Source organism: Erithacus rubecula, assembly GCF_903797595.1.
Source record: "Erithacus rubecula genome assembly, contig: scaffold_522_arrow_ctg1, whole genome shotgun sequence".
Lineage (NCBI taxonomy): Eukaryota > Metazoa > Chordata > Aves > Passeriformes > Muscicapidae > Erithacus > Erithacus rubecula.
In genome coordinates, this window is record NW_027635816.1 from 1 (window position 1) to 70,062 (window position 70,062).

The 70,062-nt window shown below is 46.7% G+C and overlaps 2 protein-coding genes and 1 long non-coding RNA gene across 3 annotated transcripts; all 3 read left to right on the plus strand.

Annotated features, from left to right (window-relative positions):
- Positions 1 to 13,961: 13,961 nt before the first annotated feature.
- LOC306816325 (olfactory receptor 14J1-like) lies at positions 13,962 to 32,657 on the plus strand (the record flags this gene model as incomplete). The annotated part of the gene is made up of 2 exons (XM_079332781.1): positions 13,962 to 14,169; positions 31,702 to 32,657. Exons 1-2 carry the CDS (start codon positions 13,974 to 13,976, stop codon positions 32,655 to 32,657), a joined length of 1,152 nt encoding a protein of 383 aa, XP_079188907.1. The 5' UTR covers positions 13,962 to 13,973.
- On the plus strand, positions 15,440 to 16,372 carry LOC306816324 (olfactory receptor 14I1-like; the record flags this gene model as incomplete). Its single annotated transcript, XM_079332780.1, has 1 exon — positions 15,440 to 16,372. One exon carries the CDS (start codon positions 15,440 to 15,442, stop codon positions 16,370 to 16,372), a length of 933 nt encoding a protein of 310 aa, XP_079188906.1.
- Positions 32,658 to 66,920: 34,263 nt separating the features above from the next.
- LOC306816326 lies at positions 66,921 to 69,422 on the plus strand. The gene is made up of 3 exons (XR_013777638.1): positions 66,921 to 67,275; positions 68,834 to 68,924; positions 69,303 to 69,422. It is a non-coding gene; the product is annotated as an uncharacterized lncRNA (long non-coding RNA).
- Positions 69,423 to 70,062: the final 640 nt, after the last annotated feature.

The window sequence follows — 70,062 nt, forward strand, 5'->3', positions numbered from 1 at the left end:
CCATGATGCTCTGCACCCCATTAAACCGTATTATACCCACGCCTACAATTCCCATCATACCCTGTGCCCTAGAGAGCCCCGTTATCCCTCCGCAAGTGTGGGCCCGGACCCCAAAGGGTCTCAGATTCTCCTCCATGACCTCCAAGAACACCCCTGGACACCCAAGTGCCACTCTGAAGCCCAGACTTCATTCTAAATTTTTTTCCCCAGACCCAAAACTGCCCCAAATGTGCTCCAGAAATGTCTCCATGGACCATTAAGTGCCCACTTGAATTATCAAAATATGAGTATTGGTCTAATACCGATACTTAACTGTGACAGACAAAAGACTCTCTAACAGTTTAAAGTTAGAAAGTGCATTTATTCAGTGCTGGGACAGCAGCAGGTAATCCTCTAATACACACTGCAAAATTACAGGTGATCACAAAGTCTATGTATTAGCAAAGGAATCAAACAAATACATATTCCTAACAGCCCCTCCCATCCCCCGCATCCTATGATAATTAGCTTGAATAGCTATTAAGCATGCATGATTGATTCTTAATTAATCTGGGGTCGTTTTCGTGGGGAGGAGTCTTAAAAGGAGGAAATAAGGCGAGTCTTCCTCACCCTAAACTCTTGACCTTTTCTATCACTGACAATACAAATGATTTCTGGGGATAGTCCAGTTTTCCAAAGAATGGGTTTCTAGTTTCATTGTCTATGTTCCTGTGGTTCTGCTCCCTAGTTTTGTCTTTTCCTATTGTAAGCACAGCTGAGCAAACATGAAATGACAGACAATCAATTATTTAAGTTTCAGATAACTACTCCCTTCTAACTTTTTAATTGTTTTCAGCAAAGTCATTAAAATCCTAATTTTCTAAGATTAGTGTTTCATTTCTCACTTCTTCTTTGAAATGAGTAAATTCTTTTACTCAATATGGGGATTTCTCTTCATCTATCCAAGACACATGGAGGTGATCTCTTAAGACCAAGCCATTCGCCTTTGATAGCCATGCTGAGTCTGCCGCTTGTCGTAATATTGTCCAATTCCAAACAAGTACAGCAAGAGACAAAATCAAACTTGTTCTGACTAAAATAAGCAACACAGTGATTTGGTGAATTAAAGCATTAAGCAAACCAGTTGCTGTTGGTGACCATGCAAATAGCACATCCCACCAATGATGAGACACATGTTCTTCAAATCTTTTAAAGACCCTTTTATGGTTTCCACATCATGGTGTATTGTGATCAAAGTTCTTTTCCCGGCATCTTGAATTTCTTTTAAAATTTTTTTAATTCCTGATGTTTCAGTAACTGAGTGACTAGGGTAAATTCATTCCTATAGGTGCAGGCAATATTTCTTACAGGTGCCTGATACGAAAAGTCACATCCTTTGATTTTAGCAAAGTTGCAAACACATCAATTGAATTGAGTCTCATTCACGATTTGATTGTCTAGTGTTATGGTGGGACATGCTGTTCTAAGACAGACACAACCTTGTTTTACATACACAAGTGAAGTTGTATGATTGGTTAGATGCATTTCAAAGTGGCAAATGCTTTGGTTTGTGTCCAGACAAGTATTTTTGTCATCTTCTAAAGTTTCCTCACATATATATTCCAATTGTTTTCTCATAGAACAGGGCTTTAGGTAAATGGTCTGCCATTTTTCTTCAATTTTTCATGCCTACATTTTATGTTCAGAAGGATACAGTACAGTCCCTTCATGATTTAGTCCTAGAGCAACTATTGGGTGTATTAAGCTCACAGATGCACTAGGTATAGTTAAAACAAAAGCTGTCACTGTATTTGTCTCAGGGTCATAGGTAAAATTAACCAAAACCCACCAAGGTTGAAGCTCTCTTTCCATCTCAGAGGTATTATCCCAAACAATTTTGCGAATTTCAGCAGGAAATATCCTTTCTTCACCTTCCCTGATAACTGCGGCATCCACTGACTGCATCCACATTTGTGCTTGAGTACATCCAAGAGGCAGAGAAATGTTTGCACTAGCTGTGCCTGGGGCTTTAATTATTACCTCATGGTCTTGCTCTTCTGTTTTCCCATTTTGGTAATATTTTGGTTAGTTTCCAATGATTGTTACCAATGTTAATAAAGAAGGTTGCAAAGGCTGCTGTAATTTAACTAAATCACTTCCCATCACAGCTAATTTGTTCATTGACACCTCTGAGTCCATTGTGTTTAAAACTCCCAATCCTGTTCCTAACATCCCAGTGAGGTCTATCTTTTTCTTAAAACTAGAGGGCATAGAATTTTGAAGCCAAGTAGTCCATTCCACAAAAGGAGTTTTGAGAAATGGGGCACATTCTGGCCGAATGGTAGAAGCATTTACCTGCATTCCCATTTCTACTCGCTTTAGAGACCATTTTGGGTTAGTTAGCAGTCTCTGAATTCCTGTTTTCTTGATAGCATATGGTCCAATTTTAGCAATTGTGGGAATTATGGGTTGTTCCTTTTTCTTTGAAATAACCGGAGTTTGGATTGCTACAGCCCTCTCTGACACTGGTGGGGTTGATTTGGCTTTGATTTTTTGAAGCTCTGTGCAATATTGAGTAACATTAAAATCAAGATCAAACCCTTTTGCTGCCATCCTTCAATTTTAAGTCTAAATTCAGGACATGTGATCAAACATTTGTCACAGCAAATCCAGGACCAACTTGGATGAGTTCCATGGGTGGATGGTGAGTCGCATGGAACCCATTTTGTACAAATGCATATTCATATCCCCAAAGATTCCTTCCTTCCCACATACTTGCATTCGTGACCCTTAACATTCTGCTCAAAGCCCTACGAGAGTAGGGATCGTACGCTTTCCCTTGGCATTGATAAATTTTGGTTACATTGCACTGATGTGGTGTTGCTTTGACTCTTATTATAGTCGAGGCAATGACCACAAGGGTCACAACCATTTGCATTATGTCTGTGATAGCTATAAGTTCATTACTCGCTGTTGTTGGTGAATTTCAGCTTCAGGTCTTCGTTGTCTGGTGCAAATTTCCAAATTTCTTCAGGAGCGTTTTTCACTCAGGAGTGATGGATCCACGCCTTCTGTTCCTTGATCTTGACTGCCGTGAAGGTGGTGAGGAATACCTGGAATGGTCCTTCCCACTGTGACTCCAAAGTCTTCTCTGCAAAAGACTTAACATATACATAATCCCCAGGTTGTACATAATGTACTGGTCCATCTAATTCTCTGCTTTGGGCCCCAGCCACATATTTTTCAATTTTTCTAAGTTGTTTATTTAGGGCCACCATGTATTTGTGTAGGTTTTGTTCCTCTACTTGAGTGGGTGTTATTCCTTCTTGAACCGCATATGGTCTCCCATACAACATTTCAAAAGGGCTTAATTTCCCTTTTGTTCTTGCTTTTGTTCTAATCTGTACTAATGCCAGTGGAAGAGCCTGGGGCCAAGGGAAATTTACCTCTTGCCCCAGCCTAACAATTTGTTGTTTGATCATGTGATTCATTTTCTTTACTTCGCCACTGGATTGAGGGTGATATGGAGTATGCAATTCCCAATCTCTTCCCAAGTGGTGACTAATTTGCTGTACAATTTTGGAGATAAAATGTGGCCCTCTATCAGAAGATACAGTGGCTGGGACTCCAAAACATGGTACTATTTCTTGTAACAATGCCTTGGTCACCTCTCATGCCTTAGCTGTCTGGGTAGGGAAGGCTTCTGGCCATCCTGAAATGGTACCTGTTAACACTAATAAGTAACAATACCCCCCTTTCCTGGGCAATTCTGTAAAATCAATTTGCCATTGCTGCCCAGGTCCACAGCCCTTCCTTATTTGTCCAACTTCAGGCTTTGTAATGCTTTTAGGATTAGTTCAGAGGCAAAGACCACACTGATGAGTTACTTGTGTAACTGTGCCTTGTAATTTTCTAGCCAGAATTCTATCCTTTAAATATTTGCACAAGGTGTCCATTCCCCAATGTGTTTTCTCATGTTCTTTTAGCACTAGTGACCACAACAAGTAAGAAGGTACTACAGCTTTTCCTTCTTTGGTTATAGCCCAGCCTTCCTGGCTATAAGTTGCTTCTTCTTCCTTAATAAGTTTTTCATCCTTTTTGTTATATACTGGCTTACCTTCAATAGAGATCTTTCCATATGGAATTAATGCTGCCTCAACTATTTCATTGGGTACCTCACCTTTGGCTGCATCTTTTGCCTCTCTGACCTACAGCGTATTTCTTTCTTCCAATTCTGAGCTCACTTTTTGGTGTGCCCTGATGTGCATAATAGCTACCTTTTCAGGTAACTGAACTGCATCTAATAGTTTTAGCATTTCTTGGTCATGTTTAATATTTTTTCCTTTTGAGTTCAGCAGTCCTCTTTCTTTCCAAATAGCTCTGTGTTCATTAACCACTCCAAATGCATACCTTGAGTCTTTATAAATGTTGATTTCTTTTCCTTCTGCCAGCTCTAAGGCCCAGGTTAAGGTGATTATTTCAGCTTTTTGTGCAGAGGTATTTGTTGGCAATGGTCCAGACTCTATCACCTCTCTGTTTGTGGTAACTGCAGACCCAGCATGTCTTTTTCCACTGATGATACAGCTGCTCCCATCAGTGAACCAGCTCTCAGCCTCATCGAGAGGGGTGTCCTTCAGATCCAGGTGACTGCAGTAGGTGGCTTCAATGGTCTCCAGGCAGTCGTGGATCACTGGTTCTCCCATACTCCCACTGAGGAAAGAAGCTGGGTTCACAATGTTAGTTACCACAATTTCAACATCTTCTTGTTCTACCAGTATGGCCTGGTACTTTAGAAATCTTTGTGGGGAAAGCTAATGTCCCCCTTTTGCCTCCAGGACTGCAGACACTGTGTGGGATACTAGCACAGTCATCTTCTGGTCTAGGGTGAATTTGAGTACCTCTTGGATGTTCACTGCTACTGCTGCAACAGCTCTGAGGCACCCTGGCCACCCCTTGGCTGCTGTGTCCAGCTGTTTGGAGAGGTAGGCGACTGTCCTCTGGTACAGCCCCAGGTCTTGTGCTAGTACTCCCAGAGCAATCCCTTGTTTATCATGAGAAAACAGAAAGAATGGTTTACTCACATCTGGAAGTCCCAGGGCTGGAGCTGACATAAGAGCCTTCTTCAGTTGGTTGAAGGCTCGTGTTGCTTCTGTTGTCCACTGAGGATACCTGTTCCCTTCTGTGATTAAGGCATACAGGGTTTAACAAACTATCCATAGTTATAAATCCACAGTCTGCACTACCCTGTCATGCCTAGAAAGGTTCTCAGTTCTTTCACTGTCTGGGGTTTTGGGGTTGGGCTTATTGCTTCCTTACGTTTTTTCCCTGAGGTCCTTTGTCCAGCACTTTCTTCATAGCCCAGGTAAATAACTGTTTTACCATCTGGGTTTTCTTTTCGGATACCTGGTACCCTTGCAGGCCCAAAAAGTTTAGGAGGCTCACCGTCCAATCCACACATGCCTCCTGGGTCCGGGTGGCTATTAAGAGGTCATCCACATACTGACGCAGGTGTCCTTCTCCTGGTGGGGCTTCTCAAGACTCCAAATCCTTTGCCAGCTGTTCTCTGAATATAGTAGAGGAGTTCTTGAACCCCTCGGGCAATACACACCATGTGAGCTGAGTTTTATGTCCAGTTTTGGGATTCTCCCATTCAAATACAAAAATTTTCTGGCTGCCTTCTTGGGGAGGGAGGCAAAAGAAAGCATCCTTCAAATCTAGAACAGTAAACCAGGTTAGTTCAAGTGTTAAAAGAGTTAACAAGGTGTAGGGATTAGCAACCACTGGGTATAAGTCTTCAGTTATTTTATTAACAGCTCTTAAATCTTGTACTAATCCATATGATCTATCAGGCTTTTTCAGGGGCAAAATAGGAGTATTAAAATCAGATTAACACTCTTTCAATAGTCCTATTTGCAAAAGGTTTTGTATAATTTGGCTAATTCCTTCTCTGTCTTCCCTTTTCAAGGGGTATTGTTTGACCCTTACCGATTGTTCTCCTTCCTTAAGCCAAATTTGTACTGGTGGAGCATTCTTTGCTCTCCCTAGTATATTAGAGGCCAACCCTCCAGGGAATACCTGATCTGTTATTTTCTTAATAATTTCTTCTTCATTTTCAACTTTGATTTTTTTGTTATTAGCATTAAGCTTAACAATTTCACATATTGTTCATTTTTACCTTCAAACAAATTTTCCCATTTTTAAATATTATTTTTGCTTCCAGCTGCTCTAGCAGATCTCTGCCCAAAACTGCAGATGGACCTTTAGGCATATACAAAAACTGATGAATTCCCCACTGTTTTCCCAACTTATACTTTAATGGTTTCCAAATTATGCTTTTTCAGATTGGCCAGTTGCTCCCTTTACTACAACATAATCATTTGTTATAGGTATCAGGGCCTCATTTAACACCGAATATGTTGCCCCTGTGTCTACTAAAAATTCCACTTCTTTTTCATTGTTCCCTAGTTTGATTATAACCAGAGGGTCCTCTAGGGTAGGGCCCTCCGGTCCCCTTCAGTTCTCCTTTACATGAGCCACCACCCCCTCCCCTTTTTGGTCACCTTTTCTTTGTTCGTCACCCCTTCTTAATTCTGGACACTGGTTTTTCTAGTGTCCAAATTTCTTGCAAAATGCACATTGCTTTTTTTTCCGGTCGGGGTGGTCCTTGTTTTGGGGGACCATGCTCACGTTTCCCTTTTACATTTTCCTGTATTATTGCTACTAGTTTCTTTGTCCCTGGTTTACACCCCTCTTCATGATGGCTGAAAACTCTCCAGGCCTCATCTAGCAAAGTCTCCAAATTCCAACTTGCTGGGCCCCGCATCTTCTGGAGCTTTCACTTGATGTCACTTGTAGATTGCCGTAAAAACAAGTTTACCAATTGTTGTATTCTTTTACTAGATTGAGGATCCAGAGTGGTGTGTTGACACATTGCTCCTCGCAACTGCTTTAGAAATTCAGAAGGACTTTGAGAGGAATTCTGTTTAATAACATAAACAAAAAATAGCATAACATAAAATAGGGTGGATACTGTTGGGTTGGCTCCTGTGGCTCAGGAAATGGGAGGAGAGACTCCCTTATTAATTACTGTTCTCTCAAGTGAGGATGAAGCAGGGGATGAAGCAAGGGTAAAACCTGAAGTTGATGGCAATTTCAAATCTACTTCCCCTACCACCCTCCCTCTTCCTTGTCTTTTAGGGGGTGGTCTGAGCAATTCCTCTGTCTTGTCTTCCTGAGTCTCCATACAATATACCTTGTAAGGATGTGTACACCTTTGATTTATTGAGCATGTGCTGCAACACCTCCTGGATTTTTTCTTAATAGCTTTATTATTTTTCTCAGGAGCCAACACTAAAGGGTCAGAGGGTGGTCTAATTCCACGAGCCCTTTGCCACTCATGGTGATTCCTAACAGTGAAAAACATGACAGCATAAGTAACTTTATGTCACTTCTGCTCATGCCTAAGGAAAAGCATCAGCTGTACCAAAGTGTTATAGTCCAACGTCCCTGATGGGGGCCACTTCACCCCCTCCTCAAGTTTATAAAGTGGCCACCACTGTGTGCACAACTTAATAAGCTCTCTTTTAGGTTCTGTACCCTTATGATCCACCAGCTCTTTCCAATATGCCAAAACAGATCCCAAAGGACTACCTTTAGGAACCTGTTTGCTTTCACTTGCCCCCATACTGAAGATTCTTTTTCTCTCAATGCCTTTTATCTTTATCCCAGCTTTGGAGTTTCACCTAGCACTAACTTGGTACACTTATATTCTTATTTGACCCACAATTTACAACAAACTACACAATGAAACACAACTTAGGGGTTACAGTCACAGACCTTTCTTGGACAGGGAAGTTCCTTTGTCCTGGGATCCCCCTCCCTAAGCCTTCTATTCCTTGGCATATAATTTTATTAACAAAGAAAAGGGGAAGGGATAAAAGCAACCAACAAAATAAAGAGTTAACAGTGAAAACCAATGAACCAAATAACTTAAAATAACTCAAAAAGACACACATATCACAACCAAACACTCATAAACATTTAACTTATAAAACCTTAACAGTTAAAATAAATTAATCAGATCCCTTAAAATAACTGTAAGGGACACACATATTGCAACCAAACACTTTTAAAGAGTTCACTCACAAAGCAACAAATTTATTCTCTCCCCCTTTAGTTACTTATCCTAGGTATAAATCCTCTCTTGTTATACCTAGGGTTAAAATTCCCAATGCTGTGCCAAGAATCTATCAAACTTTGGCCAAAACACAATTTCTCTGTGGTGGGGGAAGAACGCAGCTCTGGGCTCACGTCACTGCCTCACCCCTCTGCACTTAGAAACTAACCACACTTAGTCAAAACACCACCTTTCCTATGAACAATTTGAAGCTTCACAAGCAACTGACTATATTTTCTCACAAATCCACAATTCTTCTGCTTACACACAGTCAAAATACACACACACATCCTAGCTTACACAATTCAAGCGTAACACCAGTGCTCCAAATTCTTCTGCCCTCCTGGGCATAAATGTCCCTTCTACTACTCAGGTGTAAACCTCAAAATTTTTCACAACCTACACATGCAAAGCTTTTGCCAACACACTCCCAAAAGCACACAAACCAAAACACGTATGGTGTGCCACTAGCCCACAATTCAAGCACACAAAGCTCACAAAACCAAGCTGCACACTCAAACACACACATAGATTTGGCACATGCAAACTGTGATGAAGCCCACAAAAGGAGACACCACACACTGATGCCTGCAAGATTGGTGACCCAAACTGAAAATTACTACCACACCGCCTTTAAACCACAAATCAAACTGGAGCCATCACTGCTCCAGTACCACAACAATACTGGCAATGCTGTTATTGCCACTGCCCGAGCTCTGCTGACCCACTGCCACGTGAGCTCTGCTCCCGGGGCCACGACCAGCCCACCGCTATCCCCCACTACGGGCAAGAGCTCCTGGAGCTGTTACCAGCCCTACCTGGAACACAAACCACAATCAAATTCCATGGAAACTTACAAACAAATCCACTTAGGCTTTTTCAATGTGTGCTCAACATTTCGCAGCACCTTACCAGTTTGCCTCTCTTACAGGTACCTATCTTTAAATTTTAGACATACCGTTTTGTCTTTATATCCAGCTGTTTCTGGTTTTCCTCCCTGGGGTGCCAGTGAGGAAACGGAGCCCTCTTCCTAGGAAGATCCCAGGTGGGTGCCCTAGAGGGGTCCCAAACCCTGCTGGTCCCTTGGCCAGAGAGAGCAGGGTCCCACCTGAGTTGCCAACTGATTTACCAAAATGTAAGTATTGGTCTTATATTGATACTCAACTGTGACAGACAGAAGACTCTCTAACAATTTAAAGTTAGAAAGTGTATGTTTATTCAGTGCTGGGCAGCAGGGTGAGGTAATCCTCTAATACACACTGCAAAATCACAGGTGATCACAAAATCTATTTATTGACAAAGGATTCAAACAAATACATATTCATAATAACGCCCCCTCCCATCCCCTGCTTCCTATTATAATTAGCTTGAATAGTTATTAAGCATGCGTGATTGACTTCTTAAATTAAGTCTGTGGTAATTTTCATGGGAAGGGGTCTTAAAAGGAGAGTCTTCCACGCCCTAAACCCTTGACCTTTTCTGTCAATGACAATACAAAGGATTTCTGGAGATAGTCCAGTTTTTCAAAGAATGGGTTTCTGGTAGCATTGTCTATGTTTCTTTGTGTCCACTTACTAGTTTCATCTTTGCCCATTGTAAGCACAGCTGAGCAAACATGAAATGACAGACAATCAATTATTTAAGATAACTACCTCCTTCTAACTTTTAACTTTCAATTTTCATCAAGGTAACTACAATCCTAATTTTCTGAGATTAATGTTCCATCCGAGGGAGGCCTAATCTCACAACTTCTCTGCCATTTAGAAAGAGAAAAACATATCAGCATATGTTACCTCCTCCGATTTTTCCACTATTTTTAAAGATAACATCAACTGCAATACGGTTTCATAATCCAAACTCCCGGAGGGAAGCCATCAGATGCCTTCTCCCAGTTTATAAAATGGCCACCATTGTGTACACAACTTCACATGATTTCAATACATCATTACCCCACAAGTTCTCTCCAACATGCTAGAATAAAGCCTAGGGGACTAACTTTAGAAAACTCCTTGCTCTGGATGGTGCCCATTGTTCTTTCCAGTTGTTTTTTTTTTTTTTTTTGGTTTGGTTTGGTTTGGTTTGGTTTGGTTTGGTTTGGTTTGGTTTGGTTTGGTTTGGTTTGGTTTCGGTTTTTTTGTTATTGTTTGCTTGTTTGTTTTTTTCCTCACGTTCCTTTATATTATACCAGCTCTTTTCCTTGACCTAGTAGTCTCAGAATATGAAAATACTAACCACACACAGTCCTGATTATTTCTGCTCTCTCCTCTAAATTATTCAAAATGCCCCTTCTCCAATAGCTCAAACAGCTGGCTGCTTACTTCTCCTATTTGACCAGGCAGAAATTCCACAAATACCTACTTGTATCTTGAAAACCGAAAGATAAACTACAAGGGGAGTCTTATAATTCATTTTACCCAGCTGGCACCAATCCCAGTCTTTTTCAAAAATATCCAAATTCTCCAGCTTTAAACCTTTTCCACAGACTAGACTCACTACCTCAAAATGATTGTGTGCTACTTCCCAGTTATAGAATCTCAGGAGTTCCAGAGCACACCCGGGGCACCTAGGTCTCCTTCCATAAGGTATACAATACCATGTCTTATTGCACCTTCTACAGTGGAGAAGGACCTAACTTGGATGCCACCCTGGTTCCCAATGAAAAATCGTCAGCCCACACAAAAAGCAAGGAGTTGCCCTTATTAGTCCCCACCATTGTGGGTTTCTGAGATTATTCTCAACTGGGTGTTGTTCCCAGTCAAAAACAAAATAATTACTAATTCAACTCTAATACAATCTCCTAAAAACACCCCTTCCCCTGTTCCACAATAGCCCTGTCTCCTCCTTCAGCTAAAAATTCACCTGGTTAGAGCCCAAACTATCTAGAAAGCCCTTCCCTGGATAGTTGGGCAATTGCGGCTCACGCCTGAGCTTCGTTGGCCACTTTTAACAATTTATTAAGAACAAACAAATGGCCCATTTCACACAAAAGTTCCCAATTTGCTACAATTATAATTTTTAGCACAAAATGGTAGTGTTGCATCACAAATGAACTAAGCGACTTTTAACTTGTTGCAACTACATCTTTTGACACAAGATGGTAGTGTTGCTTCAAAAAATACATGATGGCAGTCAGAATTGTAGAAAAATCTCATCTAGCACTCTTCACAGACACACACACATCCCATCACAACCACAACAACAGCTCCGCAAAATAACAGCAATTAACAAGGATTTGCCCAAACTCACCTCTAGAGTTGCTGGCGGTGCCCTTCATGGCACAACAAATCCTTCCACTGGCAGTTTAAACACCACGATTCGCTGAAGCCAACCTCCAGAACTTACTAGCAGTGCCCTCCATGGCACAGCAGAATCCCTTCACCAGTAACTTAAACAGTTCTTTCTGCTTGCAAGCAATACATTTCAGCCAACATCATGCATAGAACATCTTCTATGTCTTACCAATTAGCCCTCTCACCCTAGGGTAATTTTAAAATCATAAACATACCATTTGGTCCTTGGCTAGTAGACTTGTCTGTCTCCCACACTGAAGCAGGCAGGACTGGAGGTCTCTTGTCCAAGAGGGACTCGGGTTGGTGCACCTGGAGCTATTACAATCCCATCTGTTCCTGCAGGAAGAGAACATCCTGCCACAGCTGCCAAAATGATTAATGAAAGGCAAGGACAAAACACCTTTCAACCAGTTTAGTCAAAAGAATGTATTTATTTCAGTGCTGGGCTCCCAAAGGCTTTTAGCCCTTAATTTATTCACAAAAGTCATGCATATTCTAAAACACCTATACATATTCACTGCCTGTCACCGTCCATTCCCTGCTCGGTGTTAACATTAGTTGCATACTCATTGTGGTTGCATAGTGTTCCCTTGGTATTGGGTCAGTGGTCTTTTAAATGAGTTGGAGTGTTTCAGGGGAGGAAGTAAGGACTGTCTACCTGGCTCTAAACTTTTTACCTCTGTCCTGTTACTATGACTACCAGGCCTGTAAACCCCTTCATTCTGGTGTTCATTAGTTTCAGTGTCAAAATTTATGATGGATAGGTCTCTCCTGGCTGGCTCTGAGTATTTGCTAGTGTATATCAGTTTTCACTTAAATGCTTTCATGTGTGTATTTTGGCTGATTCTGAATGTTAAAGAATCTATCAACTTCTAATCCCTCTACTAAGATATATGCCTTTATGGGTTACATTCCTAACATTTAGCTTCTAAACCTTCTAAGATATCACATAACTTCTTTCCTCAAACACACAATTCTTTCAGCTGTAACAGAATATCATTGTTCAGAGGAATCCCACTTTGGGCCATGGTCGCCTGGTCAAGATGGATGTTTTTTTCCACAGGAAAGACAAGTGAGAAGTCCAAGTGTTTTGGAAGAAGATGAGAGGTGGTGACCCTAAGGCTAAGCCAGCCTGACCTGTCTCTCCTGACACCTTTCACCTGGGGGAAATCCTTGGACACAGAGATTTTTGGGGGTGGAATCTCAGTTTTGGTTGTGAGTGCCTGGAATGGAAGAAGAGTTCTTTTAATTAGAAAAGCACAGAGTCCCAGTATTTCCAAAGGCAGACGAGAGCCAGCTGTCAGGAAGCAAGGCAGCCAGACTTGTCAGTCATGGCAGCTTTTGTCTGGGAGCTATCTTTGGATATAAGGAATGCTGGAGGTGGATTCCCAATTTCAGCCATGGACACCAGGAGGACAAGGATGGTTCTTTTGCATGAGAAAGAAAGCACAGAGCCCCTCTTCATACTCTTCAGCAACAGTTTTGCAGTGTCACTATGGACCCTTAGTTCCACAAGGTTCTGTAGTATAACATGGTCACCTTAGTTCTGTGAGGCCGTGCAGTGTCACAGTGCACCCATGATTGCAGGAGGTTCCATAGTGTCACCATGGCCTCCTTGGATCTGCAGTAAACAATGGACCGTTGGTTCCATGAGGCCCCACAGTGTCACAAGGGCCCCTTGGTTCCCTGAGGCCTTTCTCTATCACAATGTACTTTTGGTTCCATGAGGTTTCTCAGTGCCACAGTGGTCTCCTTGGATCTGCAGTGTAACAAGGGACCATAGGTACCATGTGGCCGCACTCTGTCAAAATGGATTTTGGTTCCATGAGCTCCCACAATGTCAAAAGGCCCCTTTGTTCCTTGAGGTTCCATAGTGTAAAAGCTGAGTCCTTGGTTCTGTGAGGTTCATTATAATCAAATCTCCAAAATATCAGAATAAATCTCCTTAACACAAATTTGATGAAAATATCATTTTTTCAGGCCTCAAGTCTAATGCCCAAGAATAGGATAACTCCTATCCTTGTGTGAATAGATCATTCTACAAGTGTGTTATATTAAGTCGCTACATGTGTACTAGAATGTACCCATTTCCTAAAAACCCACTCCAATTTCCCAGTTCCTGCTCATTCTATCACTGCACCCTTGAGCCATTTGTGTTCTTGTCTTCACACCTTGCCTGCTGGGAAAGCAGCCCCTGCATGCCTTGTTCTTGTGCTAAAAATTCACAGGAATGGTAAAAGTTTTACTAAATTTTTGTGAGAGACACCTTCACTTTCCTTGTTCCTATCTGTCACCAGTGCCTCCATTGTTCTGCTCTATCTGGTACCTTGGGGAACTTTCTCAGTACTGTCTCTCACTGAGACCCATTAAAAGTTCAAGAAACTTTTCAGTTTTGATTTAATTTTGAGTTCTTGAGAGGATTTTTGAAAAAACATTCTCTCAGGGACTGAATCTAATTTTAAAAAGACCAAACTCCTGAGAGGGTCATCAAAGTCGTTCTGTTGTGTCTCCTGGCTCAGAGGGAGGTAATGGCAACCAGGAAAAGCTTCAAAAAGACATTGCTGCTGAGGAGCAGCTCCTCTCCCAGCCCAGCAGGGCTGAGGGCACTGCCTGCAAGCACTGAGGGGACAGGAGCCAGGCACAGACAGGCTAAAGGCAATCAGGACTGGGAAGACATTGAGCTGAGACTTCACTTGGGGAAACATTTTCACAGCGCTGGGCATGGTGAGTCTGTGGGTGCAGGGCAATGTCCCCTGTTCTCCTGGAGGGATCTCCTGGAGCCAGCACAGCTCACAGCCTGGGGGATGTGTCAGGAGGACTCTCCCAGTTTCTCTGAGGCACAGGAGGAGGAGGAGGATTTGCTGCAGAGCAGAGCTGCCCTGGGCACCGTCAGAGGGACAGGGCAGGATGGCTCCTGCTGCCAGGGACGGCTGCAGGGGTGAATCAGGGGCTGCAGCCAGGGCTGCCCAGGGCTGTCCTGCAGAGCAGCTCCTGCAGCCCTCAGGGCTCTTGGCCAGCCCAGGGCATGTGCCACCTGCCAGGGGCAACTCTCAGCCTGCATGGCAGCTCCCCATGGACTGTGGGGAGAAGTTGGAGGTGGAAGGAGTGACCGCCATCAGAGCAGATTCCTCCTGCTGTGGAGATGGTGATGCATGGCCACGGCTGCTCTCAGCTTTCTCCTCAAGGGAAGGGAAAGGAGCTGTCAGGTGTGTCTGTGTCACTGAGACTCCTGCACTGTCCCACTGGGCATCAGCAGATCTGCCTCAGATCTCCCTCACAAAGTGCCTCCTCACCCTCCTCTGCCTACAGACAGCAGCAGCAGCACCTTGGCTTGCAGCATCTCAGTTTGTCTGACCTGGCTTAAAGTTCTGCTGGCAGGGAGATATCCCTGGGCAGTGTCCTGTGCTGGGAGGGGTGTGCAGGGTGGAACTGAGCCCTAATGACTGGGCTGGGCTCTGGCAAGGGTACAGGGATGCAAGGATATCAGGCCTTGGATACAGAGAAACAGCTCCTAATAGGCACAAGTCCAGGCAGGAAAGAGCCAGAAAAGCCCTGGATATCTTTCTAAGTCCAGCTGCACAGGGAAAGAGAGAAGGGTTTAGGAAGATTGACTTTGAAACTGGAGCCTTCAAAGAATCCACTTGTTTTTCCAGCACACTGTAATTTTGATCACCTTGAAATAGTGGGGGTCGTAATGAGCACAGGGCAACTGTGTGGGACCAGCAGGTCTGACTGCAATGGGGCACAGGAGCCCTGTTTTCCCTCTAGACTTCTCAGTGTTCAGGCTGAGAGCAGTGCTGAACAAGAGGTAGTAACTCAGTAGTGCAAAATGGATATTAAAAAAAAAAAAAAAAAAAGTTACTGAAGTTCCTCCACAGGAAGAGAAGTAGTTTTGAGCAGATTCGTAATATAATTACACAGTATTGACTCAAGAAAATCTTTTCCAGCTTGTCAATGTCTACTCTCAGTGGTCCACCATGTCCATATGGCAGAAATGTCCAACACCAGCTCCATCAGCCACTTCCTCCTGCTGCCATTGGCAGACACGTGGCAGCTGCAGCTCCTGCACTTCTGCCTCTTCCTGGGCATCTCCCTGGCTGCCCTCCTGGCCAACGGCCTCATCATCAGCGCCGTAGCCTGCGGCCACCACCTGCACACCCACATGTTCTTCTTCCTGCTCAACCTGGCCCTCACTGACCTGGGCTGCATCTGCACCACTGTCCCCAAAGCCATGCACAATTCCCTCTGGGACACCAAGAACATCTCCTACTCAGGATGTGCTGCACAGCTGTTTTTCTTTGCCTTTTTCATTGCAGCAGAATTTACCTTCCTCACCGTCATGTGCTACGACCACTACGTGTCCATCTGCAAACCCCTGCACTATGGGACCCTCCTGGGCAGCAGAGCTTGTGCCCACATGGCAGCAGCTGCCTGGGCCAGTGCCTTTCTCAATGCTCTGCTGCACACAGCCAATACATTTTCCCTGCCCCTGTGCCATGGCAATGACCTGGGCCAGTTCTTCTGTGAGGTGCCCCAAATCCTCAAGCTCTCCTGCTCCAAATCCTATCTCAGGGAACTTTGGCTCCTTGGTGTTACTGTCTGTTTGGTGTTTGGTTGTTTTATGTTCATTGTTTTCTCCTATGTACAGATCTTCAGGGCTGTGCTGAAAATCCCCTCTGAGCAGGGACGGCACAAAGCCTTTTCCACCTGCCTCCCTCACCTGGCTGTGGTCTCCCTTTTTACCAGCACGGCTGTATTTACATACCTGAAACCACCCTCCATCTCCTCCCCATCCATGGATCTGTCCCTGTCAATTCTGTACTCAGTGGTGCCTCCAGCCCTGAACCCCCTCATCTACAGCCTGAGGAACCAGGAGCTCAAGGCTGCAATGTGCAGACTGACGACTGGATGGATTAAGAAACCATAAATTGCTTGCCAATTTCTGCAAACCACTTGAAAAAAAAGCATATTTGATACTTTTTGTTGGACTCATATTGGAGGTTGTCTTAGTTTACATCCAAAATATTGACCACAAAGAAAAGCCATTGTTTGTGCCATTTCTCATTTTGATTCCCTTCACATTCACTGTGACCCACAGATGATGTCAAGGAGAGTTGGTCTCTTGGCAGCTTTGAATGAACTAAAGAATCTCTCTCCCAGTGAAGTTTTCTCCAGAGATGCGCCTTTTGTTCCCTTCTGTGGAGTTGCAGCAGCAATGTCTGCGTGCAGAGCTGGGACAGATCAGTGCTGGCACAGGAGCTGTGCCCAGCAGCAGCAGCAGCACTTGGTCTTGCCAGTGCTGCTCCCGTGCCACTGCCTCGCTGCCCTCCTGCCCCTCGTGTTGCTGCAGGGCCTGAGTGCTCTCGGGGCCAGGCACAGCCCTGGGGGTAGCAGTGCCGGGGCTGAAGCAGAGAGAGGCCATGGGCACTGCTGGGGCAGTGCTGATGCCTCAGGGCAGGGCCTGGGGGCTCCAGGCTCCTTGGCCAGGCTCTCTCCACAACACTTGCCCAGGCCAGTGCTGAGCAGCAGAAACCCGTGTGAGCAGCCCCAGGTTGGCCATGGGCAGGCTGGGGGCAGACAGCATGGCTGGTGCTCTGCAAGGTGCCTACAAGGGGGAGAGCCTGGCAAGGAGCAGCAGAGCAGGGGCTGATCCATCCCCACTGTGCTGGACAGCCCAGGGCAGTGTCCCAGAGCGTCCTCATGCACCTGCCAACAACATCCCCCCTCTGCAGCCCTAGCCTCTCCCCCAGCTCACACAGGTGCCGCATCCTTGCAGGCACAGACACGGCAGCACTGGCTCAGAAGCCCCTGTTTGCATTGCACAGAGCAGGCATCAGCACCCCCATGGTGCTGCTGTGGGGAGATGGAGCTGAGTGAGCACAAATGCCATCAACCCCTGGGGCCAGCAAGGACTGGGGGATGGAAGGGAAACCACTCAGATTTGTCGTGGCACCTGCAGTCAGCCAGAAAGTTTGTTCCCATGAGCTATGAGTTTCTAGTCCCACTGCAGGCATTGTTGCTCAGAGCCACAGCTGCCTTGTTGCCACCCCCACAAAGCCCTGAGCATTTCCTCTGCTTCACTCTTCCTTTCTTTCTTCTTTCTTGATCCACATTTATGCCTCTTGACCATCCGTGTCCCCTTCCCTACAAACAGCCCATCCCTATTTTCCCATTCCTCATGGCTGCACTCCCCATTTCAGTTCCTAAATTGGCACCATGGAACATCCCTTGGGGAGCAGGATCATCCTACAAGTGCTTCATGAATTGTCCGCAGGCTCCTGCAGTGCCTTGTGCTGCTCCCTTGCCAGAGGCACCACAGGCCAGGGGGGCACATCTGGGCTGCTGTGTCTGGGTGGGGGTCTCCCTGTTGTGGGCAGTGAGGAGGGGCTGGAGAGGCTCTGCAGGACTGACAGGATGGGCTTTGGGGCTGTGTAGAGAAGCTGAGGGACCTGGGCTGCTGGACCTTCTGAAGACGAGGCCCAGGTATATCTTGCAACAGCTTTAGGGGTGGTTTCAGAGAATCACAGAATTTAGTAGGACTGGAAAATATCTTGGAGATCAAGTCCAACCTGTGCATTGAAACCACGTTGTCTCCCCTATAAGCCTCCTCTTCTTCAGGATAAACATCACCAGTTCCCTCAGCCGGTCCTCACAGCACTTGTGTTCCAGACCCCTCACCAGCCTTGTTGCCGTTCTTTGGACACGCTCCAGCCCCACCATGGCCTTACTAAATTGGCAGGCCCAGAACTGGACACAGCACTCAAGGTGCTGCCCAATCAGTGCTGAGTACAGGGTAAGAATCGCTGTTCTTGTCCTGCTGGCCACACCATTCCTGATCCAGGCCAGGAGCATTTGGCCTTCTTGGCCATCTGTACACACTGTTGGCTCGTGGCCAGCCGGCTGTCCATCAATGCTTCCATGTGCTTTTCTACCTCTCCGCTGTCCAGCCACTCTTTTTCTAGCCTGTAGCATTGCATGAGGTGGTTGTGGCGATAGTGCAGCACTTGCTGTGGTTAAACCTCACTTTGTTGGATTTGGGCCTTGGATCAAGCCTGTCCATGTGCCTCTGCAGAACCCTCCAGCCCTTAGTAGATCCACACATGGTGTCTAGACCAGTGTACATTTAAGGCCTCAGGGTAACAATGGTCTCCATGATTCCATGTGGTCTCACAATGACACAATGTCTCCTTGGTTCCATTGAACCTCTCAGTGTCAAAAAGTCCCTTGGTCCCCTGAGGGCTTGCAGTGCCACAGTGGATCCTTGGTTCCATGAGGTGTCACAGTGTAGAAATGCTCTCCTTGGTTCCGCAGTGTCACAATGGCCTCTTGGTCCCAAAGGGGCACCACGGTGTCAAGCATGTTTCCTTCATTCCCTGAGTCTCAACACTGACCCCTTGGTTCCATGGGCCCTGCAGTGCCACAATGGTCCCATCATTACACGATGTCCTGCTCTGTCACAATGCTCTGCATGGTCCCACAAGGCCCTGCAGTGTCACAGTGGCCTCTTGGTTCCATGAGGCCTCCAAGTGCTGCCATGAATTCCTTGGTGCTGCAGTGTCACAATGGAGCCCTGGTTACACAAGATCCTGCAGTGTCACCAGGGACCCTTGGTTCCATGGGGCACCACAGTGCCACAATTGTTCCTTTAGTTCCAAGAGTCCTTGCAGTGGAACAATGGCCCCTTGATTCCATTGGCCCTAGACTCTCATAAGGTTCTCCTTAGTTCTGCAGTGGCACAATGGTCCCTTGGTTTCACAAGGCCCTGCAGTGTCACAGTGATCTCTGTGTTTCCACAAGGACCCAGACAGCCACTATGGATTCCTTGCTTCCATGTAGCCCCACAGTGTCACAGTGGCCCCTTGGCTACGTGGTGCCATGTTGTATACAGTGGCACTCTGGTCCTCTCAGTTCCCCAGGGCCCTGCAGTGTCACGATCATCACAGAATCACCCAGGCTAGAATAGATCTCTGAGAGCATCAAGTCCAACCTGTGACCCAACACCCCCTTGTCACCCAGATCATTGCACTCAGTGCCATGTCCAGTCTTTCCTTAAACACTTCCAGGAACGGTGACTCCCCCACCTCCCTGGGCAGCCCATTCCAATGCCCAATCACCCTTTCAGTGAAGAATATTTCCAAGTGTCCAGTTTAATTATTCCCTGGTGTAGCAGAGCTGTGTCCTCTTTTCCTGTGACTTTTCCCTGGAAAAAGAGCCCAACCTCCACCTGCCTGCACCCTCCTGTCAGGGAGTTGTAGAGTGATGAGGTCTCACCTGAGCTTCCTCTTCTCCAGGATAAACATCCCCAGCTCCCTCAGTTGATTCTCACAGCACTTGTACTTCAGACCTCTCACCAGCCTTGTTGCCCTTCTCTGGACACTCTCCAGCCCCTCCATGTCTTCCCTAATATGTGGTCCAGAACGGGACACAGTACTTGAGGTGCTGCCCAACCAGTGCTGAGTACAAGGGAAGAATCACTGTCCTGTTCCTGCTGGCCACACCATTGCTGATTCATTGTAGTTCCAGGTGTTGGATGAGGGAATTAGAAGGAGGGGGTGAGGACAAAGTGTTATTTATTGTCATCCATGAAGGGTCTTCATATCTATTCAGACTTCATTAGAAGATTCAGGGGTTCAATATCAATTGGACACTGCTGGTATCAATCAGTAAATACTAAAAGAAATCAGGACAAAATACTTCTCCCTGAATTGTTTTCAATATAGTGTATAGCATATTCACTTTGAATACACTACTGAAATCTGTCTAATTAATCACAGAAGAATTGAAAACTTAAATTATTCCCAGGGGCTTTTCTTGTTTGGGTGTTTTGAACAAATACTTTTGAGTTTTTCTCACTGAATCACTGAACTGAAGAGGTCAAGAAAGAAGAGTTCAATATTAAGTTTGTCGTGGATTTTGCACTGGCTAAATTGCCAGTGCACCCTCTAGAATTATTTACTCATTTTCTGATGTGAGATGGGATTAGGAGGAAAGCAAAACTAGTTCAAACTTTAGAAGGTACAAAGAAAAAGCTTTATTACTAGAAACTAAAAGAAAAAAATCTCAATAAAACTTTCAGAATATTTCTCTTCCCCCTAAAACTTCTTTTCTTTCACACTGATAATGTACGGAAACAGATCAGTCAATTTACCATCTCAACAAATAGCCTTTCACCCATTTACTTGGGTGAGGAGAACTTTTCATCAGTCTATGGAGATTAACAAGTTTAACAAGAAAACAGTTTTCTCCTGGCCTCTATGTCACAGTGAATCAACCATTCAGGAAAATGTAAATCTGATCACTGTGTAAAAATCCCTTCCTCAACTTACAGGTTTCCTATAACTATTTTTGAGGACCATATCAACTTATGAGGCAGCACCCAAAGGCTGACGGCCTCCCCTCCTCCTTGACCCTGGGATTTTTGGAAAAACTTATCAGGGGCAGCATTCCAGTTATGCCATGGGCTGGTCTGGCCACTCTTGGGGGAGGGGGAAGCAGGCAGGATCTCAGCAGCCGATGGCGCTGTCTAGTAGACCCCCTTTCCCAAGTTACTCAAAATTTGGAAGAGGAGAGAAACAGAAGAAATAGAAAACACAGAGAAAGACAAAAAAGATACAGAGTATGCCCACTCTTGTATTCCAGTACTGTTCAGACAGAAATTCCAAGAGGAGGTAGGGTCAAGATGTGCTCTTGCCTAGTGGTCTGCCTGAAATTCTCTTCCTGGGTCTTCCTGGGTCCTTCCCCCAGGTAGGACTTTTGGTCATTTGGTCACTCAGGAGCTGGGCTGGGGCTCCAGGGATGAGTGTGGAGCATTACCTTTGGTGTGACACAGACCACAGGAGCAGAAGGCAGGGACTTGGACTGAGCACATGCTTCATGTTTTTTTCAGCCCCTGGGCCTTCATAGTCCTCCCCCCAGGTGGGACTTGTGATTGTTGGAGCAATCAGAGCCTGGGCCAGCACCAGCCCACTGTGTGATGGACGGGCAGCTCATCCCGAGGTGTCTGGGACATTGATCTCATCCAGCCTCTGACAGCGACCATGGTGACACTGCAGAACCTCATGGAACCATGGGTCAGTTGTGACATGGAGAGCAGAAGATTCAAGGACACCGTAGAGATACTACAGATGCTCATATAACCAAAGAGAACATTGGGACACTCTGCTGCCTCATGGAATCAGAGGGACCATTGTGACTCCAGACCCCTGTGTAACCAAGGGTCAAGGATTGAACTGTGGGCCCCATAGAATCAAGAAGCCATTGTGACACTGAAACAGGGGGAATTAAAATTAAAATGTTAAGGATAAAAATACAGGAGGATACTTTAAATAGAAGGGGGCTGACAGGATTCTAGCAATGTGTGACATTTGCTGTCTTTACAAGAACAGGAGGACAGAGCAAGGCTACAAAGTACGATAGAGGGCCAAGAATGCACAAACAGGATGGAAGAGTGAGGCCCATTCCAGATAACAGGGATATCTTAGACCCCTAAGCCAGCAAAAACTGGTATTAAGGTCTGGAAAGGAACCTTAGACTAATATGCAAAGAAGGTGAGGTTAAAATTTCAAACTGAGGGGGAGAGTGCTTACTTCAGCCCAGACAGCCACCAGAACAACCAACAAGGAGCAGTGTGCAGTCACAAAGTGCCGTGGAGCTAATTTTAATACAAAGCAGGGACAGGGGGGATTAGGAAATGAATATGTATCAGGCACATTGTGCAATCCTAGTTTGTAGACAATAAAAAGAGAGGTTCAGGTCACCAAAGGTGTGCATGTTTTTGGAGGAGCTATCCCCCCTGCACCTCAGTGCTGAATAAAATACATACCTATAACTTACTTTGTGGGTTATAAAGTTTTTTTGTGCATCAATTTGGGTGACCCCATTGCTCCCCTGAGATTTCGGGGCACCCTCTTTGCCCACCTCAGAGCTGGAGCCGGTGCAGAATGCCACCTGCACCAACCACACAGACCAAAGCACCTGGGTGTACCTGTGCTGCATCATCTCCTGAGGTAACTCAGGGCTCCCTCCCACCTCTGGGGCCCTCGCCTGGAGTTTTGGGGTAACCCTGAATGTCCGACTGTCCCTGGACAGCCCCCCCACCACGGAGGGTCATCTGTGTCCACGTTGACTGAAAGGATGCAACAGTGGCCACTATCATTTCCCAGCCCATCCAGGAGAGTCGGGACACTTGGGTGCTCCAAACATCACCTGGACATCCACAAAAATCACCTGGATACACCTAGGTAGCCTCCAGTATATCCTGGATCATGGCAAAAATCACCTGGATACATCTGGGTACCTCTTGGATAACTGGATCAACCAAAACCACTAGGGGCCCCCAAAACTTGTGTCCCAAAAATCCTCATTGCTTTGACTGGGTGGACTTGGTGTCCTAAATTCCCATTGACTTTAATGGCCAAACCCAGTGCCCCAAAAATTTTGTTGATAAAAATCTCGATTTTGGCTTCAGAATTCCCAGAATTTGAACTGAAAATGGAGATTTTTGGGCTTACCTGGAGGCACAGCTCCAGCACAGGTTGAAGGTGTGGGATCAGGGATTCAGAACTGGCTTCCAGGAATTCATCCAGGACTCCCACAGAATCAGCATCATGATCCTGGAAGGGAAATACCTGGAAATGAGCCCAACATTTCCCTCAGATTTACCCAAGTTGTCCCATTTTAGCACCAAAGTTCCACAAAAGTCCTGTTGATTTCAATGGATAGGCTGGGTGTCCGTAAATCCACTTAGACTTAAACAGGGTAGACCTGGTGTCTCTAAATCCCTATTGATTTCTTTTGGGTAGACCTGGTATCTTTGAATCCCTATTGATTTCAATTGGCAGGCTTGATATCCAAAATATGCCTGTCAGATCATCATTATAACAAAAGATGAACTACTCAGAGACATTGTAAAGAACAGTTTATTGCTTTATTGCACCAGTCTCATGGAAGGGTAAGACTTTAAAGGTGTTATATCCAATGCTATAATATCGGAAGCCATCTCATTCTTAGTTACAATGCCTTACATTAGTTTTTTAGCCAATCACATATTTCTTATGAACTTTGCTAATGCCTTTTTTCACCAATCTTAAATTGCTTTGCTTCGCACAGCTTTGCCGCCATGTGCATTTTTCAACCAATCATGTAAAACTTCAAAACTTGTAATGATGCATCTTAAAATTCCAACTAACTAACCAACTAATTAACTAACACCACCCTTTCACCCAGACCATGGCACTCAGTGTCACATCCAGTCTATGCTGAAACTCTTCCTGGGACAGTGACTCATCCACCTCCCTGGGAAGCTCATTCAAATGCCCAATTGCCTTCTTTGTGAATAATGTTTATTAATGTCCAGCCTAAATCTTCTTTGGTGCAGCTTTAAGGCTGTGTCCTGTTTTCCTGTCACTGTTCCCTGTGGAAAGAGCCCAACTCCACCTGGCTGCACTCTCCTGTCAGGGAGTTGTAGAGGGTGATGAGATCATCTCTGAGTCTCCTCCAGGATAAACATCCCCAACTCCCTCAGCTACTCCTCACAGGACTTGTGTTCCAGATCCATCACCAGCCTTGTAGCCCTTCTCTGGACACTCTCCAGCTCCTTCATGTCCTTCCTAAATTGGGGGCCCAGAAGTGGACACAGCACTTGAGGTGCTGCCCAGCCACTGCTGAGCACAGGGCAAGAATCACTGCTCTGGGCCTGCTGGTTGCACTGCTCCTGGTCAACAGGAGTCTGAGGGGTTGGATGAGGGAAATGGTGAGGAGGGGATGGGGATGGGGACAAAGTGTGATTGATTGACCATCATGAAGGGTCTTGATTTTCATATCTATTCAGACTGCATTAGAAGGTGCTGGGGGTCACTATCAGTTGGACAGTTCTGATATCCATCTATAAACAGGAAAAGAACCAGGAGAAATCACTTCTCTCAGCCTTGTTTTCAATATATAATATTCACTTGGAATACACTTTTGAAATCTATCCAATTAACCACCAAAGATTTGGAAACTTAAGTTTTCCCCAGGAGCTTTTCTTATGGGTGTTTTTAAAAGGTGTTTATGAGCCTTTGTCACTGAATTCCGGAACTGAAGAGCTCAAGAAAGGAGAGGCCTCTGGAGTAGTAAAATTCATTAGCATCCTCCAAGTGGCTGAGGATCCATCCTCATCACAGCAGGAATGATGGAACAGAAATAGGAACAGGTGACTCACTGATCACCCGCTGACTGATCACACCTGCTGACCTTACCCACTGACCACATCCCACTCACCACCCAAATGACCATACCTCCAATGATCACACCCACTGACCGTAACCACTACACACACTCACTGACCACACCCATATCCTAGAAACCAGTGCCAACACCCCACTGACCACACCCACTGACCACCCCAATGACAAATCTAATTGACCACACCCCCATGACCAACCCAACAACAACCCCTCCGAAAATACTGAGCACACGCAGTCCTGATTCTTTCTGCTCTGTCTTCTGTTATTCAAAATTCCCCTTCTACAATAGCTCAAACAGCTGGCTGCTTCCTTCTCCTATTTGACCAGGCAGAAATTCCATAAATACACCCTTGTATCTCAAATACAAGAAGTTAAACTACAAGGGGAGCGTTATAATTCATTTTACCAAGCTGGCACCATTCCCAGTCTTTTTCAAAAATATTCAAATTCTCCGGCTTTAACCCTTACCCACAGACTGGGCTCACTATCTCAAACTGATCATGTGCTACATCTTAATTATAGGATCTCAGGAGTTCCAGGGCATACCTGGGGCACATAGGTCTCCTTTTACTAGATATAAAATGCCATCTCTTGTTGCACCCTCTACAGAAGAGAAGGACCCAACTTGGTTGTCACCCTGGTCCGCAATGAAAAATCGTCCGCCCACACAAAAAGCAAGGAGTTACCATTATTAGTCCCCACCACTGTGGGTTTCTGAAATTATTCTCAACTGGTGGTAATTCCCAGTCAAAAGCCAAATAATTACTTGTTCGAAGATAGCCCTTTCAGAAACTGTTCAGGAAACACCCAAGTGATGAGAACCCGTCAATTATTGATGATTAAGATAACCAGAGCCATCAGGAAAACTACATCTGAATGCCGACTTCCCATAAACTGAGATCTGCATTCACCAATTTCATAGTTTCCCAGACATGGTTTTGTCCAGCCCAATGCAGAGAAAGACTACATGAATGTGTGCAACAACGAAAAGAAAGACCTCTGCTCCAGGCTATGAAAAACTGTATAAAAACAGTATAAATGCCCTGAGGAATATGACCACTCTGTGTTTCCAGAAACAATCAAGTGCCTGTTTGTTTCTGCATAGCATTCATAATGGAACTCATTACAGACTGCCCAGACTGCTTAGTTCCATGTCTTTCTATTTCGTGTGTTCTACTCTTCATTTTTTTTTTTTTTTTAACTTTTCATAGTATTTTCCATAAAGGGATGCCTTTAGTCACAGCATTGCTACATCAGTATCTACTGTGCTTGTGTTCAGCATAGACTGTAAGGAGCCATGATCATTGTGCATTGAGGTAAAATAAAGTGTCCTGCTCTGCCCTGTGTGACCCAGGTGCTTCCCCAGCCCTTCTCTGTCTCTGCAAGGGCAGTGCCTGTGAGCAGAAGTGGAGGGACTCCCAGCACAGTAGCAGAGCCAGGGACAATGGCCCTGGCTCTTCCCACATCTTCTCTTCCCAACTCCACCCTCTCCTTTCCAGCCCTTCTGTGGTTGTAAGGCCTCAGTGATCTGGCAGCTTGGTCACTGTCCTGCTGCGTGTCGCAGCTGTGATCACAGGCAGGGACAGGCCATGGGCACTGCTGGGACACAGCTGGGCTCCAGCACAGCAGCTCCACCAGCAAAGGGGTCTCCTGAGGGCAGGACAGGAAGGCTTTGTTCTCCTCCTGAGTCACTCTCAGCAACAGGCCTAAAGAACAGACTCTGAAGAGGCTTCTTGTGTTCCCTGTTCTCTCAGGGCTCAGTGGGATGAGATCAGGATCCCAGTGTGGCCATCAAAGGACTCAGGTATGGGTCAGGTTTGTCTTGTTGGTGGCCAGTGCCCAGCAGATGGTGAATGGTCTGTGCTGAACCTTGCTGGGGCTCTGCAGCTTGTCCCAGGGCTGATGGCAGGGCAATGTTTGTCTGCAGGGCCTTGGGAGCTGCCAGGAGAGCACAGGAGACCTGCAGGGACAGGGTGTGCCAGGGAGCAGCAGGGAGTGGAGCTCACTGGGCACAGGCCTGCCCACGGTGGGGTCATCCTGAGATCAAGGACTGAATGTCTGCTGTGACCAGGAGAGCTCTGCAGCCCCAGGGACACAGCAGGCACAGGGAAAGGAGTCTGGAACTGAGTGCTCTGAGCCCCAGGGACACAGCAGGGACAGGGAAAGCAGTCTGGGCACTGAGTGCTCTGAGCCTCAGGCACCTTCCCCAGGAGGATGCAGGGTAGCCCCAAGACCATCTGGCAGCCCTGTAACAAGGCAGGCACCTCTGAGACTCTGCATGGCCCCAGCAGAGCCTGTGTGGAAGGGGGTCAGTGCAGGGAGCACCATCAGCTGCCTCTGTGTCCCAGGCTGAGCAGCAGAGCCCAGCAGAGGCAGCCCAGGGCCCCGGGCAGCACAGCCCCCGTGCTCTGCAGAGCAGCAGCCCCAGCTCGGGCTCTGGGAGCAGGGCAGGGGCTGCAGCAGTGGCTGCTCAGGCCAGCACAGGCGTGTTCCCCTGGCACAGGCTCTGTGGGCAACTGACATGTGCCAGGAGCAGAGCAGGAGTCCCTGGGATGCAGAGGAGCCCTGGAAAGAGGCTACCCTGTCCCTGGGGCAGCAGCAGCTGCCTGAGAAGTCCCAGGGCCAACTCTCTGCTGCTGTGCTGGGCAGTGGGGTTGCCCCTGGGGCTGCAGGAGCTGCCCGGGCTGAGCATCTGCTGAGCATTCCAGACACAGAGTGTCTGTCCCTGATCTGCAGTGCCTCCAGTTCTGCCTGCAGGAGATCATTGTGTATTTTGGAGTAAGATTGCCATCTTGTGCAAAAGGTACAATTGCAGCAAACTGGTAATTTTTCTTGGTGTTTTCTGTGTTGTTATTCTGGCTGGTCACTCTGCCTCAGCATCCACTCACAGTTTACTCAGAGAAGTCCAATGCTGTTCATGCCTAGCAGAGTTCCCCGTTCCCCTGGGTTCCCCCAATTCCACCTGGGCCACAGCTTCCACCAAGGATGTTCCACAAATCCACCCCAGAGCCTGACATGGGAACAAGGGGCCAGGGCTGAGTGACCAGGACATCAAGGACGTGGATTATCCAGGTCACTGGGGCCTGGTTTGGGTTCCCCAGGGCAGGAAAGATGTCTGGCAGCTGGAGCAGGGTGAGGGAAGGGCCCCCAGGATGGGGCTGGAGCCCTTTGGCTGTGAGGAGAGGCTGAGGGAGATGAGTTTGTCCAGCCTGGAGCAGGGAAGGCTGAGGGGCTCCTCATGCCAGCAAGGACAGGAAGAGTTTAAATGAGTCAGGCTGGTTTCAGCATTTCCTCAACCCCAAAAGCAGCATGGCTTACCTTTCTCCATCCACCACTGAAAGCTTTGCAAACAGGGCATTTTCCAAGACATTTTCACCGCACTCCAGGCAGAGCATCCTGATACAACACCTTGATTGTGCTTGTATCTATCATAGCATCATATTTCTGATGAAAAAATCAAAGGGTGAAGAGATTAGCTGAGGAATAGAAGGTATATATATAATGATCAGAGTAAAAGCAATGTAGAAAGTTAATAATCAGTGGCTGAACCAGTAGAGCTAAGAAAATAAATCACTTGCTTGGCTTTGTTGTGTCAAGTTGGGCAGTTGGAATATTGTTGAAGTGAAGAAACCATAACTGCACCTGAGCCCTGCAACCAGCCAGAACCAGGTTGGGAACTTGAACTACGGTCAAAGGGCCTGAGAACCTCGAAACAAGACCAAGGTGAAAAGCTGAAGGCAAGGAAGGCTCACTGACTTCATCATTAGGAGAACTCTGACCCATTTCAAACATCCACTGACCCATTTGAAAGAAAGGACTGTGCAACGACTTTTCAAAAGAAATTTGAGCTAATTTTTATATAAAATGAGGGTATGGGGTGTTAGGCAATTCATATCTATAGGCATATTGGGTAACTAAATGAATACGTAAGGTTTTGATGGAAAAAATAAGGCAAGAGCCCTGGGTATATTGCACATCCTTGTGGGAGATTTCTACTGGGCTTGCCCAGCATTGGAATAAATATACTACTTTCTAACTCAAACTGGCTGGAGAATCCTTTTTTCTTTGTCAATTGGTGAGTTTGCCATGAGAAACTTTGTTTGGCTGCAAGAGCAACCTGGGGTATGGATGTCTCTGTGACCTTCCTGGAGGGACCTCTGGTCCCCAGCTGTTCATCATGGGGACAGACAAGACATGCTGCACACAAAATTGTACATTTAAAATGTTGTGTATGCCTGTCAGGCCTACACATGGCTAAAAGGCAGCTGACAAGACGCAGAAGACACTCTCTCTCAGCACAAGCCTGGGCAATTTTTCTTGCAATCATTGGGAGGGTGCAGTGGCCACAGAAAGGGTTTGTTCTGTCAGGGAGATCCACCAGCAGTTCTTTGGGTGAACCGGGCAAATCCTTGTTCATTGCTGCTATTTTAATCATTATTTTGATTGGGTCCTGCCTCTGTGAATGACTGTTTGTGTGATTGGTGAGATGTACTAAGGAAGAAGCGAGCGGGAGCTTGGATCTGTGTTTTTGTTTTGGGCAACTGAAACGGCTGGAGAAGAACAAAGTGATTGGGTGATCGTTTAAAATTGCTGTATACTGTGTGCTGTGTTGACAAGAGGTGGATGCTTTCACCCTTAATAAAGAGATACCCATCCCTGCAGTGATTTTGACTTTTGGATTTGGGTTGTGTGTGGGGAATTCCTGTTTAAGGGGTACGGCATTCCCTGTAATACTCGGTGTTCGGGCTTAACCCGTCCCCTGCTGCCACTGGTCATTGTGTATTTTAGAGTAATATTGCTACCTTGTGACAAAAGTTACAATTGCAGCAAACTGGTATTTTTTCCCTGTGTTTTCTGTGTTGTTAACTGGATGGAATATATCAAACTTCAGCAGGGAGGTTGGTAGCTTTGGACTGGGAAGAGTCTGCACAAGAGGGTCTGGACATTCAAGAGAGAAAAGGAATAGCTTGCTTTTGTGGGTGTTATGAGGCTTTTGGGGCTTCTAGAAGTTGGCACTCTACATGGTTACTGTTACAGTTCAAGATTTGTGAAAAACGTTGTTATTGTTCCTCTGAGAGAAGGCAAGGTCTATGTCCTCAGTGTAAATGGAGACATCCTAACCAAGCTGATTTTGAACCTAAGATCCTCAAGTTTGTGTGTGGCAAATCACATTCAATACCTGCAACTCAGGCATGTGTGTGGGAGAAAGATTGGGAAAGGACTGTGAGGCTGTGTGGATAGAGATTTGGGTGGAAACAGGATAAGACAAGAAGGAGGAGGTAATGAGTACTCGACAAAACAAGGAGATTTCTAAGGCTAGTCTTTTATCCTGTATTTTGACACACTGGAAAGAGTTAGTAGGGTATGGGGGTACGGAAAAATAGCAAAGTTTGATCAGCTTTCACAGACATATCCCTCAGCAGAATCCATTAAAACTTCAGGAAAACTTGGTGTTTCAATTTAACTTGGAACTCTTGAGAAGTTTCTTTAACACACTGAGGGACTTAATATGATGTAAACAGCACCAAATCCCTGTGAGGGTCATTAAAATCCTTGTGCTGTGTCTGTGCTGCTGAGCTGGGCTGGTCTCCTGGCACAGAGGCAGCTCCCAGGCTCAACCAAGGAGAGCTTCAAAAAGACATTTCTGCTGAGAAGCAGCTCCTCTCCCAGCCCAGCAGGGCTGAGGGCACTGCTTGCAGGCACTGAGGGGACAGGAGCCAGGCACAGACAGGCTAAAGTCAATCAGGACTGGGAAGAGATTGAGCTGAGACTTCACTTGGGGAAACATCCACACAGCCCTGGACATGGTGAGTATGTGGGTGCAGGGCAAAGTCCCCTGTATTCCTGGAGGGATCTCCTGGAGCCAGCACAGCCCAGAGCCTTGGGGATGTGTCAGGAGGAATCTCCCAGTTTCTCTGAGGCACAGGAGGAGGAAGAGGATGTGTTGGAGAGCAGGGCTGCCCTGGGTACTGTCAGAGGGACAGGGCAGGATGGCTCCTGCTGCCAGGGATGGCTGCAGGGGTGAAGCTGGGGCTGCAGCCAGGGCTGCCCAGGGCTGTCCTGCAGAGCAGCTCCTGCAGCCCTCAGGGCTCTTGGCCAGCCCAGGGCATGTGCCACCTGCCAGGGACAGCTCTCAGCCTGCCTGGCAGCTCCCCATGGACTGTGGGGAAAAGTTGGAGGTGGAAGGAGTGACTCCCATCAGGGCAGATTCCTCTTGCTGTGCAGATGGTGCTGCATGGCCAGGGCTGCTCTCAGTTTTCTCCTCAAGGGAAGGGAAAGGGGCTGTCAGGTGTGTCTGTGTCACTGAGACTCCTGCACTGTCCCACTGGGCATCAGCAGATCTGCCTCACATCTCCCTCACAAAGTGCCTCTTCCCCCTCCTCTGCCTACAGACAGCAGCAGCAGCCCCTTAGCTTGCAGCATCTCAGTTTATTTGAGTTGCCCTTAAGGCCCTGCTGGCAGGGAGATGTCCCGAGGCAGTGCCCTGTGCTGGGAGGGGTGTGCAGGGCAGAGCTGAGCCCCAAGGGCTGAGCTGGGCTCTGGCAGCACTAGCAGGAACAAGACTTGGATACAGAAGAGAAGCTCCCAGTAGGCACAACTCCAGGCAACAGACAACCAAATCAAACCTGGATACTCTCCTTGTCCACGGGTACAGTGAAAGAAAGAAGGATTTAGAGAGATTCACTTTGAAACTGGAGCCTCAGAAAGTTCACCTTATTTTTAAGGAAAATATATGCGTAAGAACCCTTTAAAAGCAGGAGGTGTAATGAGCAAAGGACATTTCTTTGGGACCATCAGGTCTGACTGCACTGGAGCACAGGGAATCTTGATTTCCCTCTGGGCTCTCCATTATTCTGGCTGAGAGCAATGCTAAAAATGAAGCAGTAACTCAACAGGAAAATCTGCATTCAAAAATGTTTAGCAAAATTCTCTCACTAGAAAGTAGTGATTTTGAAAGGATTCCATATAAAGTAGCATAGGATTGTCTCCAATAAGTATGCTCCACTTTGTAAATGTCTTCTTTCAACAGTCCACCATGCCCAGAGTGAAGAAATGTCCAACAGCAGCTCCATCAGCCACTTCCTCCTGCTGCCATTGGCAGACACGAGGCAGCTGCAGCTCCTGCACTTCTGCCTCTTCCTGGGCATCTCCCTGGCTGCCCTCCTGGCCAACAGCCTCATCATCAGCGCCGTAGCCTGCGGCCACCGCCTGCACACACCCATGTTCTTCTTCCTGCTCAACCTGGCCCTCACTGACCTGGGCTGCATCTGCACCACTGTGCCCAAAGCCATGCACAATTCCCTCTGGGACACCAAGAACATCTCCTACTCAGGATGTGCTGCTCAGCTCTTTTTCTTTCTCTTTTTCATTGGAGCAGAGTATTATCTCCTGACCGTCATGTGCTATGACCGCTACGTGTCCATCTGCAAACCCCTGCACTACGGGACCCTCCTGGGCAGCAGAGCTTGTGCCCACATGGCAGCAGCTGCCTGGGTCAGTGCCTTTCTCAATGCTCTGCTGCACACAGCCAATACATTTTCCCTGCCCCTGTGCCATGGCAATGCCCTGGACCAGTTCTTCTGTGAAATCCCACAGATCCTCAAGCTCACCTGCTCCAAATCCCACCTCAGGGAACTTGGGCTGCTTACTGTTACTGCCTGTTTATCATTTGGTTGTTTTATGTTCATTGTTTTCTCCTACGTGCAGATTTTCAGGGCTGTGCTGAGGATCCCCTCTAAGCATGGACGGGACAAAGCCTTTTCCACCTGCCTCCCTCACTTGGCCGTGGTCTCCCTGTTTGTCAGTACTGCTATATCTGCCAATCTGAAGCCCCCCTCCATCTCCTCTCCATCCCTGGATCTGGCAGTGTCAGTTCTGTACTCAATGGTGCCTCCAGCCCTGAACCCCCTCATCTACAGCCTGAGGAACCAGGAGCTCAAGGCTGCACTGTGGACACTGATGACTGGATGGGTTCCCCAACAGTAAACTGCTTGAAGTTTTCTGCAAATTACTTGTAATAAACTAATTTTTCATTGTTCTTGGTATGATTTTCTGTTTTTTCTTTGTTTTAGTTAAAGTGATGTTCATGAAGCAAGGCCATTGTTTCTGCTCTTTTTCTTTCTTTCCACTGTCTGAATAAAGGGCTTTGCTCTTTGTGGCTTTAAATAAACTAAAGCACCTCTCTCAAAGCAAATTGTTTACCAGAGATGCACCTTTCTTCCGTTCCCTGGAGCTGCAGCAGCAATGTCTGTGTGCAGAGCTGGGGCAGATCAGTGCTGGCACAGCAGCTGTGCCCAGCAGCAGCAGCACTTGTTGTTGCCAGTGCTGGTCCCGTGCCACTGCCCTGCTGTCCTCCTGCCCCTCGTGTTGCTGCAGGGCCTGAGTGCTCTCAGGGCCAGGCACAGCCCTGGGGGTGGCAGTGCCAGGGCTGCAGCAGGGACAAGCCATGGACACTGCTGGGGCAGCACTGATGCCACAGGACAGGGCCTGGGGGTTCCAGGCTCCTTGGCCAGGCTCTCTCCAGAACAGTTGGCCAGGCCAATGCTGAGCAGAAAAAATGCCTGTGAGCAGCCTCAGGCTGGCCATGAGCAGGCTGGGGGCAAACAGCATGGCTGGTGCTCTGCAAGGTGCCTGCAAGGGGGAGACTCTGGCAAGGAGCAGCAGAGCAGGGGCTGATCCATCCCCAGTGCACTGGACAGCCCAGAGCAGCATCCCAGAGCGTCCTCATGCACCTGCCAACAACATCCCCCCTCTGCAGCCCTGGCCTGTCCCCCAGCTCACAGAGGTGCTGCATCCTTGCAGGCACAGACATGGCAGCAGTGGCTCAGGAGCCCCTGTTTGCACTGCACAGAGTAGGTGTCAGCACCCCCATGGTGCTGCTGTGGGGAGATGGAGCTGAGTGAGCACAAATGCCATCAGTCCCTGAGGCCAGCAAGAGCTGGGGGACAGGAGAAAAACCATTCAGGTTTGTCGTGACCTTTGCAGTCAGCCAGAAAGTTTTTTCCCATGAGTTGTGAGTTTCCAGTCCCACTGCAGATGTTGTTGCTCAGAGCCAGGGCTGCCTGGCAGCCTCCCCCAAACTGCCCTGAGCATTTCCTTTCCTTCACCTTTCATTTTTTTTCCTCATTCCTGATCCATATTTGTATCTTTTTCCCAATCCTGTCCCCTCCCCTGCAAATAGCCCATACCTGTTTGCCCTTTCCTCTCTGGCTCCACTCCCCATTTCAATTCCAGAGTTGGCACCATGGTAACATCCCTTGGGTGGCAGGACCATCCTACAGGTGGTTCAGGAATTGTCTGCAGGCTCCTGCAGTGCCTCGTGCTGCTCCCTTGCCAGAGGCACCACAGGCCAGGGGGGCACATCTGGGCTGGTGTGTCTGGGTGTGGGACTTCCTGTTCTGGGCACTGAGGAGGGGTTGGAGAGGCTCTGCAGGACTGACAGGATGGGCTTTGGGGCTGTGTGGAGAAGCTGTGGGACCTGGGCTGCTGGACCTTCTCAAGAAGTGGCCTAGGGCTCATCCTGCAACTGCTCCAAGGGTGGTTTCAGAGAATCACATAATTGACAAGGAATAAAAACACCTTGGAGATCACTGAATCCAACCTGTGCCAGACACCACTTTGTCTCTCTGAGCCTCCTCTTCTCCAAGATAAACAACACCAGCTCCCTCAGCTGTTCCTCACAGGACCTGTGTTTCAGACCCCTCACCAGCCTTGTTGCCCTTCTCTGGACATACTCCAGCCCCTCCATGTCCTTCCTAAATTGTAGGGCCCAGAACTGGACACAGCACTCGAGGATCTTCCCAACCAGTGCTGAGGACAGGGAAAGAAGCACTGCCCTGGTCCTGCTGACTACACCATTCCTGACCCAGGTCAGGAGCCATTGGCCTTCTTGGCCACCTGGGAACATTGCTGGCTTATGTCCAGCCTGCTGTCCATCATTGTCCTCAGGTTCCTTTCTGCCTGGTCGCTGCCCAGCCTCTCTGTCCCCAGCCTGGAGGCTGCAGGGGTTTTTGTGGCCAAAGTGCAGGAGTGGCAATGAGTCTTGTCAAACCTCACCTTGTTGTGTTTGGCCCTGGATCCAGCCTGTTGTCAGAGACTGAAATATTATAATTTATGACATAAACATTTTCATGAAGAACTTTTGCCTATTTTAGCAAAGCCGTATTACAAAAGGTGCAAAACAGACCATCACTCCCTTGTTATGTATGTGATTCGTGCTAATTAAATTGCAACTGTATTAGCAAAATTGTTGCTTATTAGTCAATAGAAAAATTGTACCTACTTGTTACAAAGCGAAAACAGGAAAGAAATGGTTAAACAAAGCAGATGGAATCATCCTCCAGATGTTTGGTGGGAGGTGAGGATAATCAGGGTATAGGTCTAAGAACAGCATCTAGAAATAAAACTTTTGTCCTTGAATTGGGCCAAATTGGGACGATTCCAGGCACTGCACACTAGAATAAGGCCTGTTGTGGAACATATATTTAATTATATAACCCTAAGCATAATTCGCTTGTGCTACCTGAGAGGTCAAACAGCGAACACTGAGGAAGGCCCAGAGCCTTCATTGGAAACAAGACCCCGAAAGGAGGAGAGACCCCTGACCACTGGTGACGCATGAGCAACACAACAGAGTGGCCTAGATTTTAGGAATAGAAACACAGAGGAGCTTTCTAGAACATTCTGTATTAATATGCATTAGTGAACGGTATATAAGTGAGATTTTAGCTTGACTAATTTGGTACAGTGTGAGAGGAAGGACCCTGACTGTACCCCTGGTCGGGTATCCCCTGGTCAGTTTTGCTCATGCTTTATTCGAGCCAAACATCAATTTACTAAATCACTCACTGCCATATTTTGTATTTACTTAAATCTATGTAAGTAATATATTTTGATTGTATTCATTTATACAGAATTGCTGTTATTATTAATAAATTGCTGCTAGATTTAATCTTGTCTTTTGATTTATTGGACAAAATCAAACAAATCCAAATATCCATTTATAACACCCTGAATAGGCCTCCTGATTGAGGCCCTGAAGCGCTCCCTCATGGATGTAAGTAACTCAGGAGAGAATACATTCACTGGGGGATCAAGCTTAGCACTTTCAGGGTGGAGACCTTGGCCCCAGGGCTATCAGCTGCCAGGCTCACACAGACCCTCACTCCACAGAGTTGGGGGGAGCGAAGTTTTGGTGTGTAGTGAAAAAGCCTCTGGTTTCAGGCAGTGACCGCCCACCCTCCGCTGTGCAGAGGAGCCCAAACTGCAGGGGCTCCTCACCCTGGAAAAAGTTTATGCACAGCAGAGGGGCTGTCATGGCCCACCAAAGGCTCCCCCCAGTTGGACCCTGCACCAGAGCACTGCTGCATGATCCATAGTGCTGCAAGAGACAGTGTCAAACTGGCCCCCTGCAGGGCAGGCACCTGGACACTCCCACCTGCCCAAAGGTACATTAATCCACTGGATTCTGTGCTTTTCAGGGTAGTAGAGAGGGATCCTCACTAGCAGATGGAGTGGAAACGTGGTTGGGACCCACAGAAGGGTGATACACTTCTACCTAACCTCTGTCACTCTCTCCCAGTCCCACCAGGCTGCCTAAAACAACTCTTTTTCTAATTCTTCCTTTCCCTTTGCCTCTTTTATTATTAAATAATTTTTATATTTTTTTGGCACTAACATCTAAAGTCACACGGTTGTAATAATATTTTTTGGGTATATTTCAAATCTTTTTATGTCTGATCTGTTTTATTCATTGAGGTTTCATCTCTTTTGGTCTTCTGTGTTTAAGCCAATTCATAACACCTGTCCAGGTCCCTCTGCAGAGTCCTCCTACCCTCCAGCAGATCCACACTCACACCCAGCTTGGTGTCACCATGATTCCACGATGCCTTTAAGTGTCACAATGATCTCCAGAATTACAGGAGGCTCCATAGTGTCACAACAGCCCCTTGGCTCCCCAACACCCTTGAGAGTCACAATGGCCCTTTGGTTCCATTGGGCCCCTCGGTGCCAAAATGGCCCTTGGTTCCCCAAGGCCCTGCAGTGTCACAATGGATCCTTGGTTCCATGAGGTCTTGCAGTGCAGCAATGCTCTTCTTGGATCTGCATTGGCACCATGGTCCCTTGCTTCCCCAGAGCCCTGCAGTGCCACAATCATCACAGAATTACCCATGTTAGAAAAGATCTTTTGAAATTATCAAGTCCGACCTGAGATGCAACACCCAGACAATGGCAGTCAGTGCCACATCCAGTCTATCCTGAAACACTTCCAGGGATGGTGACTTCACCACTTCCCTGGCAGCACATTCCAATGCCCAATCACACTTTTTGTGAAGAATATTTCCTAATGTCCAGCCTAAACCTCCCTTGGCACAGCTTAAGGTTGTGTCCCTTGTCCTGTCACTGTTCCCTGGGAGAAGAACCTGACCCCACCTGGCCCTCCTACCCTCCAGCAGATTTCATACACTCACACCAACTTGGTGCCACCATCAAAGCTGCTGATGGTGCACTCAATGCCCTCATCCAGATCATCAATGCAGATACTGAAATCCACACTGGCTGGCTCTGATCCCTCAGCCATCCTGCAGGTGCCCTGTGATGGCTCTCAAGGTGATCTGTTCCATCACCTTGCTGGACACCGAGCTCAGGCTGACAGGCCTGGAGTTCCCCCGATCCTCTTTCAGCCCTTCTTGGGGATGGGCTCACATTGGCACCTCCAGTCCTCTGGGACCTCCCTGCTGAGCCAGGACTGATGATAAATGATGGAGAGCAGCTTGGGGAGTTCATCCAGCAGCTCCCTCATGCCCCTAATATGGATCCACATCTGGTTGTAGAGACACCTGTGAGCATCTGAGTGGCTCAGCAGGTTCCCAGATGCTTCTCCCTGGATTACAGGGAGTCTGTTCTGCTCCCTGTCCACATCTATCAGCTCTGGACAACACTTGTCCTGAGGACAACCTGTCTTAGTGCTGGAAAATGAGAAAACAAAGGTGTTAAGTACTTCAGCCTTTCCTTATCTTTAGTTACTGTATTCCCCACCGCATCTAATAAAGAGTAGAGGTTCTCCTTATCCCAAAATTTGCCATTCATTTATTTATAGAAGCATTTTTATTATTTTTCAGAGAAGTGGCCTAGTTAAGTCTTAATTGAGCTTTAACCCCTTTAATTTTCTTTCTGCATGACCTCACAATATTCTTGAACACTTCTGGAATGTTCTGACCTTCATTTCGAAGGTGGTGCACCACCCTTCTCCCCCTAAGTTCCCACTAAAGCTCTATGCCCAGCCAGGACAGTCATTATCCTCAATGGCTCACTTTTTGGCATAGAGGGACAGACTGCTCCTTCCACATAAGGATTACTTTGTTTAAATGTGTCCATCCGTCCTGGACCTGTGTTTTTAAGGGCTGTTTCCCTTTTAAAAAATCAGTATCTGATTCAGTTATCCCAAATCTGCATCTTGAATAGGCCACAGTCTGCTCACCATAATTCCTGTATAGAAGTTTGGTTGATGCCCCTCCTTCTTTCACAGAATATTGAAAACTCAGTTATTTCATGATCACTGAACCCAGGCAGCCTCTGACCACCATATCTCCCTCCTTCTCCGTGAAGAGCAGGAGACAGAGACTTTTTTGGAAGTGAGAATGTTACCAAAAATTCAGTAAAATAAAAAACTCCTTAAAATGAATGTAGCATTAAAAGGCAGCATTCTTTATTTGGCTGGATGCATAGGGGGAGAGCTCCTCCTAATGCCATGCATGCTGAGTACAGGGAAGTTTCTGTTTATATTCTGTAGTTTGCAAACTTATTAATGGATTGTCCTAGACTGAACACACATATGATAATAATTTCCCCAAAATCATTAACATATTTCCCCTCCCATTCATCCATGGGCTCTTCTGTCCTGGGCGTCTTTCTGGTGGTCCCTGGTGGTCATGGACCCCAATGTTCCAGTGGGCCTAGCTGAGCTGGCAGGACACTGAGGCTGGTGAATTCCAGTTCCCCTTCTTACACAACAGGCATTGTGTGGTTTGCAGAGGCCAGTGGATTTGGAGAACAAGCATTGTGTTAGCTCACCTGGGATGGGCAATTTATCACCTGGCACCATGAGGTCACAGAGCCAGGTGATGACATCACAGCGTGGGTTTTGTGAGGTCATCAAACAGCTACTACATCATAGGCTGTCTCTGCATCATCACCTGGGCTGTGTGAGGTCACTGGGTTGGTCACTCTGCCCCAGCCCCCCTCACAGTTTCCCCAGACAAGTCCAATGCTGTTCATGCCCAGCAGGGTCCCCTGTCCCTCTGTATCCCCCTGCTCCACCTGGAGCCACAGCCTCCCCCCAAGGATGTTCCACAAATCAACCCCGGAGCCTGACACAGGGACAAGGGGCCAGGGCTGTGTGACCCGGACATCAAGGACGTGGATTATCCAGGTCACTGGGGCCTGGTTTGGGTTCCCCAGGGCAGGAAAGATGTCTGGCAGCTGGAGTAGGGTGAGGGAAGGGCCTCCAAGGTGGGGCTGGAGCCCTTTGGCTGTGCGGAGATGTTGAGGGAGCTGGGCTTGTCCAGCCAAGAGCAGGGAAGGCTGAGGGGCTCCTCATGCCAACCTGGCAGTGCCAGGCAGGAGCTGATGGAGAACACAGAGCCATCCAGACAGATTTCTACCCAGGGAACAGATACTGCAGAGGCTGTTGGATCAAGTTCCTGTGAGCCCAGAATATTGGCATTAGTGCAGCTGTAGCTGTGCACAAGAGAGCTCTTCAGCCACTTTCAATTTTCTTTCCTCTGGGCATGGAAGGAACTCGCGACTTCAGCGTGTGTCTCATGTGTGCAAAGAGCAAATCTGGGCAGAATCGGGGCAGGGTGGGTTTGGGGCATCATGGGGTCTGTGCTGGGCACAGAATGTGTTTTCTATTGGTCTGAGACTGTCTGCTGTGAAAGTGGATGTAATATCCAGCAGAGGAACGACTTCAGTTTTTATGGAGCTGTTCCTTCCCTTGGTTCTGTTTGCTTACAATAAATGAACATCCTTCTGTGTCTCAGGCAGTTCCTTCTGCAAGGAAAGCAGGTGGGAGTTGGTGCCAAGGAGCTGAAAGCTACACGTACAGCCTGGGCTGGAGGAAGCTCAGATTTGCACAGGCCTGCTCTGAGTGCCAGGGGTTGGATAAGGGAAATGGTGGGGTTGGGGTAGGGACAAAGTGTGATTGATGGTCAGCCATAAAGTGTCTTGATTTTTGTATCTATTCTGACTACATTAGGAGGTGCTCAAGATCAGCCAAATTGAAATTGTTGATATCAGTGCATAAAGAGGAAAAAAAAAGAAATGGGAAAAAAAGTCTTCTCTTATTTTTTTAATGTAATATGTTTTTACAAATGTAGTGAAAGCTTAGACAAGTCCTGCCTTATGCTCAAGTTTCTGGCAGTAGCTCTGTTTCTGGCGACCCGCACTTCAAATTGCTTTTTCTACTAAGTTCTTAAGAATAGAAAACTAGGTATATTATAAAAGAAATTATTTACTGAATGGACTCAAGATTAACAGACAAGAGACTTTAAATTGACTACTTACTGCACAGGATAAACAAAAGAAGTGCAGGTAGATAAAAACACTGAGCACAATAAAGTTAACTTATATTACAGCTAGTGAAGAAATAGCAGAGATCAGGAGTCAACATAACCAACAAATTGATGAGGGAGTGCACATGGAGCCCTTTCACTCACCTTCCAGAAAAGCAAGCATAAAGATGCATCCAGACTTGGCAGATAAGCCCTATCCTTTTGTAGGGACTATGCAGAAGACTTTTGCTTTGTGAAAGTTTTGTGTGGCTTTCATAGTTTGCAAAGTGAAGTGTGAGTCACTCAGAAATTCAAGGCTTCTCTCCCTTCAGTCTGCTCTCAAGGCAAGATGTTTATGGTCAGCTGGGAATTCCACCTCCCTGGCACCAGAGAGAACTCAGGACAAGACTGATGTCCAGCCCGGGTTATCTCAGCAATTCCTGAGAGGGGGAAGATGCCCTGAGTGATGGCCCAGCTGATGGACAGAACAGATGAGCTCTGCTGGGCCATAGGGGAAGTCCTGCTGCAGGAACTTCATGGAACCAAGGGTCTGTTGTGACATTGTGATGCCTCCTGGAACGAAGGAGACCATGGTGACACCAATGAACCTCATGGAACCAAGGGTCCATTGTGACAGATCAAGGCCTCATGGAACCAAAAAGAGCATTGTGACACCATGGGGCCCCATGGACCCAAATCTCCATTGTGACAGTTCAGAACCTCATGGAACCAAGGGGCCTTTGTGATACTGCAAGGCCTCAGGGAACCAAGGAGTGCAAAGGTGTCAAATATTGCTTGCAGGGTTCTGCCTTGGGGGTGAGGAATCTCCTTGGTGGCCCCCTGTGGCTGTTTGCAGTGGAGAACCTTAAAAATTTTGGATTGCTTAAAAAAAAATTGAAATCCCTTCTTTGCCTGAGTGTTGTCAGTTCTCAGAAACTCAGTGTGGAAAGGAAAATATAAAGAACCTTTGAAAGCTGAAGCACCTAGAGGCATTGAGCCCCACTGAGTGATGTTACTGAGAAAGCCTCTCAAGAGACTAATTGAAGCAGATAATTGGAGGCCATGATTGCACAAAGCTCTCAGAGACTCCAAGGAGAAAAGCAAAACCCAAAGTCCTTGTAAAAACCTGCAGTCCCTGGGAGCATGAAGGAGGTTCCAGGGCCATTCCTGACCAAGGCTCCCCAGAGACTGGTCCCAGCAGATCCCTGAGGCCACTGGGATGTGGGGGGATGCTGAGGGCAGCACAAGGGGTGACAGTGCCCAGCCTTGCTGGGGCTGTGCCAGGAGGCCCCAGTGGCTCAGGACAAGGTGTCTCCTCTCAGCCCTTGGTGGCACAGACCCTGCTGTGCCCCAGGCCACCAAGGTTTGGCTTTTCTTTGTCCCCACCTGTCATCTCTGCCTCCAATTTCCTGCTCTAACTGGAACCTGGGGACACTTTCTCAGTTGTGTCCCTCAGAGGAACTCACTAAAACTTTAAGAAATATTGAGAGTTTGATTCTGCATGAATTCTTGAGAAGTTTCCTAACAAACAATGGCTCTGCCTTGATTTCCCTCTGGTCTGGTGCAGTTCATCACAAAGTTTTCCTACTCCAGTTGTGGAGAAATATTTCAAAGAGCTTCTGAGAAATACACATTCTAATTTTAAAGGGTGTATTTTATTGCTGTTCTCTTTGGAGTAGAGGTGATTGCAGCATCTAGTGATTGATATTGATCCAGGGTCTCTCCTCAGGATGCCTGGCCTGCTCAGAGAAGCTGTGCCTTGAGGTCTGACCCAGTGTGGACAACCTTGTTCCACATTCCCCAACCCCATCCTGTCTCTCCTTCCTCACCTTGGACCTGCTTTGCTTGGAAGACCAGCTTCACTTAGGCAGAGGGATGTCTCTCTTTTCTTATTTTTGGTGCTATTTAAAACTCTTATTTTTCCCCATGCAAAACAGACACACTCCTCAGGTGTGTGCCAGCCCAAGGTGCCACCAAGGAGGTTCAGGCCGGGGATCAGCGCTTCGGGGCTGCTGCCTGGAGTCGGCGCCATCTTTCCATTGTGCCTCTAACTCCCATCATGCCCTGTGGCCCCATAGTGCCCCTTTAGAGCCAGGACTACAATACCCATCATGCCCTGTGGCTCCATAGAGCCCAATTGGAGCCGGGACTACAATTCCCATCATGCCCTGCACTCCACAGAACCCCCGGAATCACCCCCATATGTCCCATAAGTGTCCTCAGACCCCCAAGGATCCCTAAGTGCTCCTTCAGCTCCCATTCAGGGATCCCTAAAAGCCTCCCCAGATCCCCTGAATGCTCCCAACACAGTAAGTGCCCCTTACAGCAACTTCTACGAATTGATCTTCTCTCATTCCTGCGAGCTCAGAGCAGCTCAGAACCCAATCACTCACCTAAAGTTCCTGCCGTGCCCCGTGCCCTAAAGGGCCTGGTTCGAGCTCCCCAAGCTCCCCACTAAGTGCTCCCAAGCCATCTATGTTCCACTTGGAGGACTTGAAATCATGACTCGGACTCAAAGGTGTCCACCAAGTGCCCTCTTGGACCCCCAAACAAAACATCTGAGCCAATTCCGGGACTACAGCTCCTAGCAGGCTTCACAGTTCCATAGAGTGCTGGTCAAGCCGAGACTTCATCTCCCATCATGCCCTGCGCCCCACCGGCAGACATTGCAGCTGTGCTTATGACTCCTATGATGCTCCACGGCCCCATTAAATAGTATTATACCCACGCCTACAACTCCCATCATCCCCTGCACCCCAGACAGCCTTGACAGAGCCCTCCAAGTGCCTGCCCAGACCCCAAAGGGCCCCAGATTCCCCTCCCTGACCTCAAGTGCACCCCTGGACCCTCAAGTGGCACTCTGAAGCCCAGACCTTCCCTCAGGATCCCTAAGTTCTCTTTTAGATCCCACTCAATAGCCCCAAGTGTCTTCCTGTCTCTCAGATTCCTTCTAAATTCTTTCCCCAAACCCAAAACTGCCCCAAATGTGCCCCACACATGTCTCCCTGGACCCCGAAGTGCCCACCTTGACCCTGTTTGAGAAAAATATGATAATAAAGATTACAAAATCACTGCAAATATTATGAATTATTTTAAAGAAGCAGAAATTAGAAACCAATAGAGCTTATTTAATTAAGGGAATTGTGTAACTTAGAACGAATGGCCAATAATTTTTTGATTGCTGATAATGTATAGAGTTTTAATATAAAAAATAAAAGTAAGTTTTAAAACTATAGAATACTAATATTATAAATAAGACAAATATAACTGTAATTTTAATATTTAACAACATCTTTATTTGAAAGAGAAATTTATAAGGTATTTTGATATTATGAGTTGTCAGTCCCAGGTGAGAGATAGCATGACATGGTGAGGTTGGGGGTGAGGAGCAGGTTGTCCAAACGGGTTCAAAGAGGCTCTTTCTTTCATGTGCCCAGACCTCCTAAGAAAACATTCAGCATCAAGATCACTTGGGAAATTCTTCTATCAGTTTCTCTCTGCACTGAAAAATAGAAAACTATTCCCCAGAGGTAAACAAAGTCAAGAGATGCACTTTGAAATCTTCCACTTAAACAGAGCTCAAAACTGACTCCCAGCAGCTGCACAAGCCCTGGAGACTTGAAGACAACTGAAAGAAGACAAAAAACTCTTGGTGGCTTGCTTTATTTTTATGACCCCCAGAGTGGATTTGGGGCTGAGTCCAGGAGCCCCAGGCACTGAGAGAACATTGAAGAAGCTGCTCAAGGAGGCAGAAGCAAAACTCCAAGTCCCTTGGAGCATCAGTGACCCCACTGAGGGCAGGGACTGCCAAAGGCTCCCCAGGGACTGCTGAGAGCAGATCCTTGAGGGCAGGATTGCAGAAGCCAAAGGCTGTGAACAGGAACTGCAATGCTGAGCAAGGCCTGGGCTGGTTGGAGGCAGCAGAAAGGCCAAGGGCTGAGCCCAGGCCTGGCCCAGCAGGGCCTGTCCCTCACGGGTGACTCGGGGCTGTTCCTGGGGCACTGGGATGGGAGTGGCAGCAAGGACAAATGGCATCACCCTGTGTGACACTCCAGATGCTCATGGATCCAAGGGCCAGTGTGACACTGTGGGGCCTCATGGAAACAAGCGGCCATTGTGAGCCTGAGGGCCTGTAACACTCCAGAACACTGAAATGCTGGGGGTGACAAAAGGTTCCTTTACTCGAGCTTGGTGCACAGGAGGATCCCCAACCAGATATTCTGCCCAGAAATGGGTCAAATGGCACCCAGATTTTACTTTCAAAATATAGAAAATCAAGGAATTTTGGAAAAGGATTTAATATTGCATACAAGTTGTCATAAATAACCTCTCATAGCAGTAACTTCATTAGCTTTGCCCATTCAACCTCAAAACCTTTAAATACTTCAGTAGTTGAGGTACCTGAAACTGTTTCATGTAAAGAGTATTAGAAGGGGAAGAAAGAGAAAGAATGAGAGAAGCTCTGTAGAAAGACATGCATATTGTTACCATGTCCCATGTGCTCTCCTCAGGGCTCTGCCTGCACACAGGCCCAGGAGAAGCTTTCTTGTTTGTGAGCAAAGAATGGAAACACCTGAGCAGGTTTCCCGAACAACAAACCCTACTCAGGAACCACATGCTCAGTACAGACTGCCTGGAATGATGTCACCTTTCTACAAGAGACAGTGTGACTAGAACTCATCTCTGTAAGCAGAATTCTATGAATCTTTCAGCTGAATTCTGTCCCTGTCCTTTGCCTGGATCTCTGTGCAGATGGAAGCTGCTGGTGCCATTGTCACCTTTAACCCCTTTTCTGAATGCAGACAGATATTCTCAGGTGTGTTAGGCAGGTGCTGCTCAATGTTTATGCAAAGCTTTTGCATCCTCATGGAACCAAGGACACCTTTGTGACACAGTGGGGTCTCACAGAACCAAGGAGACAATTGTGACAGTTCAGAGCCTCACAGAAACAAGGCTCTATTGTGACACTGAGGGGAATTATGGAATCAAGGAGACCCTTGTGACACAGCAAGGCCACAGGGAACCATGGTCCATTGTGACAATGCAGATCCAAGGAGACCATGGTGACACTATGGGACCTCATAGATCCAAGAGGCCATTGGGACACTGAAGGACTTCATGGAACCCAGAGTCTAGTGTGACATAGCAGTGCCTCATTGGAACAAAGGAACCATTGTTGACAGCACAGGAACTCATGGAACTCAGGGACCATGGGAAACAGTAGGGCCACATGGAACCAAGGAAACCTGTGAAATTTAGGAATCCTATGGAACCGAGGGTCCATTATGACACTGCAGAAGCAAGGAGACCATTATGACAATATGGAAGCTCATGGAACCAATCAGCCATTGTGACACTCCAAGGTGTTGTTGACCAGGGAGACCATTGTGTCACTCCAGAACCTCATGACCCTAACAGTTTATTGTGACCCAGCAGGGTCCCATGGAACCAATTGTCCATCATGACAGTGCAGATCCCAGGAGACCATGGTGACATTTTGGAAGCTCATGAACCAAAAAAGCATTTTTACAGTCCAGAACCAAGGAAAACATTGTGACAGTACAGAACCTCACGGGACCAAGATTCCATTGTTATGCAGTGGGGCTTCATGGAACCAAGGAGATGCTGTGACACAGCAGGGAGGCATGGAACCAATGGTCCACAGTGATACTGCAGATCCAGGGAGACTGTGGTGATACCACAGAACCTCATGGAACCAAGAGTCCAGTGTGACACAGAAGAACCTCTTGGAATCAAGGCAGTCATGGTACACTATGGAACCTCATGGAATCACAGATCCAGTGGAACACTGTGGGGCCTCACTAGAACAAAGGACATGGTTGATGAGACAGAAGCTCATGGAAACTCTGGGACATTGTGACACTGCAGAGCCTCATGGAACCAAGGAGAGTACTATGATACTGAGGAACCCCATGGAACCAAGCAGCCATTTTCATACTGTGGAACCAAGGAGAGCATTGTTGGCAGAACAAAACCTCATGGAACTGAGGGGCTGTTGCTGTACAGCGAGGCCTCATGAAACCAAGAGGCCATTTTGACACTGGGGCCCTATGGAACCAAATATTCATTGTGACCAAGCAGGGCTGCTTGTAACCAATTCTCCATTGTGATACAGCAGATCCAAGAGAACGTGGTGACACTATGGCACTTCATGGAACCAAGGGGCTGTTGTGACATCCCAAGGCCTCGTGAAACCAAGGAGAGCATTGTGGCAGTACAGAACCAAGGACAGTATGGAGCCAAGGGGCTATTGTGAAACTGTACAAGAGACATAATGGAGTCAAGGACAGCACTGATACGGAAATGTGCTGGATAGAAATTTTTGAACACAATTTTAAGTATTTGAAAGCACATGTTCTTTATTACAGCATGGTGGTCACTCAGTTTATCCCTCATCCATTTGTGTGTACTGGGCATAAGGTGGACAGAGATTTATCACACAGACTGATTATGTTTTCAGTAGCTATCCCCACTTCCTTTGACTTTATTTGACATAATGGTACCCATCATCACAAATCCTTATGTGGTTCATTGGGGTCTGTCTTCAATATCTGGTAAAGGTGGCTGTTCCTTGATCCCTGCTTTTGAATGATGGCAATTTCTTTGTTTTGCATAATTTCTGCTTTATCAGCAGTCTTTCAGAGCTGAGCTGCCATTCTGCTTGCATTTTGAATGAGTTGTGTTTGCCTGAGTGACATCTTTGATCTGTTTGTCCAAGGTTGTGCTCTTCTGTTGTACTGTCCTTGATAAAATATGTGTCATCTTCTCCTGTCCTTGTCACAGTCTTCACCCCAAATGAGGCGTGTCTGCAACCTCCTCCAACCCATGGGCTTGGGGTGGGCAAATGTTCCTGAGGGAACAGGGATGGGACAGCTGGGCTAGACTGACAAGGGGGATGTTCCATTCCTTGTCACACCATAATCAGCAATAAATTGACAGATGTGGTGGGGGCACAAGGGAAATAAGGGATTGATTTATTCTTTAAGACATTTTTCTTTCCAAATACCACCTACACTTCTGTCCTTGGGTACTTAAACATTTTCCACTGATTGGAGATTTCCTGGGGATTTGTTTCCTTCTGTTTGTGGTCTTTGCTTTTTTAGTTGGTTTGTTTGTGGGTGTTTTTTATTGTGGGTAGGTTTTGCTTAGTTTTTTATTTTTCATCGTGTTTGTTTTTTTTCCCTATTGACTTTCTTCTGCTGCATAAGTTTTTTCTCCCTTTTCATGTTGCTTGGTTTGTACCTGATGGCAAGGCAAATCTATTCAACTCAGTCATCTTGCCCAATTGTGTTTTGCAGTCATTATCAACTAGAAGAGTTTGGTCACAGACTGCCTGCAACTTGGCAGCATACACAAAGGAATTGAAAGTGCACTGTTGTGCCACCAGAACTGTGCCACCCCTGAGTGCTGATGGTGGTGTTTGTTTTCATTCGGGTTCATCTCCCCCCCACACACATGATGCACTGCTGAAATCTCCTCAGCACAGAGCAAACACAGACTGCTCACTGGTCACTTGGTGTCCCTCCATGCAGGGACAAAAAACCTCCTGCAGGTGGGGCAGAGGCCAGTGCTGGGTATGGTGGTTGCAGGGACTGGTGTGGGACAATTGCCGTGGGGCACCTTCCCAGGCTGTGCCCAGAACAAAGACACAGCCCAGGCCCTGCTCTGCTGTTTCCTCAGGTCCATCCCAGGAGCTCTGGCTGTGCCAGGACACTGCTGTGTGGCCCCTGCACACTGCCCCTCTGCCCCAGACACTGGGCTTTGCTTTGCCAGGGCATTCCTGGAGCACATTCCTGACAGCAGCTCTGGAGGAGAACAAAGCCTTCCTGCCCTGCCCTCAGGAGATCCCTCTGCAATGGAGCTGCTGTGCTGGAGCCCAGCTGTGTCCCAGCAGTGCCCATGGCCTGTCCCTGCCTGTGCTCACAGCAGGGACACGCAGCAGAACAGTGCCCAAGCTGCCAGAGCACTGAGGCCTTACAGCCACAGAAGGGCTGGCAAGGAGAGGGTGGAGTGGGGAAGAGCAGATGTGGGAAGTGCCAGGGCCATTGTCCCTGGCTGTGCTGTTGTGCTGGGAGACTCTTCCCTCCACCTCTGCTCACAGGCACTGCCCCTGTAGAGACAGAGAAGGACTGAGGAAGAATTCTGGACACACAGGACAGGGCAGGCTTTTGCTTTTATTTAAATGCACAGGGAAAAGACCTCTTGCAAGTCTTTGTGTTTCAGCAAAAAAAGTAGATATTAATAGAGTAATAGTACAACATCTTACACAAAACAGCAGCAGTAGAATAATTTACTAAAGAAAAAATGGACAAATACGGGGGAAAAACAAAGGATGGTAAAGAGTTACATTCTAAAGGCTCAGCAGAATAAAAGAGAGCGTTTAATGTTTCTGAAAATACAGAGTCATCATGTTTTTCAAAGGACCCTTGAGCTCCTGGTTCCTCAGGCTGTAAATGAGGGGGTTCAGGGCTGGAGACACCACTGAGTATAGAACTGACAGTGCCAGATCCAGGGATGAGGAGGAGAGGGAGGGGGGATTCAGGTACGAAAATACTGCAGTGCTGATAAACAGAGAGGCCACAGCCAGGTGAGGGAGGCAGGTGGAAAAGGCTTTGTGCTGTCCCTGCTCAGAGGGGATTCTCAACACAGCCCTGAAGATCTGCACATAGGAGATAACAGTGAACAAAAAACATATGACTCCTAAACAGAGAGCAACAGCAAGAAGCCCATGTTCCCTGGGATAGGATTTGGGGCAGGAGAGCTTGAGGATCTGTGGGATTTCACAGAAGAACTGGCCCAGGACATTGCTATGGCACAGTGGCAGGGAAAATGCATTGACTGTGTGCAGCAGTGAATAGAGAAAGCCACTGGCCCAGGCAGCTGCTGACATCTGGGCACAAGCTCTGCTGAAATGAAAAACAGAAAGAAAAAAGATTTGTGCAGCACATCCTGCATAGGAGGTGTTCCTGGTGTCCCAGAGGGAATTGTGCATGGCTTTGGGCACAGTGGTGCAGATGCAGCCCAGGTCAGTGAGGGCCAGGTTGAGCAGGAAGAACAACATGGGGGTGTGCAGGTGGTGGCTGCAGGCTACAGCGCTGATGATGAGGCCGTTGGCCAGGAGGGCAGCCAGGGAGATGCCCAGGAAGAGGCAGAAGTGCAGGAGCTGCAGCTGTCTTGTGTCTGCCAATGGCAGCAGGAGGAAGTGGCTGATGGAGCTGCTGTTGGACATTTACTGTTTATTTGCATGGGGATCTGTAAAAAAGTTAATCGTGGAATAGTGTAATTTGGAGAGGACTTTAAATATCCCAGCCCAGCTTAGTGGCACTTTCCCCCCACTTCCTGCCCAGGGCTCTGCTGCCTGGAGCTGTCCCTGCCAGCAGCTGCTTCCCTGTGCCAGGACTGGGCCCTACCAGTGCTGCCAGAGCCCAGCCAAGCCCTGGGGCGTCAGCTCTGCCCTGCAGACCCCACCCAGCACAGGGCACTGCTCAGGGCCAGCTCTGCCTCTGCAGGCTCTGATGGCAATATCACAGCAACCCTGAGGAGGCTGGAACAGTGACACTGATGCTGCCTTTATGGGACCTTGTGCTGATTTCTCCCTTCACCTTTTTTATTAAGATGTAGTGAATTTTTTTTTTTTTTTCTCAACCTGAACTGAGAGATAAATATCAGTGTGCTATTTCCCATCCAGGCAACGCAGTGCAGTAGATTTAATAACAGCTCCTGCCTTGCTGTGCTCCCTGTATAATCTATTTCAGAATGTTCTGCAGTTAAACGTTATGCTAGAGTCATGACACATGAGTCCTGAAAAATGCAGCATCCTCACCACACAAGGATAACACTTCCAAGCCTTCCCAGCTGTCTCCTTCCACCCAGACCTTGTTCCCCAGTGCTGGGAGCAGCTCCCAGGGCTGTCTGAGGGCTGTCCCTGGCTGGCAGCAGAGTTCCTGCCCCAGCACAGTGCCCTGGGCTGCAGGACTCTACTCTGCAGGACAGTCCTGGGCACCCCTGGCTGCTCTGCACAAGATACAATCAGAGAATGTACTCACAGAGTCTGTAGGCATTGGGATGTTCCAGCTTTAGGAGATCACTCCAGGAACTGCTGCTGCCTTGTCCTGCAGCCAGAGGCTTCCTGTGTCAAGGGCTGGGAGTGATTCTGCCCCAGTCACTTGTGAGCATCTTCTCAGCCATGACTGATTGAAGCCCTCTGTGCCTCTGTGCTGTTCTTGGGATGGCTGCAGGCAGTGTCCCAGCCCTCCTGGGCTGGGAGAAGGGCTGCTTTTCAAGAGAAATGTGCTTTTGAAGCTCTTCTTGGTTTCCAAGGGCTCCTTCTGTTCCAGGAGCCTGGCCCAACTCAGCAGCTGAGACACAGCACAATGACTTTAATGACCCTCTCAGGGCTTTGGTGCTGATTACATCAGACTCAGTCCCTGAGAGAGTGTTCAAGAAGCTTCTCAAGATCTCAAAATGAGGTTTAAAGTCCAACGTTTCTTGAAGTTGTAATGGGTTCAACTGAGGAATATGATTGAGAAAATATCCTCAGGTTCCAGTTAGAGCAGAACACTGGAGGCATGACAACAGGTGGGAACAAACAAAGGAAAAGTATCTCTGATGCTGAGCAATCTGGATGTGTAGAATAACATGTCCACATGAAGATTAGTCCACATAGGATTGGACCTGAGCTCTGGAAAAAATGATGCCGACTTTAACACTAAATTAGTGGCAAGAAGTCTTAGTCTGCTGTTTTGAAGCTTTGGTGACAGCAGGGCCTCACCAGAAGTCAACTGTTCCACTACGAAACCTCAAGGAACAAAGCAGCCTTTTGACACTGTGGGGCTGTTCTATGGGGCGGCATGGAGCCAAAAATCTATTTTGACACAGTGGGGTCACATGGAATCTATGGTCCATTGTTATACTGCTGATCCAAGGAGGCCATGGTGACACTGTGGAACCTCCTGCAGCCATGGGTGCACTGTGGCACTGTAGGGCCTCACAGAACCATGGTAACCATGTTATACTACAGGGCCTCGTGGAAAAAAGGGTCCATGGTGACACTGCAGAACTATTGCTGAGAGTATGAAAACTCATGGAACCAAAAGTCCATCCATTGTGACCAAGAGACCACTGTGGAACTGCATGGCACCATGGATCCAGGGGGCCATTGTGACACTGTGGGGCTTCGTGGCACCAAGGACATCACTGTGGCTCTGCTGGGCCACATGGTCCCAAGGGGCCAGTGTGAAGCAGCAGGGCTGTGTGGAACGAAAAGGCCATTGTTGCATTACAGGGCCTTGTGCAGCCAAAGGCCCACTCTGATCCTGCAGGGCACCGTGGATCCATGGAGACCATTGTGGCACTGCCAAGCCCCATGGAATCATGGAGACAATTATGATGCTGTGGGTTCCCACAGAACCAAGGGTACATGAAAAAGGTCTGGCATGCTTGGCCTCCCATGGACCACCAGACAGGTCAAGATTAATTTGGCATGTCGAGGGCTACCTCTCATCAGCTCCTGGAGCACTGGGGCTCTGGGCTTTCCTTCCTATGGAAAAGAACTCTCTGTCCTTCCTGGTGTCCATGGCCAAAATTAGTACCACAAGGGCTTCTCTCAAACAAAAGCATCCATGACAACCAGATATGGCTGTCTTTGTCTCTGGTGGTCAGCTCTCATCTTCCCCTGAAACACTGAGTCTCTATTCCTTACTTCCTATGGAAAAAACCTGTCTTTCTCATCCAGGGCCAACAGCAAAAACTGGGATTTGGCCTTCCAGATTCTATCTCTCCAAGGATTGCTCCTAGACAAAAGTAGCCAGAACAGAGCGGTCTGGCTGGTGTTGTTCCTCTGGTGATTTTCTTATATTATGAGCTCAATGTTATCAATTGCAAATATTTTGGAGAGGGCCCAGAGAACTCCCAAGGTGAGGTATGCAGGCTTCAGGTACACGACCACAGTACAGGGACAAAGGAGCTCTGTGCTCAGTGGAGTGGAGACTGAGGACAGTGGATGAGAGTCATCAGAGTGCTTAAATAGCTGTTTCAGAGACACTTTTGATATAGTGTAAAACAGCCTAAGAAAGAAAGAATGAATGCAAAGTGCAGCTGGGATAGTCCAGACTGGATGCAAGATGAGAGGTGTCCCAGTCTGGGGTTCCTCCTTTGCCCCGAGATCACCCCAGAGGGACACGAAGGTGGTTCAAAACCTGGTTTTCTCCCAAAGCCACCGAAGAGAGACTGCCGGAGATGGTTTTCTCTTTTTCCAAGGACTGTTTATTATCTCTTATCTCTGGGACCTTTTTGCCTGGCCAGCAGGGTCTGCTCAGCCTGGCATCCATGGTGGAATCTGTCTGGTGAAGGCAGGGCTTATCTTATATAGTTAGTACTACGTATTACATGTTTACAAAATTTTACCAATACAATACAATTTTATTAAATGGTCCAGCCCTGACCCCAACCAATCCAAGAGGCCAACGTGTCACCCAACATGGATGACATGGAGAAGAAGAAGGAAAAGGTGTCCACCCCGCAAATTCTCCATCTTGGCCACGTGTCCCTTATCATAAACATTCAAGAAAACCTATTTATCTACGTTCTAACATTCTAATTTACACTCTACTCATCATTATGTTCTGTGTCTCTTCTCTCAATGTGGACAGATTCTCCCAAGGAGCCAAATCCAGCCCCTGCAGCTCCTGGGCAGCACTCAGGGGTCTCTGAGGGGTCTGCCAGGGGGGTTTTTGCACCCCCAAAGGAGCCAGGGAAAAACCCTGGACTCCCACATCTCCCCCCTCTGTTTGCACCAAAAAGACCTCCTTCAAGGTTTTGTCCAGAGCCCTTTTCACAGCTTTGTTCAAGGCGTGCCGAGTGCATGGGATGATGCATGGCAAAGCAATGAGAATAGTAACAAGCTCCACTAATATATAAAAACCTACTTTCAAAATTTCTTTTTACAAAGGTAAAAGATCAAAAAGGTCAAACAGACCATCCAGGCACAATAATTGTGCTAGAACTCGGAAGGATGGTTTGTTTGAGACTACAATATAATTGCTATATACATTCTAATTCGGAGTAACATCCATTGTTTGGTTCTTTTTCACCCCTAAAACATCACATACAATTCCAAAATCCATTGTTGAACCAAAAATTTCTAATTCTTTTGGTTTGAAAACAGCCACAGGGAGAAATTGAACCCACACATGCCATCCATTCACAGGAGTTGTCACAACTCACATCATCCATGAAGGGATGCCCTCCGGAATGGACCATTCTTTCACTGTCAATCCCACCAGACATGTTGAAAATGGCTTTTTTGCCTGGAATGCCTCAAACAAATTGTTTCCAACCCCACTGTCCATGCTAAACTTTCCCAAACACTCTCTCTTGGCTGCATCACTAGTAAATCCTCTTTTTCACCTAATACAGTTGATAAAGAATAAGATACAACAGCATATAAACAATCATTTTTCACTGTCAGTCCTTAAGTCTTTTAAATCTTGTTTGAAGAGAAGTTCACATCCTTTTTCCTTGATGTCTGCCAACACTCCCCTTGGAATCTTGGCGGCTTGTTGTACTGGATCATTGTGAGGAGGGTCTCCTGCTAATTCTGCCATGGTGAGGTAAGCATGAGCACCACCTTGGTATTTCTTTCGCAGCTCCTTCAAAGCTCTTCTCCATCTGCTCTCCCACATAAGTCCTTGTGTGTCAGTAAGTATCAATGGCACAAGAGATTTCATGTCACATGAAGTCAAGTCATATTCATTGAGAATACCTTTTAAAAACGGTTTAAAATATGAAGATCCCAGTCCATAATCTCTAATTGCCTTAATAAAATTTTTAACTAAATCATGATTTAATTTTTGCCATCTTTGGTTTTGTCCTTGTGGGTCATAATTCACTGGCATGGCTATTTCACCAGTCCCAATTGCAGGACATTTTCTGCTTCTTGTCAAGTCCATTCGAATATTTGTCCAATCAACTAAAGTATCTTGAGCTGCTGTTGCAGGTCTGTGTGTCTCTGTAGGAATTTGTCTGTTCAAAGGTATTACTTGTTGAGATTGAGGCCAAGCTGCTGCCTCATCCATTTTTTGATTCATTGGTATTGTAGAAATCTGTGGTCCTTGCCGCATTGTTCATTGAAAAGTCCTTGCCCATTATTGTCATCAACCTTGTTCTTCCCTTTATTATCACTTGTACTGTCATTTCTGAATCTGTAAGAATTGTCCTTGGAGATCTGTAAGATAGGAAAACCCATTCTATAATTAAAAGAGTGTCTTTTTTGTGTTCGTCCCAATGAAAAATCAAACCATATAGCTGTGTTTCTTCTCCCAACACTACTAAATGGAATGGTAAAGAGTTCACATATTGGTGTGGAGTGGCGAGTGCCACAGTAAGTCCTACTAAAAATCCATTGTCAGGTACATGTTCCACTGTGAAAGGAGATCTCTTCCCCATACAGTGAATGGCTTTTACACGAGTAATAGCTATCTTCTGTCCGGGTCCTGTGAATGTTATTGAATTTTCACTTTGGAGGCATACAGAACTTCCTCCAATGCCTGTGATTTGATCCAAAGGTACAATCAAGTTCCATTCTCGAGGTCAGAAAATATATAAAATCAGTGTCACGTCCGGTGTCCACCATCCCTGTGATGGTTATTTCCCTGTTATTATATATCAAGTCCCAAGTAATAGTTGGCTGTTCACGGGTTATGTACTTCAACCATAACGTGTGTACTTCGACATGGTCATTGTAGTGTGGATGCCCTTCGCCCATCGCCGGCATTGCTTGATGCTCCAATGGATGCGATGGCAGAGCTATCTCTTTTGCCAGTTGAGTATTTTGTGGAATTGTCAATGGGGGTAGAAGAGCCCTTGCTAAAATTGTCATCTCTTCGAAGCAGTCTGCTGAAACAACAGTAGGATACATTGTCAGTCCAAAATTGCTGCGCCAGTCTCTGCCTATTATCAAAAAATCTTGTCTCTTTCGGCAAGGTGCTTTCAGTCCTGTACGTATAGATGCAGATTCTTCATTCAAAAAAACAAGTCACTTTTGAAGCTGACAGGATGTACTGCGTTCCTGGGCAGCAAATCCCTGTCACAGGGGATGCCCCCTAACACCCTGCTGAGGGAGTCAGATTGACGCTCCCAGACAACTGTATTGTCTGTGCCAGTGTTGTTGCTGTTCCTTGTTGCACTGCCATCATTTCTGTCGTAGCACAAGATGGTCCTGCACTTCATGTTTTTTGGCAATGGCAATGGTTTTCTGTCCACATCCGTCAGAGAATAACATTCACTTGCCAGATGTCTTCCTCTGCGACATCTAGGGTAAAGTTCTGGTGGCTTGGAAGTCTTTGTGGATTGAGGACAATTTTTCCCAAAATGTCCAAAACTTCCACAGTCATAGCATTGTCCTTTAGATGGATTCTTTTTCTTCTTAAAATTTGCAAAAATCTTTTCATGTTGTTCTTGAAGAACTTCCGTCATTTGCTCCTTGACAACTGAAGCTATATGTTGTGGTGTTCCAATCTTGCTGCAGGCTTCAACCATCTCCGTCCTCTCTCTGTGGAGACACAAACAGAACCCTTCCCCCAAATGCTTACTTTGTAAGCTTTTCAACTTTCTCTGTCTCTATATTTTTGATCAAAACTGGAAAATTTTCCCTTGTACTATTATTTCAAGTATTATCTAACAAAGAAAACAAACCCAAAGTTTACAATCTTCTGCAAGTAAACATAATACAATAATTAACAATACTTTAAATAACAGGCATACATTTACATGATTAGATAATTATCAATTTAAAAAAAAAAAAACTGTGTCATCACCTCAGGGTCTGCAGACAGCTGACAAACCTTGATTCAATGAGGAATTAGATGGTCATCTCTGGAAAATGAACACCAAATTCACTTCAAAGTCAGCTTCAGCTGTTATATTGATAAGTCAAATTGTCAATCCAAACGATTGGAATATTATTTTGATGCAGAAAACACCTGGGTTTACACAATTTTTTCTTTCAGTCAGAATTAAGGCTTGGCCAGAGCCTAAACTCTAATTGGAAGAGAACTCCCTGACATCTTCTTATTAAAGAAATAAACCACAACTCTTAACAACAAAGTTACAATTAAACATTTCAAAAAGAAATCAAACTCCTCTAGCAACTCATTTTCTCTAAAATTCATCTTTAGAGTAAGATACTTTGAACATGGCAAGACACTGCAGTGCTTCTATGATAACAACTCAGGAAAACCATAACATTAATTTTTTTTTTTCTGAAAATGAAGCTCAAATAATTTTCTGGAATTCTGCAAAATATTCAAAACCATAAGATATCACAGTGTCAGGTCACAAAAGACCTGCCAAAATAAAAGAGAGAATTAATAAAAGGAAAATAAAGAAACATTAAGTTCACAACTTAGCTGATTATCTTCATACATTTGATTCAAGGACATATCTGGAGGCTTTCCAAAACTTACTTAAAATGTTGAAAGATTTCAGATTAAACAATGAAACAGAAAACAAAATCGTTCTGTGATATAGAATTCATACAATCTTATTACAGTGTTTTTGAAAATTAAATACAGAAACTAAATCTAAATTTTAAAATCCAACTCAAAATCTATTGATTTATATTGACAATATTGCAAATACTTATAAACTGGCTTCTCTAAAACCATTAACTATAGGAAAATTAAAACTCAATATTGACATTTAAATAAATGTCCACTCATATCTGAGCAATAACAAATCACTAAATATAGATGATATATATTCAAATAAAATACAAAATACCTTATTATACCTTCAATTATTAAAATATCTAATACTATTAAAATACCTTTACCATTCTTACAGTTTCAGCTATTTTTTTAACAAAAATGCAAAAACAAACACCTTTAGTTTAACATACAAGAACTGAAAATAAAACTGACTCTCTTGTCCTGTTCCCTTGTTCTGTTTGTTCTCCACAGTATAGATAAAAAGCAGCTCTTGGCCTCTCTCCATCCCCCATTCCCCTCCCGTCTGCAGCACTGGGTCTGTGCAGGCACAGGGGGAGCAGTGGGGGTGCTGCTGGAGCCTCTGGAGCAGGGTGGCTGTGCCTCCCCTCCCTCTCTCGGTGAGCCTGGGCTGTGACCTCACGCTGCTGTGCCCGGGTTTGCTCTGTCCGGCTCTGTCCGGGCAGCTGCCTGCAATTGCTTAAAAGTTGTTAATTTTTTCACCTTTGACTTAAAAAGCATAAATTTCTCTCCCCATTAGAATCTGCCAGTTCTAATGTGGACAACTCAGGTTTCCCTGAAACAGGGCATTCATCTCCTCCCCCAGCATTTCTGACAGCTGGAGACGGGTCTCTCTGTGTCTTTTCACAGTTCTCGCTTTCCTGCGTCCCGGCCATTGCCGCAGGTTGCCCCTCCCTGGACATCCCTTGCAGCTAAATGCACCGAACCTGCGCTTTTTTCCTGTTTTTGTCCCGGTCAGTGTGAAGGCTGCCGCTCCCTTCTCCCTTTGGGCTGAGAGCTGCCCGCATGGTCCTGTCTTTCTGCGTCCCGGTCCCCGCAGGTTGCCTCTCCCTGGACATCCCTGCGGCACCGAGCCCGCATTTTTTCGTGGTCCCGTCCCCCTCCCCTCTGTCCCACACACCCAGGGAGTCGCCTGTAGCGCCCTCCCGCCTTCTGGGGTCAGGGTTTCTGAAGGGGTGAAATAGTAAAAATGTATGTCCTGTAACTCACTCGGAAATATTTCTAACTTAATTTTTTCCCCGGCCTTGCTGATGGCAAGACCCTTGCTGAACCACCTGCTGCTGGCAAGGCAGTCATAAACTTCCCTCCCCCAGCTCATAGCTAGGTGAGAATCCTTCCCCAGTCTCTGAGGAACTTTAATTGCTTTCTCCGCCTGCTGATAGCAAGGCAGCCATAAACCTCCCACCCCCTGCTCATGGCTAGGTGGGAATCCTATGATGTGTCTGATTCTGAACCATCTTACCCAAAAGCAATCCGTCCAAAATCGATTCGGAGGTTCCTGATACCGACCAGCAGTGCACAGGAGCGAGGCTTCCCGGGACACCTCCTCTCCGACTCGCGTCTGGAACTCGGCTTTTCTTGGCAGAGGGCCATAAATCTCCTCCAAAGTCCTTTTCAACAGCGTGCCTCTTCTGAAGTTCTGTCTTTTGGGGGTCTGTACCTGCCTTTGCAGGCTACAAGGATCCACCAGGGTCTGTGCCAAATGTCTCTGCCTGGGGGGGTCTCCTCCATCTCTGTGCGTCTTCTTGAGCTTGCCCTTCTGGGGGTCCGCACCCACCTTTGTGGGCTGTGGTGCATCCAGAGACGTCAGATGTCACTGCCCAGCCAGGGGGATGCCAGATGTCAATGCTCAGCCAGGGACGCCAGGTGTCCCAGTCTGGGGTTCCTCCTCTGCCCCGAGATCACCCCAGAGGGACACGAAGGTGGTTCAAAACCTGGTTTTCCCCGAAGCCGCCGGAGAGAGATTGCCGGAGACAGGTTTTCTCTTTTTCCAAGGACAGTTTATTGTTTCTTATCTCTGGGACATTTTGCCTGGCCAGCAGCGGTCTGCTCAGCCTGGCATCCATGGTGGAATCTGCCTGGTCAAGGCAGGGCTTATCTTATATAGTTAGTACTACGTATTACATGTTTACAAAATTTTACCAATACAATACAATTTTATTAAATGGTCCAGCCCTGACCCCAACCAATCCAAGAGGCCAACGTGTCACCCAACATGGATGACATGGAGAAGAAGGAGGAAAAGGTGTCCACCCCCCAAATTCTCCATCTTGGCCACGTGTCCCTTATCATAAACATTCAAGAAAACCTATTTATCTACGTTCTAACATTCTAATTTACACTCTACTCATCATTATTTTCTGTGTCTCTTCTCTCAATGTGGGCAGATTCTCCCAAGGAGCCAAATCCAGCCCTTGCAGCTCCTGGGCAGCACTCAGGGGTCTCTGAGGGGTCTGCCAGGGGGGTTTTTGCACCCCCAAAGGAGCCAGGAAAAAACCCTGGACTCCCACATCACTGGGATGAGAGGCCCTTCTGCTGCCGTGACTGCGGGAAGGGATTCAAGAAAAACTCCAACCTCATCAGGCACCGGCTCATCCACACTGGTGAGAGACCGTATGAGTGTCCCGAGTGTGGGAAGAGCTTCTTCCAGAAGATTTACCTTGACCCAACACCAACGGAGTCTCCACTGAGAGAAGCCATGTGAGTGCCCTGAGTGCAGGAAAAGCTTCGTGCTGGCTCCCTGTGGCCTGGATTTTCTTTGCATTTCTCTTTGTCCTTCCCAGACATCCAGTACTGGGGTAAGAATGAAGACATTGAACTAAGACATGCCTGCAGACACAGGGGGATCTTCCAGAGGATGTGGGGGACCCTGTGTTCCAGGGACTTCAAGTTTCCTTGGGGGTTGCTCAGGGCTTTGGGCACCCCAGGCCCAGCGGCTCTGGCTGCACTGGGAGATGCTGACGGAGGTTCTGGGGCAGCTGATCAAGGACCCCCTGCCCTGACACCCTCCCCGTTTCCCCCTGACCCAGCTCTCACTGTCCCCTGTCCAGGATCCTCCTCTCCCCACTGTCACTGCCCTTGCCCCCAGCCCATTCCCGTCTCACACCACTCCTGCCCCTGTCCCAATTCAGATCCCATTCCTGGTATCATTCCCTGTCCTGTATTCTCTGCCTGGTTACCGTTCACATATTCCCTGTCCTGTTCCTCTTCTAGTATTCCTGATCCCAGTCCCATTCCCATATTTCCATTTCTATATTTCCAGTCCCCTTCCCATATTCCCATTCCCAGTCCTTCTGCCCTATCTCCATGTCTGTTCCCTGTCCCATATTCTAAATCTCCATCCCATATTTTCTCCGCAATTTCTATTTCCATATTCCCTGTTGTGTTCCCATATTACCATTCCCTGTTCCCGTTTTCATTTGCATTCCAATGTCCCTTTCCCAGTCCCCACTCTCTGTCCTTGTCCCCATTCCTGGTTGCTGGAGAGTGGAACAGAGAAGCCTCTCTAACTCCCTCCAAGAGAGAACAGTATGCAAGGATTGAATTTAAAATATTTTGAGAAGTTAAAATACAAGAAACCACACAGACATTAAATAGAGGTCTAAGTATTAGTATAAGAAATTGCAAATATTAAGTAGCAAAAATATGAAATAGAAGTTTAAATCTTAGTGTGAAGTACATAGAAATATGTTTTAAATACCATAAAAAGTAAAAGCCGTGGAATCTCCTATAAAATAGTGGCTGCATTGAGACATTAAAAACTTAGTTCTAGACAAAATAAAATGACAATAGGAATATTTTATATATTCTTCACATAGAACAGATAGGCCTTATGCACAAGTTATATGTAGACTTTAGTATTACGGAATTCAAATAGGTTTAGGAGAAATTCGTCAAGTTCACGGTTTTGGCTCATTGGGTAATTTGTCAATAAAAATCTGTGTATTGAAGCCAGAGCTCTCTCTCTCACTCCTCTCTCTTTGCTCTGTCCTCCTCCTCCACCACCATCATCACCACTACCAGCACATGAGAGAAGTAGAAGATGAAGAAGAAAAGAACAGAAGAAGAAAGGCCAGGGAGCATCTGCCTCTGGAGACTCTGCACCAGCTGCAGCTTCAACCTCTTCTCTGCCGCCATCTTGTGTGTGGCTGCCTCAGCCCCGGCCACAATTTTGTGCCTCCACCACGTCCAACTCTGAAGGGAATGGGTTGCTCTTTTGCCAGCAGTCAGGGTCAGCACCAAGGCACCCACACCCATTTACAGATTGTCATTTACTGAAGTGAATGCAGCAAAGAAGTACAAAAGGATAACCTGTGCAATGCACTGCATTATTACTACAAAAATGGCCTGTAGGGACTAAGAAAGATACAACACCAATTACCTAAATACTTGGCCATTGTCCAGACACATCACCTGGGGAGCCCCTGTCACAGCAAAGGATTGGAGAGGCACTCCCAGAAAATGGAAATTCCTTTGTAATTTGCCAACCCAGAGGCAAAGCCATCAACTTTGCTGTGAGAGGGCCCAGATTTTACACCCTTGAATAAACAAGTCACCATAACTTCTAGTGTGGGAACATCTGGTTTCATTCTCCTCTAATCCAGGGCTCAGGGAGATACTAAGAGAGTTTACTTTCACCATATAACTTCAAACACAACCAGATAGAGATATCTAGTTCTGTGGACTTGTCCAGTTTCTAAATGTAGAAAGGTAAACACCTCTTTCACTAAAAGGAGATTCATACATATACTGGTAATGATCATGCATATTTTGTTAATGAGTGAATATAAATATAATATTTGGTTGGAAGGTTAATCTGGAAGTCAGCTTTGGCTTAGGGCTTGTTGTTGAGGCCTTAGTACTTCCCTGGAATTGTCCTTTCCCAGGCAGTGATCCTGTCCCCTCAGCTGCAATGGAATCCTCAGCTGTTCCCACAGGGATTGCTCAGGCTCTGCTTGTGCTGAGTTCCTTGTGAGTGGAGTCATCAGTATCTTGGACAAGCAGATTCTCTATCACAGTGTCCAAAAGTTTTCCCTGGGATCCACCAGGGTAAGAGGAAAGCTCTCTGAAGCTGTGACATGGGAATTGTCCTGCTGGGTGGCCGTGGCTGTGAGTCTGGAGCACAGCAGCTCTCTGGCCATGTGGTGCTGCTGGCAGAGCTGGCTGCTGCCCACTCAAGGCTCAGGCAGGCACCTGAGCTGCCTTGCTGCGCTGCCAAAACCATCTCAGTGCTCGGGGGCACCTCCCGCCCCTGGTCCCAGTGGGTCCCGTGGCAGTGTCAGAGCAGTGGCTCGTCGGGGTCGGTGCTGCCCCTGCTCTCCACTCGCCCTGGCCCCGGCAGTGCTGGCCCCGCTGCCATGCACACACAGGGAATGGGAACTGCTGCCTGATGCTTTTGGAGCTGTGCCACTCCTGCTGCTGCTGCTGCTGCTGAAGACACCTTGAATGGACTAGTGGGACTGTGGGCTGTATTGGCCTGTGATAGCAAGGTCATGAAGGCAGAGGTGCAGATGGTCCTGTCAGTCCTATATCTGCCTGTTTCTGGAACCCAAAGAATCCCTCTTGATCCTGTGAGGCACTGAGTTTGCAAAGTAATTGTTCCTTTGTTGTTGTTATTTTCCCTTTGGGCAGCATCCATATTTGAAGACAGCTGAGCCTCTCTCCAGACTGGCATCTCTGATCCCTGCAGTGAATCCATGGAGGCAGTTCAAGAGGTGGTGATGATCATTGCAGGATGACACTCTAGTTCAAGTTCTGAGTGGGTCTCAGAATAAAAACTGTATCAAACCTCAACTCCATTGGGAGGTTCCCTTCCTTGTAATCCTGTGAATAAATGCTATGTTGCCTTTGAGCATTTTTTTTCAAATGGAAAGTTCCATTAATAGTGGTTTTGGTATGATTAGGAATGGGGAAGTATCTCCTTCTGATGCCCAAATAGTTTTTGCTATTTTTTTCCCTTCATATGTATTCATAGATTTGTACACTACTGTTGTATGGTTACATAGTTCCGGGGTAACTTCAGTACTTTTCCTCTCCTGATAGGCAGAAGGACAAAACACATCCCAAAGGCTCCTATCCTATGTTAGCTCCTCTGTGAACCAGAGTTAAAACATGTTCTCAAGGTACTTTCTCATAAAGTAGGTATAGCCTGTACAGCTAGTACAGCTAGTAGCAAGAGGGGCTCCAGAAGAGGTGGAAAGAAAAGGAGGAAATTTCCTCATTATTGTGCTTCTCCTTGGGAATTCTTGTCAATCATGCTAATTTTCCAGACTTATAAAAGCACTTTCACCCTATGTGGGGTTGTCATCTTTCCATATCTGCCCCTGGAGTTTTCCAGTTAGAGGCCAGAATTGATATTATCTCCTCTATTAATATTGACTCAAAAGTGTGTTCTTTTATGTTTTAATGTTTCTCAATCATAAGAATTTCACAAACTGACCAGCCAACAGCAGGATCGACCCACCTGGGGAATTTCTCCTGCTTTGTGACTCAGGAGAACTTCCCCAGCTATTTTGTGTTTGCTGTAGGGAAGGTTGGGCTGCTTTGCATAAATTCACAGGATCGACCAGTGCTGGGAGGGCTGCACCTTGCTGCCCTAGTGAGAGGTGTTAAGATGCACCTTCACCTTGGAGGCAGCCAAGTACAGCACTTTTGTGCAGAAACACTTAATTAGCCCTGGTTTGCACAGCTGCAGCAACTGGGGTTGCCGGAGTGCCCCTTCCTGCATTGGAAATGAGCTGAGTCAGTCATGGGACAGGGCAGGGCATGCCCAGGTGTGCCCATTGGGAATTCCATCTGTCCTGGGTGTGTCCATCTGGCTCCTCAGTGACATCCCACCCAGCCTGGAACATGGAACTCCCCGTTTCCAAGGACACGTGGCCATTGTCACCAGCACACGGCAGGACCGGTCAGACCCTTCCGCGGCTGCAGCGAGAGCAGAGGTGTCAGAGCCTTTAGCGAGTGCTGATCCACACTGGTTGGAACTCACACCTGCTGCTCAAGAGGCTGATCCACACCTGAGTAGAGGTAAATATTTACAGTTCTGTGCAGAAAGGGGGGGCTCAGTGATAAATTCACAAAGCCAGCACCAGAAACACCAGAATGTTTCAGTATTTATATGTTTTAGCCAGCAAAGCTATTCACGTTCATTGACTGTAGGTTACGGTATTCTCTTCATAATCAGCATTCTGTCTGCTGTTGGGTACAGATCTTCTTTTTTCTCATCCTAATTACTCTGCATGCTCAGTCTCTCTTTTCTTAGAAATTTCTTGAGTGGGTGGCCATGGTCTGCCCCTGCTGGAATGACATTTTACCCAACAGAGCTGATTCAACACAGTTGCTGCATTGGCTTTATTCATTTGGGTCTTGTCTTAAGGGTTCTGCCAAATGTCTTTGTGCAATTCCGAATTCTTTGTGTCCACCATCCGTGGTGCATTCACCTTCCCAAGCCTTGCTAACCTCCCCTAGGTCTGAGGCCACTGAAGCCTATCAAGCCCCACACATGAATAAGGCAATTCAGCCAACAAGTAACCTGCCTTTCCAAGGCCAGGCCATCACTTGGAGCTTGTTGGCTGCTTCTTGTTTCATGGAGAAAATGTCTGTTTCTGTTAATGAGCCTTGAAAGCCAGAAAGGCCAAACAACAAAGAACACATATTTTCCTAGCACATATTGCCCATGTTGCAGATGTTGCTGCAGGATCAGTGTGTGTGTGGCAGCGGATCAGCCGAGGCAGGGCGGGATGGCGGAGCTGCGGGCCTGGGCACGATCCACTGTGCTCCGCAGGGCCCAGCCCGCACTGCATCCCGCAGAGCCCCCACGGCCGCTGCCATGCCCCTCAGGGGGACCCAGAGGGGCAGCACCAGCAGCTGAGGGGCTGTGCCGGGCTCTGGGGTCGGCTCTGGGTCAGGGCTTGGCCATGGTGCTGGTGCCAGGTGCTGCTGACCCTGCGGGACCAGCTGGGCAGGGCTGGGCCCCACTGGTGCCCCACGGCCCCTTTGAGGCAGCCCCGGGGGAAGCGACTCCCAGGGATGACACTGAGGAGCTGCCAGTGCAAGGGGGAGATTCCCCCTGCTCTGACACCACTCAATTCATGCTCTGGGAATGGCTCTTGCTCAAAATGAGTGCACTCCTCATTGTTCCATATTTAGACCAGGGTCACCAAGAATGTAAGGATAAATGAAACCCAGGAGCAGTTATTTTTTAGTATTGGAAGTAGACATTATTTTATTGCCAGCTCTGGTGCATAGGGGAGAGCTCCAGCCACATACATGCCACTTTCTAAGCATTTACACTTACTGATATATTTTCAGTAAACATAGAAATTCCTGTCCATTGGTTCTAAATGATACACACTCCTCATTTACTACTTATTGTTCTCTCTTGTATTGGATGTTGATTTCTCCCTTCTCATGCAAATTAGTCCCTTTTTTTCAGTCTGTTTTTAGTTTTTTCCCCCACAAAAGTTCTTTTGACCTGTGAGGCTGAAATGTCTTTATTAGTTTCTTCTTTATGTTCTGGCCATTCCAATGTGTTCTTGGAGGGCTTGAAGTTTAGATTCAAGGTATCCAGATTTTGAAGCCTTCAGGCTTTGTTTATCGAATGTTATCAGGGTTAGTTTAGAAAAATGAAAAACTTTGGGGATCTAACAATCCAGCTCTGACAATAGATTGCCAAAAGACACCTAGCTACTTGCTTTGTAAGGCAGAAAATTACAATGGTTAAGATGAACACACTGCCTATGATTAATTAAACAGTTAACTATAAAGTGAATTAAATTCAGTAACCAGGAGAAAATGTGGGCTAAACAAGCAGTGAAAAGCTGCATAATAATCCATGTTGATGTGTTTGGCACCTTACGTGATTTGTTCCCATTCTTTTATAAATGCACGGATGCTCTTAGAGCAAACTCATTCATGAAGCTGACATAAAAGGATGCAAAGTTCAGGTGACTCCCAGTTCCCCTTCATGCCCAGTCCCTGTCCTAAGCTCTGCCACTGCTGATGACTGAAACAGAAACATTAGTGGAATTGTGCTGAGGCAGCACTTCGTGCAAATGACACTCTCACAAGCACAAGTCACAAGTGGCATTCTCACAAGCAAAAAAATTGAGGGATTTCTAGAAGACTGTTGAATATTTCTTTTGCGATCTTTGCAAGTGAATACTTCAATTGCATTAAAAGTTCAGGCAAATTTCAGATGAATACCTTTTTAGCTTCCCTGCCAGCCAATTTTGTTTTCAGAATGAAGCAGTTAGACGGCAGTAGGTTGTTTTTGTTAAAAAGTATGCTTATGCCAGTAGACATTGTAGCGATGTTTGAGCTCCAAGGTGGCACATTCTAGACTAAATAATGAGTTCAGGACACAATCCAAATTTTGTTACATCTGAGTAACCTGAGGTAAACTGTTTCCATTTCACACCTATGCAAACAATTCGCATCTAGAGCTGAGGAAAACACAAAGGGTTTAGGTGCCTGTTCGAGTCAAAATTCAGCTTTTACAGTTGAAATTCTTCTTGGAGCTCATTCCAGCATGTGCTTCCTTAGTACCAGATAAATCCCAGCCTGGACTGCTGCCCAAACCTTGTGATCTTTTTGGGACCACTCTCACCTGGTTTGTCAGCTGAGCTCTGGCCAATTCAGTTGTACTCAGGCATTGGATTTCAAGGGAAGCCCTTGCCTATAAATTCCAGCAATTGGGAAAGGATGGCTTTCTCCTTGAACTCTTGGCTGCATTGGAGGCTCAGTGATGGGCACTCACTGAAAGTGCAGCTCTTGCTCTGCCTTAGCTTAGTGCAGAGCATTTTAAGGGGACAGTGTTGTGTCTTTTTGGAGAGACAAAATTAAAACCACAAATTTCTCATTAGGGATGTGCTGTTTCACATGTGAATGATGATTTCTGTGATTCTTGGTGAGAGTTTGCATAGATCCTAAGGGAATACTTCACATTGAGCAATTGGTATTGAAGAGTGGCAGTAGTGAGACAATTGTGGAACTAGAGCTGGCAAATTTTGCTTTAGGCCTGGCACAGAGGAACTCAGGTGAGACAGGTCTGGTTGCTGGTAGGGTAGAGGGTGCCCTTGCAACCTGCTCCATGTAGTGCCAGTCAGGGATTGGGCTTTGTTACAGAATCAGAGAATATTCTGACCTCACAGTGATCCACAAGGATATGCAAGTTCAGCTCTGTCTCAAAGAATTCCATCATAATTTTAAATCAACTTGCTTGCCTTCTCCCAAACTCCCCTTATGACATTCCTTTTTCTGTTTTCGTTTCCTTTGGGAAAACAAGTAGACATCATAAGAGCCCAACCAAACATTTCACATTGTGCACCTGAGAAGAAGGAAACAGCCATGAAGCCAGCAGAGAGTGAAGAGAGTCCTTGCACTGCTGTTTATTGCCGACCCTACAGGGACAGGGTGATTCATTTGCTTGCTCTGAGGACGTACAAGAAGCCAGAGTTACTTGCCCGCTTGCAGAGAGATGGAGTCATGCAAAAGGACAAGGGAACCCTTGGCAAGATCCTCCAGCAGGTGAGATTGTGCAGTTTGGCTCCAGCAATTTTCTTCCACCATGTTGTTCTTTTATCCTTAATTTTACTTGTTCCTCCACTGTTTAAATAAGAAACTTTCCTTTTAAAATATTTCCTGTTCAACATGGCTGTTGTTGAATTATGCAAACATTCATAGATCATCAGAATATTTCCTCTTTTGCTATGAGCAACGTCCGGGGGGATAATTCAGATGGACACAGTTTTGGATGCACAGAGTTGCTTCTTAAATGGATTCACATACTTGCTTCCCTTTCCAACACAATCTTAGTTCTGGTTTTAAGACATGAATTCTTGATTCTGGGTATATTTGTTACTTTGCAGTTTTTATAATGAGAGACAGACATCAACAGAGACCACCAGAGCAATATCAGTGTTTACTATGTTTTCAAAGAAAGAAAAAGGGCAGATTTTGAGAGATGATGGTGGTGTGTTGTTGAGTTATTTAATGTGTTGTAGAAGTCAAATTGATGGAGATTTTCCTGTTTCCATCTCAGCAGGAACTCTCAGCAGTGTCAGGTGATGAAGTCTAAACCAGCACACTTCATATCAGTGGTCTTGAGGTTTTACTACCTCATTTTACCTTTTTGAGTAGATTTTGTATTTGTCTTGAGAAAGATATGAACCTCATTTACTGCCAAAGGAATAGAACAAGACAAGAGTATGACTTTCTCATAGAAGGACTCTGCAGGAATGAACCCTGGCTCTGCCACATGAAGAGGGAGGGACACTGGGCCTGACCAGCTCTGCTTACACATTGTGGCACTAAATGTTGTTTTGAAAGGAACACTTATGAAATATGAATACTCACTTGTTTCCAATCAGTGATACTTAGATTCAGCTTAAAACTCATGTGATAGAGGAATAAATCCTCTCTGTGTCAAAGAATATTGTTCAGTTCCAGTTGGGTGAACACAAAGAGGTGTTCAGAACCAGCTGGATTTCTGTAGTTTGCATTTAGCAACCATAATAAAGGTTTGTTTTCTGAAATGTCTGCCTGTAGGTAGCCAACCTGAATCTAAAGGATAATTCCTTCAGTCTGAAGGAACATCTGTTTCAGACCCTTCAGACTGATTGGCCTGGCTACACTGAAATGGATAGGGAGAAGTTGAAGGTGATACTTGCTAGGTAAGTTCAGTCTTTAGAGGAAGGAGAAGAGACTCTTCAGAACAAACACCCTGGGAGATGAAGCCTCACTTGTTAGAATATACTGAGTCAGCAGCAACCCATCAGGGTCCTGCAGTCCAACTCCCTGGCCCTGCACAGGACACCACAAGAATCACACCCTGTGCCCAAGACTGTTGTCCAAATGCTTCTTGAGCTCCTGCTACAGTGACCAGGGGCCACGAGAGTCTGTTCCAGAGCTTGGGCACTCTCTGGGGCAAGAATGTTTTCCTGATATCCAGCCTAAAGCTCCCTCAAATCAGCTTCATGCGGTTTCCTTGGCTCCTGACACTGAATGTCTGTATAACCTGAAACAAAAGAACTGTGACTGTTGATATTGAGACCTTGGAACATGAAATGTTTCACCACCCTCACAGCAAATCAACTCCATCTCAGAACCCCACCAGCACCAGGCAAGCACCATCTCCAGGACCTTCTGACACAGACGCTCCAGCAAGACCTGCTCAGGTATTTGCTGCATTTTTATCATTCTCTATTGTGTATTAAGGTTTGGCCCTCTGCTGATGGTGTAAAAGCTGTGCATGTGACCAGGCCAAAGCATGTTGTGCCTCAGGCATTCTGACTGCTTTGGCAGGAAGGTTGTGATCAGAAGAGAGGATCCTGCAGGGGTGCAGCAGCACTGTCCTGAGGCAACTTTCTGCTCAGTCCCCACTCTCAACTCATTCCCTGCAGAAGGGCTCAAAGGGCTGGCTCTGCATGCATGACAAAACTGGGTCAAAAGACTACTGTACATAAGAGGCTGCTGTACATAAAAGGGTGGGGCAGATGGGACCCTCTGGCTTCCTTTTCCCTCTCTCTTGCTTTCATTCTCATTGTTTACTCCAGATCTACACTATCCATGTGACAGGACCAGCACAGGTTCTAGAGAAGTGTGATATTCCCTCACTCCCTTCTCTGCCTTAATTTCTCTCCTCCTTTGCCCTGCCTGGGAACAGCATGGCTGTCCTGTTCTACTCAATCCTTAGTCCTGGATTTGCTGTGGGAGTGAGGAGCTTGTGGCTGTGTGCTGTGCCATGTGAGCCAGCACCTTTGAGAAGGTTCTTGGGAAGAGCTGAGAGATGGAAGTGAACTGAAGAAAATGGAAGAGCTCATAAGTCACCACTTGTGAAAGTCTCTTGTATAAAGTAAAGAATATTTTAGCCATCAGCTTTTGAGTTTAAAGAGTGGAGTGGCTGCTGGAGTGAAGGCAACTTCACCTAAAACACAAGATTATCCTGACATGTGACTGATGTGTTTTTTCATCATCCTGATGAGAATTCTCAACCAACCAGCACACCCTGTACTCCTGGGTTGTGTCAGTGATGCACTGATCTTGTCTTTAACAGGCAGACAGCTAAAACAGACTCTTTAGTAAATCATGTGTATATGTGACATCAAGAGCTGTGTACAAGCATGAATTGGGAGCTAGAAAAAAAACAACTGGACCTCCCCATTTTGGGGAAGCCTTAGACACAGCTGCTGAAGGGAGTGTCTTTCTCCCAAAGCCTTTTAGCTACAAACTTGAAGTCTTGATGGGAAAGTAGAAATGACATAGAACATGCACGATCTTTTTATTTAAGGAAAATTTGTTTGAACCATTGGCACT